This window comes from Podarcis vaucheri, assembly GCF_965113315.1.
Source record: "Podarcis vaucheri genome assembly, chromosome: 7".
Taxonomy (NCBI): domain Eukaryota; kingdom Metazoa; phylum Chordata; class Lepidosauria; order Squamata; family Lacertidae; genus Podarcis; species Podarcis vaucheri.
Window position 1 is genome coordinate 38802532 of NC_138765.1, and position 52525 is coordinate 38855056.

A 52525-nucleotide genomic window follows, 5' to 3' on the forward strand; every position below is an offset into this window, starting at 1 on the left:
TCTATTATGTTCAGCAGAGCCATGACTTAATGCCCCAAAATGCCTCTTGAATGGGTTGGATCTGTTTGCTTTTCACAGGAGAACAGAGGAATCAGTCAGGGGAGTGGTACTAGTCCTTCTGGGAAGAAAGCCGGCTGGGAGGAATATGAATGAACTTGAATGCCACTCAGTGGTAAAGCACAAGATTGGAATGCAGAATGTCCCAGGTTCAATCCCTGGCAATTCCAGCTGGGAAAGACCCTTGTCCAAAAGCCAGAGAGCTCCGGCCAGCCAGATGGACCAGTGGCTTGACTCACCAGAAGGCATCTTCCTGAGCTCCTAAGGTTGCTTCTTACTTGCTGGAAAGCATTTATCCATGTGTGTTTTCAGGACCCACCTAATTCCTGTGACTGTCATTTGTTTTAACTGTTTTTAATTTGAAATTGTTGTAATCTGCCCTGGGGCTTAATATAATAATAGGGTGGAATCCAACATCATAATAATACAGTTGTTCCATCAGCACAGATATTTCTCCTTGCTAGACAGAACAATCTCTCCCCTGCCCTCTGTGCTGTCCTGGGGGTTCCACCCCCCAGAGCCAATTGAGGGGTGCACAGGGCATGCAGGAAGAGGAGAAAGTGGGAAAGGCCCGTTGCTCTAGAAGGCTAGCACAACTATTTAGCTGAGTCTGGCCCAAGAGGATGATGATGATGTCCCAGTCACTTGCCGTCTATGTGAGATGCTGTTATCTTTCAATTTAGCTTGACAAAACAGAACCCACAAACTTCTATACTCTGACTTCCATGTTGGTCTAGGCTTCATTTACTTTGTGTTACTGTAATGGCTGATGAAGGATCAGGTCCTAGATTTTGGGTCCAATTTAATTATGCTGAGATTACACCCATTGAAATCAATTTAAATTAGTGATCATTAGCTTATTTCACCTTGACTTAAATGGGTTTACTCTACAAATGAGTAGGGTTGCAATGTTAACCCCACTTACATAAAAGTAAGCTCCATGAAAACCAATAGGATGTATTTCTAACTTGATGTGGTTAGGATTGAGCTGTGAGTCTGGATCCAACCTATCCGGTATCTCTGAAATAGAGGTTGCCAACACAGTGCCTTCCAGATAATTTGGACTACAACTCCCACTACCCCCAGCCAGCATGGCCACTGGTCAAGGATGATGGGAGTTGTAATGCAAAAACATCCAGTGGATTGACTATCCCTGCTCCAAAGTGTTACTTAAATCCTCAATAATAGCCATGGATTATTAAGAGGGATTTGTGAAGGGATGTGAGGATATGCTGATGAAGATATAAGGAGATTTTTATAGCACAGAAGATTTAGAAGATTAAGGCTGGATTCATCCTAAATTCGTTATTGGTTCAGATCTTATGTGTTGACCATTGTTCTGAGATGGTTTAAACTATGGGAGATTCTAACTAAGTCTTAGTAAGACCTTTCTGATGGTAAGAGCTGTTTGACCGTGGAACAGACTCCCTCAGAAGGTGGTAGACTCTCTTTCAATGGAGGTTTTTAAGCAGAGGTTGTGAGGCCAACTGTCAAGGATTCTCTAGCTATGACTTCTGCATAGTAATGATGACTCTTGGGGTCCCTTCAAACTCTATGATTCTTTGATGGAGCATGGACACAGACATGAGCAGCACTGACTCCATAATAAACTGCCATTTGACAATGGTTAAGACCTGTCAAACCTGTCCCAATATAATTCTTCAAAGACTAACCCATGTCTACTATAGCACCTCAATTCCTCTGCCTAATAGTTTTATCAGACCAGAGAATTGGAAGGAAATTCCATGCAGCATCTGGTTTGTGTGAGGCTTTTAATAGTCATTTGTAGGAAATGGCATTCAATGCCTTGTGGGTGTGTTTACCCCATCCCTTCCCTATATAAACAAAGCTGGGGAATGAATATTCAAAAACATATCCCACCAAGGAAGGCCACCTCTGCCACAGAATTTCCAACAATTCTGCTATAAATCGGGTCCAAGGTATGAGGAAGTTGGGGCTGAATTCTTGCTGGGCCTTTAGTGCCTGGAGCCTTTGCATATAACTCCATGGCTCAGCTCTGGAATGTGTGTGAAGCAAGGACCAATGAGGGGGTTCTGCAGGAAGTAGAGAGAGAATTCTCCACTTCCCCCACCAAATGCACTGAGTCATCATAAGCACCGAAAGTTGTCTGATCTCAGGGATTATGGTGAATGAAGGTGGGGAGGAGGTGGAACAGGAAATGGGTGCAGCTTGGAGTGCTACCAACTTGGAGAAGGAGGAGGAGGCAACCACCGTTGGAGGCAGCAATGCTTCTGAATAACAGTTGCTGGGAATCTCTTGTGCTTGAGTCCTGCTTATAGGCTTCTTTTTGGAGCATCTGTTTGGCCACTGCTCAGCTGGTTAGATAACATCAAGGTTGCAGGTTCAATCCCCATATGGGGCAGCTGCATATTCCTGCATTGCAGGGGGTTGGACTAGATTATCCTAGGGGTCTCTTCCAACTATGATTCTAAGATGCTGGACTAGATGGGACATTGGCCTGATCCAACAGGCTCTTCTTATGATCTTCTTTCTTCTGAGGCAGACAGTTAGGATAAGAACGTCTACTGGCAGCAAGTTCCACAGGACATGACCTTGCTATGTGAAAGGCTTGGCCAGCAAACCTCAGGGGCATGTGATTCTTGCGAAGATTTTAAAAAGCAGGGGGAGACCTTTCTATGCATGCCACCCTGAGCAGCTTGGAGAAAAATGTGGACCAGAAATGTATTAAATAAATAAATCTCTAAAGGGGGAGGAGCTCAAAACAGCACATTGAGGACTGAGCATGCTTGGTGAGTACAGAATGCTGACATGTGGGAGGAAAACACAGAGGCTGTGTACACACTGTGCCCAAAGAATTCTGGGTATTGTAATTTGTGAACTCTAACTCTGGGTACTACAGTACCCAGAATTCTTTGAGGGAAATAATGTGCTTCAAATGTGCTTTAATGGTATAGTGTGGGGGCAGACTTTGGTCTTTCAAATTTCAGCAAGAATAGAAGAACAATTGTTTTTTTTTTTTTAAAAAAAAATTTTTATTGGGTTTTCCGCTTTTATAAAAACCAAACACACACAAAAATAACACAAAACAAAAACATGTATAAATTCAGCAAATCCTCGTTTCATAACCTTGTTCCCTGACTTCCCCCACCCCCCCTCGTGCATCCCAATTCCCAAAATTATATCAGCAAGTTGGTATTTCTCCTCTTAACCATCTTATTCATCTTATTACCTCTTTTATAATAAAAAAAAATTTGATTTTCCTAAGTTGGACTTAAGTTCTCTTCCATCGATTTTTCATTTTATCTTAATTAAAAGTCATAATAACCAAACCTAAAAGTCTTAAGAGTTTTTAAGAATCTCCTCTTCCCTCCCTCCCATCCCCGGTTTTTGTCCCTTCCCAATAGAAATCCAAAGTCGAGATTCTCAGCCTGGGTTCCTCACGTCCGAGGCTTTCAAGTCTCTTTCAGTCCCTCTCCGCCGGTCTTGTTGGTAGTCCTTTATGTCAGTCGTCGAGTCTGGAAAAAGTTCTTTCACCATCAAAGTATATTCTCTTCCCACAAGGAGATTTGAAAGCAACTGCTGGAAAATTTCCACAAAGCCTGTATCTTCAGAATCAAAGTCCAAACGGAGGCCCCAATCATATTTCTTTGTTTTAAGTTCCTGTATTCCATAATGTCCCAGGACCTCCTCCTTCTTCTTCTGCGTCTTTCGCAGACTTGTGGTAGATATGTTTCCAGAGTCTCCTTGCTTGTATTCCACAGATGTCAGCTTTTGGTTGTTGCTTCCCAAGGTTACTTTCTCTTTTTCTTGTTTAGTCTCTTCCACCTCTGTAAATGTTGTTTCCCATTCAGCTGTGGATTCTTTCTCATTCAGGTCCTCAATACAGACAGCAGAGTTGCCTGTTCCCAAGGTCATAGTCATAAGTTGTTTATTCATGGCCAAGCTCTGCTCTTGTAAAATTCCCACCAATTGAAACATCCTTTCGATTTCCACTAGTAACTTTCCATCCACAGCCATTGTATCCATTGTAGTTTCACAGAATTCCCCCTAGGGGGAATCTGGTTACTTATTAGTCTTTTGTCCAACAGCCCTTTAACTTATTATTATTACTTTGTTTCCAACAATTTTGGCTCAATTATCTTAGTCCAGAGGGGTCTTAGATAGCGATTTTTCCACTTTAAACTGCCCGTTTGACAGCTTTGACAGCTGTCAAACTCCGCAGCTCTTACACAGGCACAAAGGCAGGACGTTCCCGAGCCCGGGAGGGGGGGGTTGTTTAAAACAAAAAGAGGGTTTCCAAAACTCCACTCTCCAGCACAAAATTTCCTTTAGCTAAATCTTGAAAGTTAGTGTCCTTTTTAACTCACCCCACCAAGGGTAGGCTCTCCAGCTTAGCTCTTATGTCGTTGCTTAGATCGTCTGCAAGGGAGGGGGTGCGGACTTCCTTTTAGCACACCCCCCGGTCGTCTCCAATTCAGGGTAAAATTTTTAAAGTCCCAATCCGTCTTACTCACGGGTAATTCTTTCAGTCCAGATTTTCAAGGAAGGAAGTCAGCGCTCTCTGGTCATGGCTCGCGGCTTCGCCCCACCGAGGTAGCGATCGACTCTCAGTGCCACGCCACCCCCGTATCCCCTCCGCAGCCTTTAAAAAGGCTCTTCGTGGATCAGGGGGGGGGCGCTTGAGGCACCCGCCGAGTCTTCAGTCCGCAGGCTTCTGCGCCTGCGGTTTTTAAGGGTCCCCGCGCCGCCGGCGCGGCAAAGACCCGTCCTCGGTAGAGCCGATTCCCTCCGCAGCTCGGAGGGAATCCGCCATTTCCAGATCGCGTCAACCCGGAAGTCAAGAATAGAAGAACAATTGAGGACAAAACGAAAATTCAAGTGTTCACTTCAGAAATATCAGTATACCTCCAAAAATCAAACCAAAAGAAAACAAGGATGTATTACAAAGACAACAGGTTCCGTCACACAGCATAACACTTCAGTATTTCTATTTTCATGTTGAATTAATTTCTTTTAGTATTCCAAGCTTGGAGAGATGCTGCCAGCAGCTGCTGTTGCAAATTAGTACATAATAACATGCCCCTAAAGTGCATGGAAGGCATTTGGTGACTCCATACCTTGTAAGGTTCTCAAGGGAGGCTGGCAATATTTCAAAAGGTTTTGTACCAAAGAGAAAGTTCCAGGTCCTGTAGAGCTTTCTGTTTCTGTACAATTGACAGTCTCACAGCAGTTCATAAAAATGTTGGAAGGTCCTAGGGCTTAAGATTCACGTTTGTATCCACATCAGAAATATGCAAAGGAGAAAGCGTCTCAAAGCGCTAAAATTCTGAAAAGCTTTTTCCATACAAAAAGTTGCAATCACATACTGTCAGCCCTTGAAGTGTTTAAAGCTAAACCCCAGCACAGTTATTATATGGGGCTCAGATTTGGACGGGCCCTCACCTTAGATCTACAGAAGCTGGTCAATCTAAGTTCCTAAGGCAATTTTTTTTCTGTTCCATCCTGTGTTCCAAATGCTTCTTTGTACTTGGAAGCTAATATCCCCTCTGTTGAATGACAGATTTGGTGTAGGACATTTTATTATTGGCTTTGGCTAAATTTAAACCCCATCAGTCTACTACTTTTAGTATCACAAGATTGTCATGAGAGCGCTTGGACTAAAATTGTCATCCAAAAGCTTTACTTTCCTGGTTTATCACCACAACAGTTATTAACACTGGGCTTCAGTAAAGCAAATAATTTAATTAGACAGCACCTATATGATATCAAGCGACAGAATAATTTGGCCACAATAAAGAAATCTTGTCCATGGTATTATTATTTTCCACCTCGTCATTTTGATACGTTGGCACCCTATATGCAAAATTTAACAATTCCTAAATACAGATGTGCTTTCACGTACGCAAGATTAAATATACTGCCTTCAGCTGTACTTGAGGGTCGATTTCAAAAGATTCTGCTGGGAAAATGGTTATGTCCATGTGGAGATGGCAGTATTGAGTCAGTGGCTCATGTGCTTCTAGCTTGCACTCTTTATAAAGGTATGAGGTTATTTCCCCTCTACTAATGTCCATATCGGGTTGCTCAACCATTGCTACTGTGTCCTTTCTTCTACAAGATCAAGATGACCAGGTGACAGCAAAAACTGCAATTTTTTTAGCAGGGACCAGTAGAATAAGATCTATTATTTGATTATGGATGTAAACCTCCAGAATGTATTTTGTATAGTTAAGTTTTTACCTCTACCTTCCATACACTGTATTTTATTTTATTGCTATGGCTAGTGGCTGATGCAAATAAAGATTTTTTTTTCTGATTCTGATTCATGTTCACATCTTCAGACACTTCACTTCAAACACCCAACACTTCAAACACACATGTTGAGAATTTCTTGAAACACAGTAGGCCAAAACTTCTTTCAGGTAGAGATCCCCACCCTGGGTGCTGGTATGTAAAAGGTAAAAAGCAAAGGACTTTTGAAGGGTTAAGTCTGGTCAAAGGTGACTATGGGGTTGCAGCACTCATCTCGCTTTCAGGCCAAGGGAGCCGGCGTTTGTCCACAGACAACTTTCCAGTTCATGTGGCCAAGCATGACTAAACCGCTTCTGGCGCAACGGGACACCATGACGGAAACCAGAGCGCACGGAAATGCTGTTTGCCTTCCCACCGCAGCCGTACCTATTTATCTACTTGCACTGGCGTGCTTTCAAACTGCTAGGTTGGCAGGAGCTGGGACAGAGCAAAGGGAGCTCACTCTGTCGTGGGGATTTGAACCACCAACCTTTTGATGACAAGCAGAAGAGGCTCAGTGGTTTAGACCACAGCGCCACGACTTGAGGCCATGCATGGTAATTGAATCCAGGTCTGTGCCACCTGTGGTAGATTTTAAATAAACGGAAATTGACTCTGTTGGTTTACTGCAATGGAGCCCCCCCGGCCACGAGAGAGGGCATGGTTGGCTGAAACACTAAACAGAAGCACTTAACAAAACAACATCATGTTAGGGGACGTGTCCCGTTTGTCTCAAAGCCTTGCTGTTTCTGGATCCTTATGAACACACGAATCTACATTTAGATTTTGATGGATCTATCTGGTTCTATTCCAAACCCTTTCTAGCTAGCAAGGTTTCTGGCGCGCCCGCGCCCTGACTTACACACGTCTTTGCAAAAAGTACCGGGGCAAACCCCGAAGAGGGGGCGAGGGGCCAAGCAGGGAGCGTGACTGCCGTTGCTGCCGCCAACCCAGTCAACCATCCCCAAGAGAATCGCCTGGATTTTCCCAGAGGTCGGACTTGGGCTGCCAAGGGAGGCGTGCCGCCTTCGGGAAGGGAGGGGAGAGGGAGGGAAAGGAGGAAGGAGGCGCACAATCCGGGAATGGCGCTGCTGCTGCTGGTGGTTTTGCGAGGTGCCCATCGGGCTTAGGAGCGCCCGCCTCAGCCGCCGGGGCAGGAGCATGCGGGACCCTCTGCTGGTGGCGCTGGGCTGGGTGGTGGCGGCAGCGGCCATCGCCTCGATGTGGCACGTCCAGGTGGCAGGTGAGACCCCAACGGGGAGAGAGCGAGAGCGAGAGAGACCCCAGCAACCTGGGCAGGGCGTCCCATGGACCACATGGGGGTTTCCTCTCGAGGAAGTGGGCAAGAGGGTGACTTTTTCACTGCTCACACTGGATCCGTTTTAGGTGCTGGTTATTCAGTTCATGAAATGTATATTTCGCTTGATCGTAAGGAAAAGCCTCCAGCGGTTTACCAAAACACGTTTTAGATCGGCTGCTTTTAATCGATTGGCGGTTGTTTGGTGCTGAGCTTACTTTTCTTCTTATTCAATGGACCCGTTGCTTTGTTTTGTAAAATAAAACTGTAAAAGCCGCCCTAATAGTTGGGTAGAAGAAGGCAGTGATTGGAGAGGGGCATTTGGTGATTTGCTCTTTTACCTGGCTTTGAGTGACTGCGCACTCTGTTGCTTGTGTGGGTGTGTTATGTATTAATCTTCTGTCCAGCACATTGAGGGGACAAAAAGTGATATACAAATAAACCGTCGTTGTTGTTGTTATGCCCCCTATTTTATTGCATAAAATTTATACGCTGCTTGATTGTAAAAGAAACAAAGAAAGCTCAAAATAGTTTTCAAAAAAAGATAGAATAATTAAATTATCAATAAGAAAAATTAAAAACAGTGATTTAAGACTTTTGAAAAGTCAATATAACAGTAGACTAAAGACAGATTAAAACTCGCAGAAACTCAACTTTCTAAACATCTGGGTAGGCTCACCTAAAGTCGAATGTTTTTAGAATGTTTTCAAAACAAGAATGATATAAGAATACATGATAACAATGAATAATAATAATAATACAACAGTGATGAGGGGCTCCAGCCTGTGTTGAGAACCACTGGCAGCTCTTGCCAACCTGCTGCCTTCCAGGTGTTTGGAAGCTGCTGATGGGAGTTGTAGGGCAACATGGGGAAGGGTCACTACCACCCAACCCAGCCCCCAGCATTGCTCCTCTCTCTTTAACAGTGGTCCACTGCTGAAGCTTTCACACCACCTCTTCTTATTTCCCTATCAGGAAAATCACCACCTGCTGAATTTCTGTTGAATTTGCTTTTTAAGGCACAGGAGCAATGGCAATTAAAAAGGTTGCAATCCTGAGTTACCTTTAAGGTGCTTGCCTGGACCATGGTAATTGAACCACCAGCAGATCAATTTATTAATTTTTAGAAAGGGCCATACAGGTGTGAGTCACCCCACTGCTTTTGTACTTGCCAGCCATCTAGGCGAAGGGTGCCTGAGCGTGTTTTGTTTCTGTTTCCCTTTCTCTAACTCCGTAGGCAACATGGCACCTTTTCTCTCTTGTATTCCCAAACGGGCCAGGGGGAAAGCAGATGCAGTGGGCTCAGCTATGTTCACCCCACTCCATTCAAGCGCAAGGGTTTGAGTCTTTTTAGCTTAGAGAAAAGGCAAGCGATTGGCAACGTGATAGAAGTTTATAACATAGCACTTTGAAGGTGCACAGAGAAAAGTCCCCCCCCCCTCTCTCGTAACGCTCAAATTGGTGGATGTACAATGAAGCTGAATGTTGGGAGATTCAGGGTAAACAAAAGAAATTCCTTCTTCAACCAGAGCATATTGAAGCTATGGAGGCAATGATGGCTCCCAACTTGGATGGCTTTAAAAGAGGATTGGACAAATTCATGGAGGGCAAGGCTGTTAATGGCTACTAGGCATAATGGCTAAGCTCTGCCCCCACAGCCGGAGGCCTCATGCGTCTGGGAATCTCAGGTGGGCAGAGTGCTGTTGCACTTATGTCCAGTTTGCAGACTTCCAACAAGGATCTGACTGGTCACTGTGTGGAGAGATGGGTCATTGGCCTGATCCAGCAGGCCTGTCTTATGCTCTTATGTTCTTATGTCAAGGTGATGGGTGGGATGCTGGATTTTGTAAATTAATAAAGCGGGGGGGGGGGTGGATAGACATTGTTAGCTCACATTAAAAATAAGAAAATTAATCCCAATGATATCCAAATGAGACTAATGATTATAAAGATATATGCTCAGATGTAGAAGGGGCAATTCGATCTCCAAACCGTTGAATAATGGATGGTGGGTGTTTTTCCTTTCAGTCTCTTTGGGACTTGCCAGATCCCCTTTCGTTGTTCACCCATTAGACCCCATCTCAGAGGGACATACCGTATTCTTTGCTCTATAAGACTCACTTTTTCCCTCCTAAAAAGTAAGGGGAAGTGTGTGCGTGTCTTATGGAGCGAATGCAGGCTGCGCAGCTATCCCAGAAGCCAGAACAGCAAGAGAGATTGCTGCTTTCACTGCACAGCGATCCCTCTTGCTGTTCTGGCTTCTGAGATTCAGAATATTTTTTTCTTGTTTTCCTCCTCCAAAAACTAGGTGCGTCTTGTGGTCTGGTGCATCTTATAGAGCGAAAAATACGGTAATTTAAAAGTGCGTGAACGTCTGCAAACACCAAGCATTTTGATTTTAGCATAGGAAGAGGTGCTTGGGTGAGGGGCGCTGAACTCCCTCTCACACCTTTGCACCCTTTGTTCCATCGCCTCAGGTGCTTTTCTCACAGCCACCTCTGATTCTGGAAATGGCTGGACTGAGGAGAAAAGTGCCTGAGCTGATGTAGCAAGAGGAGCCCTGGTGGGGGAAGGGGAGAGGGCTCAGCTTCCCTTACCCTGTAATGTAGGGGTAAGAGCAGCTTTTGCCAGCCTGTTGCCTTAGAGGTGTTTTGTATTACACTTTCCAGGAGCTGCAGCCAGCGCAGCCATGGTACTGTTAACTCCAGCATCTGAGAGCCCAGCTGACTGAGGCTGATGGGAATTGTAGTTAGGAATGGGAGAGGATTTTGGTTTGCTCCAGAACTGGAAGCAAACCTCTCTGGTCTTCATCCGATGGCTCACATTGGATCACATGTCTAGATTGGATTGCATGTATGTGAACTTCTCAGGTTGTGGTTATTTGTGCTAACATCCTGGTTTTAGTTTCATTTCTATACAAGGTGGTTCGGGAGCTTTCTAGCTCTTTTTGCCTTTCTGTTCAAAAATCATTTCTAGCTGCTTGAAAGATATAGTATCTGTATTGGAGTTTTAAAAAAGATGTTATTAAGGTGTTTTTATTGCTTTATTGCTTGTCACTCTGGGCTCCTTTGGGAGGAAGGGCGTATAGAAATTGAATAAATAAAAAACAAATTAAAATTAAGTGTGTGTATGTGAAAATTGCTTAAAATACCCATATGGTTATAAGATGGAACAGACTTGCTGGTCCACTTGTGTTCAAGGGACACAAACCAGATTAAGGCTGCATTCACAACATACATTTCAACTGCAATGATATCACTTTAACCAGTCATGCCTTCCACAAAAAAAATTATGGGAGTTGTAGTTTGTTAAGGATGCTGAGAGTTTTTAGGAGACCACTATTCCCCTCACAGAGCTACTATTCCCAGAGTTTCCTGTGAAGAGGGACTGATTATTAAACCACTCTGATGAAATTATAACAGGGCAGATAATCTATCAGAGACCCTGATTCCCCGGACCATTTGGTAGGATGGGTCCTTTTTGAAGTGGGGTTGGTCTAGAAGACCCTTGGGGTCCCTTCCAACTCTATGATTCTAAGTGTAGCCACATGGTGAGGCTTCCCCCTGAGGGCAGCTGTTCACATCTAGCACTCTTGAGACTTGATTCAATGGCTTTTAAGATGCCACCAGAACTCACCCACTGTGCTTTGTGGTAGGCTAGCCAAAACCACAGGATGAAGAATGGTGCCTCCAGAATGTCACCATTCTGCACAACAAACCCACTTTCTTAAAATGAAATAAAAAGCCCCCCCCCCCGACTTTTAGTGCTTAGGAAAGTGACAGGAGAGTAACAGGGAACTGTACTGAAAAGTGTGGGGTGAACTAAAGATAAATGGGAAGACATGTCAGCAGCACCACCCCACGCCAATTGGAATGAATGCTCATTGTCCTATAACTGCCCCATAATAATATTTGTTAACAAATGCTCAATACATAGTCTAGCCTCTGTGTAAGCTTTGTGCAAGCAGATCAGGATGCTGAATAGCAAAGAGTCCTCAGTGTGATTTAATTTAAAGTGTCTGCTATGCTACCATTTGTCTGCATGAACTAGGATGAAGGGCCTTCCACTTTCTAGTGCATATCTTAAAAGTATTTGTGTGCATGTTTGACCGTATGTGTATTTGCAGAAACATGGATTGTTCAGGGACGTTGTGAGTTGGGATTGGACCTCGGACTGGATATTCAGCCTGTTTGTTTGCTGCTGTGTGTGACTGTGTGAAGCAGACGCAAATGAGTGAAAGATGCTTTCATCAAAAACACTTGAGTTCGCCAGCAAACGACGCCAGCTGTCAGGTCTTGGTTACTCTGTGCATATTGAGCTAGGCATCTCTTGCAAAAAAACCCCACTAACTTAGCAAAATTAAAAGTTTTGAAATATGGGTTTGGTCTCTGTTCCCCAACCTGCATCAAAATATAACTTTTAGTAGTGAGAAACAATTGGCAGCCTTTATTGATGAGTTCTTCCTGCCATCGGGGCCACTGCAGGATGCTACTTCTCACAGTGAACAGCAGGGATTTGTCTTGGGCTGGGAAGGATTAAGAACAGGCAATTAATCTGAACCAGCATTGCTCAACCATCCACATTCCTGCCTGTCATGCCTCATCTGGAGGAGTCCACAATCAGAGGCCAATGTGGAGCTCCCACTACTTAGGGAAGCCCAGGACCCAACGAGATCTGTGGACAAGGCAAAGTTAGGATTCGGTGCTAGGTGAGCATTCCATGGAGACCTCTCCTTTGACAACAGCTCATGGGATTCGGCTGGGTGTGGTTCCAGCAAGCTCTAGCTGAAAAGCCCCAGTATCAGGTGGGAAGAGCTGCTTTTTGCCTTGTACCTGGCCCTCTACTTGCGTGGAATGAGACCTTGGACTGCCCCTTGATTTGCATCTTTCCTGAGCCCTTGCTTGAACCACTGTTTACTTGGGACTGGACCTCGGACTGGCCTTGGGTGTTGCTGGTGTCTGCATCCATGGCAGCTCTGTTTATATGGATGTTCCTCTGCAGCTCAGAACCCAGCTAGGGCAGGACACTCCCCTCCCTCTTTATTCAGCTGTAGCCAAGGGTCAGGCAAGGCAGAGAAAGGGGGTGTCCCTCTTACGCCCATTAAAGTGAATCCAATTTCTCCTCTGTTGTTCTTTGGAATGCAGAGGCACCCCTTGAGGTCAGATCCCCAGGCCCTTTCAAATTCTGCAAGGCCTTGCTGTTGCAATTCAAGGAGGGGAGGTAAGCTGAGCCCTTTCTCCCCGCCCCCCTACTTTCCTCCTCACTTCCATCAGGCTCGCTGCTCAACTCCTGTTCTCCTCTTAACTGGCTAAAGATGCTGGCTGAGTTTATTTTAGGTGTGCTCAGGAAACCCAGCTGGCGCCTTTGTGGGGAAGGGACTTGCCAGGGATAAACACATCTTTCCAGGGCCCAGATAAGATTATATTTGTCTCTGCTGGTACTTCAGCCAATTATGTTGCTTCTTTTTTTTACTTTGCTGCTTGTAAAACATGATAATTTTCTGGATAAAAATGTAGTTTAAAGAACCCAACTTTTTTCAAATGTGTGTGTTGGGGGAGGGTTTCCTAGGATATTGTTATTCAAATGGATTTTTTTATTTAAATATTTACAAAACACAATTTTCAAGCATATCAAGGTGGCTTACCGAACATACAAAATGTAATAAAATTGCCTGTAAAACTTAATTTAAAACATCAGTAGATGCCAGGGCTATCAGACAGGCAGTACCACCCACAAATGTCAAAATGAAGACTCCCTGTGTTCACTCAAGCCAGCTGCTTCTACCACCTATCAGCTTGTCCCCTCCTCAGACCTCTCCTCAGTGTCCCACCACCAATGTCGTGGGTCTAAGTCTTCTTCCTCTGTGTCATCCCTGGGGATTTTTGGGCTGGCGTCTCCCACTGCTCTTCATCAACCAGCCAGTCTCTGACAGTAGATTGGCTAGAAAGGGAAGCTCATATTGCAAAGGCTTGCCTAAAGAGTAGAGTTTTCAGAAGAGGACTGAAAGAAGGCAGGGATTAATGCTGCCAAAGACAGTTCCACAGGGCAGGGCCTTCCACACTAAATACTCAGTCCCTACTAAAGGCCAACCAAACTTCAAGGCATGGAGATTCATCCAAAGAGCCCCATCAGATGATTTCAGTGATTGACACACAAGGGAACAGACAGTTTTTCAGGTGTTTCAGGCCCAGGGCTTTGTGGATTAACACAAGAACTTTTGAACTGTTGCCTGCAGTCTGCTCCTGTGAGCAGCCTGGCCACTGCCGGAATCAAGTTTTGAGGCTACCAGTGCACTGACCACTGTATGGTCAGGCTGTGTGGTCCAGGAATGGTTTCAGCTGGCATACCATCTAGAGCTGGTAAAAAAAAAGCACTCTTGGGCATTTTTTAGGCATCCCTCTGTTTTGATATGGTTTGGGCAGTTTGAGTATGGAAATTGAGTTCATCTCATTTATGTAGAGGAGGTTAAGGGGTGATATGATAGCCATGTTCAAATATATAAAAGGATGTCACATAGAGGAGGGAGAAAAGTTGTTTTCTGCTGCTCCAGAGAAGCGGACACGGAGCAATGGATCCAAACTACAAGAAAGAAGATTCCACCTAAACATTAGGAAGAACTTCCTGACAGTAAGAGCTGTTCGACAGTGGAATTTGCTGCCAAGGAGTGTGGTGGAGTCTCCTTCTTTGGAGGTCTTTAAGCAGAGGCTTGACAACCACATGTCAGGAGTGCTCTGATGGTGTTTCCTGCTTGGCAGGGGGTGCCCTTGTGGTCTCTTCCAACTCTATGATTCTATGATTGTATGTACATGTTGTCGCTGACATTGCCTGTCATTTAAGTCCTTAAATGCACCTAGTGTGTCCAATTGTCCAAGAGGATTGGTGGATAAATTCATGGTGGATAAAGCACTATCACTGGCTACTAGGCATGATGGCTGTGCTCTGCCTCCGTGGTCAGAGGCATCAATGCTTTTGAATACCATTTGCTGGAAGCCACAGGAGTGGCACATGCTCTTGTGTTTGGGGTTGTGGGTTTCCCACAGGCATCTGGTTGGCCACTGTGAGAACAGGATGTGGGCCACCGGCTGGATCCAGCAGCGCTCTGTGTATATTCTCTTGGGTTGGTGTGCTAATTTAAAAGGGGGGGGGGCTCAGTTTCGCTTTTCCTCTGTGCTTCCACCCATTTAGATTGTGATCTCCTCCGAGAGTTGTTGTTTAAGCGCTTCTGTGAGCATTATATAAATAACAATAAATTATCCATTCCATATGGGCTGGATATCACACAGTCGTCCTTGAATGGGGCCCTAAACAACTGTTGTGCAAAAGCCAAATCTAGCTGGGATCACTGATTGCTGAGTAAATCCCTTGAAGGCAGAGACCAGATTCCACAAGGGTGAATCTGCAGAATATTCATGCCTCCAGCTATTCAAAATCCCACTGCAGGCACTTTGTGTTGTGGGGAAATTAGCATCCTACACCCAGTTTGCATTTAGGTTAAAGCAATACAGTATCTCCCAAGATCAAGGTGGGGCAATCTTGGCTGTTCTTGCCTATCTCCCCTTGTGCAATTCTCCAGAGCCATAGGTGAATATTTCCCAAGTAGCTGAAACTCTTTCTGAGAGGTGTATGTTCCAGATTAATCGATAACCCAGAAGCTCAGTCCTACCTGGCCAGTCCAGGAGCTACAGGCGAAGACCCTGATAAAGCACCCCAGCCTCCAGACAGCAAACAGTCCTGCTCTTCCTTTCAACCTCTGCCTTGCGACAATACCTGCACTGTTCCAGATGAGCATGTTCAGCTTATTGCTGTTATTCTTTCATAATCTGTGAATCACTTTGTGTAGCTCTGTCCCAAGGTGATTTGCAGCCACATTCTTAAAAACAGCTAAGAGAATATTGTAAGCAGTAGGAAAACAGCTGAGTATATATTTAAAAACAGCACAGAATGAACACCTAAGGCAGATTCGTCTTCATCCAGCTGGAGAAGCCTGTCGAAACAAAAAATACCTTCAATTGTTTCTGGAGAATACAGATATCAGTTGCCTGTTGTATCTCAACAGGAATGCTGCCCCTCCAGAGGACATCATAACCTGGGGTGCATGAATCCACTCTCCTAGTCACAGAGGGATGCAATTTCTCCAACTAACCCCACTTTATGGTGGCTTAAGGTGCAGGAGGGGGGGGGGTGCGTCTCCTGCAGCAGGATAAATGTTGCTAATCAATGGCTAAAAACCAAGCTGCTGTCAGCTGCAATCCAGGACATGGTTGAAAAACTGGCAACCCTGATCTCACAGTGAGTGCCAGCTCTTAGATCTGTACGACTAATTCTTGAAGCGGATTAGCGGTGGCTGTTCTTGCCTCAGAATTCCATTGAAAATGTGTCTGTGCTGGGCAATCTTACCTTTTATCTCCCTGTGTGTGCCAACCTGTTGACACTCTGCAGCCATAAGCTGCCTTGCTTTCTGTAAAATGGGTGAAAACGGTTTCACCAAAGGTGTGTCCTAGGCAACAATGGGTCCTTGGAGATGTGACTGCAAAGTTAGTTTATTCCTTTGTCAAGCTTGTTTGACCTCAGTGCTCTTTGAGGACCTGTCCCTGAACATTTTACTATGAAAACATGTTAACATTGTTTGGGGTAATGAAAACACCCTAATGGCAAAATTTGATGCATTTCAGGGACATTTTATGCCTCAGGTGGTGTTTTGTTTGTTTGTTTGTTTCCAGAAGAAAAACTGAAAGTGATAGGTAGCTAAAATGTGGGGACCTTGTATGGGTGACAACTTGTGACAATGTCCTAGAATGACTTCCTGGTAGGTTTGTTTCTGTGTGAATTGCACAATGATAAGGGTGCTGAGGGGACACTTGGGTACCCACAAAATTGGAAGAAGGTTAAGAAGAGGCTAGAGGGGGGCTGCATTCTGCATTATCGACACTGCCTTGAGACACTGTGGTACTCCAGCACCACCCTGAGTGTCTCCCATCCCCACTGCCAGAGACAGTGGAGAAGCAGCGGCAGGAGCTCAGAGTCCCCTGCCTTCTGCTTCTTGTTTCTGCAGCAGCGGGCAGCATGGTGTGGCAGTAGGCAGGCACAGGGGCAGGATTTGCTGTCTCAAGATTCTACCTCCACCTGAGGCAGCTGCCTCAGTTTGCCTAATCATAAGGCTGGCTCTGTCTCTAAGCTCCCTTCCAGCTCTTTATGTGATGCAATAAATCATCTGCAAATCTGCAGAATCATTTCCTCCCAGTTTGCCCTGAGAGAGGAAAAGGTTGAATTGAGCACTATGATAAGGTTACCAGATTTTTTTCAGTGAATCCGGGGACACTTCAAATAAACAAACAAACAAACAAACAAACAAACAAACAAACAAACAAACAAACAAATAAATAAATGCTACACGTTTGTGACGTTGATGCTGCAGCGATGGCAGTGGCAGAGGGGCGGCCGCCGCCTTGACCTCAGCCGCCACATTTCCCCTTCCTTTGAGGCTTCTATCTCCTTTCTCCATGAATCTGGGCAGCCCCTGAGTTGTTGGTTCTTCAGTGGTGGTGGTGGGGAAGCAGTGCGCAGTGGGTCAGGCATGGAAGGCAGAGAAGGAGGGCCGAGAGTGGTGGCGGCGAGGCTCGGGCAGCGCAATGCCTTCCTTCCCATCGGAGCAGCCCCAATCCCATTCCTACTTGCGTGCAAGCAGGAGGGGGTGGGGATCCCTCAGCTGGGAAGGGAGGCTTCCCGTTGCCTAACTGAGGGATCCCCGCCCCCTCCTGCTTGCACGCAAGCTCTGATAGGCAGCGTGAAGCCTCCCTTCAAAGCTGAGAGATCGCTGCCCCACTCCTGCTTGCACACAAGTAGGAGTTGGGAGGCTGCTCCGATGGGAAGGAAGGCATTGTGCTGCCTGAGAGATCCCTGCCCCCTCCTGCTTGCTTGCATGCAGGCAGCATGAAGCCTCCCTTCACAGCTTAGTTGCTGGGGTCAGGGAAGGTGGAGGCAGCCCGGAAGCTGCATCTTCAAGCCCCTGCACCACATCATATGGGGACTTCTGAGCAGCTCCTGTTGCCAGCCAGAGCCAACTGCTCCAGGCTGCTGAGACTGCCGCCCCTGCGTTTCCCAGGGACATTAGATGAAATCTGGGGACATTCCAGGGATGGAATTTGTCTGGGGACTTATTCACAAATCCAGGGACGGTCCCTGGGAAACAGGGACGTCTGGTAACCCTATACTATGAGGGCACTTTGAAACTCCTTCCCCCATTATGAGAACACGATGCCTGCTCTACTCTCACAGAGAGTCTGTGAACAGGGCAGAGCTCAGCCAGGTGCCTCTAAATATCACAGAACTAGCAAGCACAGTTTCCTGCTTCTGCTCCATAGGGGCACAAGGGTCCCCTGCAAGGTTAGCTGCTGATGTGTATCTCGGAAGTCACGGCCATTTCTTTTGTTAGCCTGACATTTGGGTTGGCTCAGTGGTGTTAACAGGCACAGCTGCTCGGTTTCAAAAATAAAATAATGAGATTGCTCATCAAAGAGGAAAGAGTTGGGCAATCACAGTCTATGCTGGCAAATCTTTCTCACATGATCCTTTTTCCTAATGCAACCAGAAGTCAAGGCACATTTTCTGCAACAAGAATTCAAGAGAGTTGTGCAACCTGCAGCTGTTTTGAATATGGAAACAATTTTATATAATCGTTTTCTGGTTTGAAATTGGAAATGTGTCATTGGCAAAGTATAGTTTTGCCATCTGAAGCCTTGGGCTTGTGTGCTTCCTAACCTTTATTTATCGTTCTGACAATTTGTATAACACTTAATAACAGTTGCCTCTAAGCAGTGTACAAGAGACTCAGTGCAATGAAACTAAAAATGAGCTAAAACGATAAAAGCAAGTGTAAAAATGTTCTCTTGCCATCCACATTGATTTCCTCCTTCACATCCTAGTTTGATCAGGCCATAGTTTACTACTACTACATCTGAATTAAGCATGCTAGAACTTTAAGCAATAGACCACATAGATGTGTGAGCATCCTGCCCTGAAAGCAGTGGAGCCTTTGAAAACATTCATTCATTCATTCATTCATTCATTCATTCATTCATTTCATTTATAAATTCCATGACAGCCAGTGTTGCATAGTGGTTAGAGTGTCTGACCAGGACCTGGGAGGCCAGGGTTTAGCCATGAAAGGCACTGGGTGACTAGTTGCTGCATCTGAGCCTAACCTACCTCACAGCGTTGTTGTAAGAATAAAATGAGGAGGGTGAGAGCCAGGTACACCACCTTGAGTTATTTGCAGGAAAGGTGTGTGTGTGTGGGGGGGGGGGGTATAAATATAATATATAAAGCATCCAAAAGCAATTTAACAATGAAAGCTTCGACAATAAAAATGTACATAAAAACACTTCCATTACTGATTCAGAGTGGGATAAAATCTTTATTTAAAAGGCTTGTTGTAAAGGGAAGATCTTCAATAGGGGTTAGAACGACACTAGAGACGGCAAGTGGCTGATATGTCATGGGAATCTGTTTCACAGCGTAAAGGGTCTGATTCTGACCCCATGCAGAATGGACCCCTTGATGAACTGCTGTTGGTTATGGTCCCTGATATGAGTGCAGTGATTTGTTAGGTAAATGCACAGCAAGATGACATTTTAGGTATCCTGGTCCCAAGCTGTATAGATTACCAGTACCAGCATCTAAGATATAGCCCAGTGGCTGCTCGGTAGCAATTCAAATCAATGCAGATGTTTGCAAAAGTCTCAGAAGGTGCTCACTGCTGCCTCCCCCTGTTCCCCAAAGACCAAGTGATTTATCTGGGACAAGGCAAGGCCCTGGAGAGAGGGGTGCATGCCAGGTCCCGGCTGTCTTTTCCTGCCTTGCCACAGCTAAGTCCCTGGGCTTAATGGCAATAACTACACATACTTGGTACTCTGAATCAGACTCAAAGTTTGGCATGCTACTAGTCAGGAGAGTGTTGTTGCACTCAGGTCCTGATTTTGGGCTTCCCATAGGTTTTATCTGGCCGCTGTGACAACAGGATGCTGGACTAGATTGACCGGCTTTGACTTGATCCAGCAGGGCTTTTCCTATGTTCTATTTTGTATTTGTTTTTCTCTCTCTTCTATTTAGTATCAGGCATTTTATTAGGCTAGCTTATTTGCATACAGTGTTCTTTAATTTATGCTGTTAAATTAGGTTTGCTCATTTGTATTGTTTTGCACAACGTTGTATGGACTGATGCCTTTTTTCTATTTATTGACATTGTGACTTACAATCCGTTCTAACGTTTTTGAACAGTAATGCTTATTGTTCGTTTGATGTGTTGTGAGCCTTTTGGGGCACAGTTTTCTGGGAAAGTGGCATACAAATAAACACACAGTGATTGATGTGCTGTTTTCTTGCTGCAGGACAACCGGAAGTAGGAAAAGGCTGTGCAAGCGAATGCATTCAACACTTATCCAAGCCGATTCTCCAGACCAAACTTCAAAATTATACGAAAAGGACATGTGGGACGAAGACTTCGGTAATGTAAGTGCCTTGTGCCATTAATGCTATGCCAGTTATTATACAATCCAGTTTTCTTCTCATCAGAAGAGATGGAAGTTAAATGCAGTTGTCACAGGAGACGTGTGTCTTCCAGTTTTCTTTCTACCTATCCAAAGCTCTTTAAGAAGGTCATAAATGATTAAACTGATTTCAGGAACAAAAAAGGGTGGGAACAGGCTTAAAATACATTGATGTTGTTATTATGGCAAAAAGCAATGGCTGTAGTGATGCTGTCTTTTGTTTGACCCTTCCCACCCTGACTTCTATAGGGTGAGTGTGTAAATTCAATTATTACTATGAGTATATTATATATAGTGCTATCAATTTGCATGGTGCCCAGACATTAGCAATGAGAAGACAGGGCTCCACCGCATACAGTATATAATATAAAACACGACACAAGCTCAGAGTACAGAGGGAAGAGAGGGAAGGAGAGGGAACAGTGAAGCAGGGAGGATGGTGGCTTCTTAGGGTGCAGAGGTGACAGGGTGCCAAGCTTCACTGCAACTCTTTGGTTTATTTCTGCTACTCTGCAACACAACGTTGATGAATATTTGCAAGGCCTTTTTTTGTTAAATGGAAATGGATGTGGAAAGATATTTAAGAATATCTTAACTAAGCAGTGCTAAAGGATGTTCTTAAATCTGTCCTGTTGATGATCACTGAGTTTTAAAACGGCTTAACTGAACTGGATCGTGTCCCTTTTAACTGTTGTTTCCCTTCTCTGTCCAGACTGATCACTAAGATGAATCGGAAATTCTGTGCAAGACCAGAGGATGTCTGGGTACAGGAGGCCATGAGGCAGCTGGATGCAATGAACACTCCTACAGAAGTGACAGCTGGGTTTGACAAACAAGTGGGAGATACTGTCTCCATATCAGCTCACCCTGGGGCTCCACCTGACACCACTGTCACATTTAGCACAGCTACGTACACTCCCAAACCAGCAGTGATGGTGACCAGAACGACCCTTCATCCCCAAACCCTTGCAAGTGGCACTACGGTTTCCCAAACCTCTGTTGGACCAAAGAGATATGAGGGAAGTCTCACAACTGTTGGGAAAGGCCTGGAAGAGTTCCCTGGATCAACTCATGATTTGGTGGCATCTCCATCCAGCTCCCCCATAAGCAATTTTATTATTGCAGATTCCACAGCAAAAGGCACAAAGCTGACCACAGCATCTGCCGCTCCCCCAGCTTCCTCCGAACAACTGACTCCAGTTCTGAGCAGCTCCAGCACAGGTACCGGAAGGCAGTCAACTGTGGGGCTCCCAACTGCTGAAGCAAACATGTACACTTCTACCAAATCAGTAGGTACAACTGCTGAAGCAAACATGCACACTTCTACCAAATCAGCAGGTACTTTGTCAACGTCAGGCTTTCACCAGGAGAACGCAACCGGGAAAAGCAGAGCAAAGCCAACCACAAGCACTCCCGAGGTTGCCTTCTCTCCCAGTGCTTTGGCTGGACCCAGAAGTCACATCATCTTCTTGGCTTCCGTGGGGACTTTTGTATGTCTCACCATTGTCGCTATTGTGTGGGCATGCGCTAGGCCCAGAACACCACCTAAGGAACTGGTCCAAGGCTTGCTCTTCACTTCCTCTGACTCTCAGTCTGACTCCTTGGCCATGGAAGTTCTTTAACTTGCCTGTGACTTTGTCTAAGAATGCTTCTTTCACGGCAGGGTTTTAACCAAGGCCATTGAATAAAAGAGGGGGAGCAAGTCAGCCCCATCCTGCATGTTCAGTCACAAGATGCAGTGCACACACATCAGATGAATGGCAATGCCCATAAACTGGGGGGGGGGGAGAGGCTGGCCCCCTCAAATATGTTATTAGTTGACTTCTACGTTCTAAGGCAAGGCAGGTGGTGTGAGCTTCCCCCACAAGAGTGGGACCTGTGACATTAGCTGCTCTTGGGCAGCACGATGTAGCAATCACATTGCCCAAGGATAGTGAGAGAGGCCTTATCCTGCAGGAATATGAACTCAGGCCACTTCAAAGTGGGAGGCAGGCCTTCTCACCAAATCCCTCTGCTAGGGGAACAGAGAGCGGCTCCTTCCTGAGCCATTCAAGCCAAGTTGGTTGGAAGCAGAGCTGGAGCAGTGCCAAGGCAATTGTATATTGACCTGAGACCAAGGTCAAAGGCTCACCTTGGATGAACAAGCATCCTTGGATGGGACTCCTTCTAAAGTTGTTTGCTTGATCTTCCTTTATTTGTCAAAGTAGGCAAGTGTTGAATCTGTTGGTGTCTCCGTAGTCCACCAAGATTCAAATCTCACGAGGTCGCTTAGACCCTGTAGACCAGGGCCACATTCTGCCAAGAGCCACATTCCCTTCAGGGTAATCTGATAGGGGCCACATGTCAGTGGGAGGAGGGCAGAGCCTCTCACCTCCCTCCTTCTCTCCCTGCCCATTGGCATGCAAGCAGAAGGGCAGATCGCTCTTGTCAGAGGTCTGAACTGCTTGCTTGTGGTGGTCTCCCCCTCCCTCCTTCCATTTTGCCTTCCTCCTCCCCCTGCTCTGTCTTTCCTTCCAGGCTTTTGCCCCCCTCAAGCAAGAAATTAGGCAGGGGGCTCCAAGTAACCTGCTGGCTACAGACTCTCCACTTCTGCAACCCGCACCTGCTGGTATCTGTTAGCACATAGGAATTACCATTTCAAGTATGGGAGAGAAGTGGGAAAGCATTACGTATGTTGAAATTTGCACTAAACGCTCAAGACCAAAAACCAGGTCATTTAGCCAAGCTCAAGGTGTACAGTAGTTTTTTATCCTTATCCATAGAATGGGTATTTTCTGGGTTTGCTATATGGTGTTTTGTATTTTCTTTAAGTAAATAAATAAAAGTTTAATCCCATGTAGTGTGTCGTCTTTCACAAATGTGAGGTGGAATAAAAAAAGAGGGTCGTCCAAGTGAACCACTACGGAACCACTAACAGATTACAGATGTAGGGCCATCACTTTGCTTTATTTACACCCTGCCTTTCAATTTTATAAATGCCTAAAGTGGCTTAAAATTGAACAAGGAATGGTACTGGAAAAACCAAAACAACAGTTTAAGCAGGAAGGGAAAAAGTCAAAGCATCAAAATCAGGCAGTAGCAAGTCTCAGAGTTTTTTGTTTGTTTTCGTTTTAACAATTTTTATTGGTTTCTAAACAAATTCAGATACAAGAACCATTAAACACTTACCCAGCAATACATCTAATGGTGTTTGTTTTAGCTAGACTGGTGACTGGGAGTGGCTGCCAAGACCATATAACACCGGTCCTGAAAGACCTACATTGGCTCGCAGTACATTTCTGAGTACAATTCAAAGTGTTGGCGCTGACCTTTAAAGCCCTAAACAGCCTCGGCCCAGTATATCTGAAGGAGCATCTCCACTCCCATTGTTGAACTCGGACACTGAGGTCCAGCTCCGAGGGCCTTCTGGTGGTTCCCTCACTGCAGGAAGTGAGGTTACAGGGAACCAGGCAGAGGGCCTTTATGGTAGTGGCGCCCGGCCTGTGAAACGCCCTCCTATCAGATGTCAAGGAAATAAACAAATACTGTAAACAACAATCTGACTTTTAGAAGACATCTGAAGGCAGCCCTGTATCGGAAAAAAATTAGTGTCATTTTTTTTTTACAATTTTCTATTTGCAATAAGCCACCCAGAGTGGCTGGGGAAACCTAGCCAGATGTGCGGGGTATAAATAATAAAATTGTTGTTGCTGTTGTTCTTGTTCTTGTTCATTGACTATAGACATAAACTTGCAAAAAGAATGTTCAAACATATTATTTAATGTAACCTCTGCTCTGAGAATATTGGCATGACAAGGTCTTGGTTTTGGTAATTAACATGCTTAAAGAAATGGGCCGTTTCTTGGAAGGTATCTCTATTCTGAAATATAAATGGATGGCAAAGACAGGCTCAGAGTTAAGAGGTTAAAAGGTCTGGATGAATTAAGAAGACAGGAATGAAAAAGTACACACTTGTTAAAGGAATTGCTGGTCTGGTTTGCACGTAACACTAAACCATGGTTTTCTAAACAGTGTTGATGGGGTGCTTTTATGAAAAAGTGTACTCACTCCCATAGGAGGCAGTGGTGGCCATCAACTTAGATGGCTTTAAGAGAGGATTTGACAATTTTATGAAGGATAAGGCTATCAAACGGCTCCTAGCTATGATGGCTATGCCCTTCCTCCAAGTTCAGAGGCAGCAATACCAGTGGCTGCAAACCTCAGAAGGGGAGAGTGCTCTTGAGCTAAGGCCCTGCTTGTGGACTCCTCATAGGTTTGTCACTGTGAGAAAAGGATGCTGGACTAGATGGGCCATTGGCCTGATCCAGCAAGCTCTTCTTATGCTTAATAGACCAGCCTCCTAGTTACCAAAGGTAGCTCCAAGGACAGCAAATGACTTGGGCATGTGGAACTTCAGGCATCTATACCTGGCCCTTGAGACTGCCAAGGCCACACCCCCTCTGTAGGCCACACCCCCTTTTGACGCTACCACACCCCTCTTTTTGCCTGGCTGGACTGTTTGCTTGATGATGGCTTGTGCTTTCCTGGGTGAAGAGGGGTATGTGGAAACTAACCTGCAGTATAAAGGAGCCACCAAGCTAAGGTACCAGTGCCATGTGGTTCCTGGAAGGAAGTCCAGAGGGGAATGTAGAGTTCGGGCTGGAAAACCTTTTCCAGCCCTGAATTAAGGACTGGGATGAGAAGAAAGCTTGGAGGCAAGATTAGGACAGGAGGGAGTTTACTCCACATCAGCAGCTGAGTAGATTAGATGGGAGCACTGAGTCCCACAGGAAGGAATTTAGTGGGGGAAATTTGCAGGGATTATAAAATGCATTATGAATAGCATTCATTTTGTGTTTTACTTTCTTTATTGAGCCCTTGTCCTTAGAGTCTGCCCCCTGTTTATAACTGCACAAATGCTGGAGTTCTTCCACTTGATAGCGACTTCCTCTGTAACATTGATTCTTATCAGCAAAACCAAAAGAAAGTATGACATGTTTCAGTTTAACGCGTCACCACCTGTCTTTATATCGAAAACAATTGCAAACCCTTCCTCTTAAGTGATTTATTCTGCTTCTAACTACTCCTTTTATGGCAAAGTGGGAGCAACACTTGTGGACCTCCTAGTGAGACGTCCTTCCAGCCCAAAGCACAGGCCTGATGGAGAAACTCTTCCAGTCCCATGAGATACAGCGGAGCACAAGATGGAACAATGCTGTCACTTCACATAAGGCAGCATCGTATGGACAGACTACCCAGGAACCTTTGCAACATTGCAGAATGTCCCTTGCTCATGCAAAGCTGTGGGGTCTGACTTCAGGGTTGTGAGCACCCCTAATTAGGGTGGAGGCAAATGCACACCCTCCAACACACTGAATCTCAAAATGATGCTTGTCATCGCGGCCATGCTCCCATGCAAGTCACGTGACCCATATGAGATCACGGAACCCAAAATATGCACTGGAGGGGGGGGCTGTCACATGAGAGCACAGCATGCAAAAATGTGCATTTTGGGGCACCACACAAGATCGTGGCTCTGGAAAAAGCGCTTTTTTGGGGGGGGGAGATTGCGGCACGAGATCGCAGCCTAAAATTGCCACCATGCTCTCACGTGAACAAACGGGATGTCCCGGTTTTACCGGGGCACTCGCAGGGTATGCAAATATGGCCCTCCAAGCTTCTCTGCTTGGCTCTTGAGATTCCCTCAAAGGACACTCCCACTCCCCAGGCCACACCTCCTCCCCCCAAACCATATCCCTCACCAACCCTGCTCTTCCATTGCTTTTGCCTGTGTCCTTGGAACCAGGCCCACGCAGAGCTTGTCTGAGGCCCGGGGGTCAAGTCTTGTTCTTGGCATGACAGTGTAACTTCAGCCAGCCACTGGCAGGGGCCCCCAGTCAGCTTAGCCCTCTGAGGCCTGGAGCAAGTGTACCCAGCTCCCCGCCCTCCCCAGCTTGGAACTGTTATCATGTCACAGAGGATGAAGAGGGTGGGTGGGTGGAGGAGGAGAATCCTCTGACTTCTGCTTGGCTGGAATGTACCCTATTGTGTAACAAATAAGAGCCACCTACACCTGTTGTTCTGCCCACTTTCCCCCCTGCACCCTAGAACGGAATGCAGCTGGAACTCTCAGCCTGAAAAAGGTTCCCCCACACCCCTACTGTAGGACCACAAACTGTTTGGGACTCGTCCAGCTCACCCAAACTCTCTGTTCCTCACCCCACACAATTTTCTCTGTATTTTCACTTCCTTTTCCATCCTCCTTTCCTTCCGATTGTGTCATCCAGTGTCATTCTGGACTTCCTCCACCCACAGCCCATACTGTCCTTAAATATACCATATTTTTCCATGTATAACATGCCTCCGTGTACAATATTTTTTGGGGAAGCAAAATTAAGAAAATGGGGGGAGATTGCCCTCAGTTGTTCAGCTTTTGGGAGGGAGGATTGCCAAGACTTCTTGTGCTTTTTTGGGGGGGTGGTGGATTTTTTTTTAGGGAGAATTGACGAAAATGGCTCACCCACATGCATCACAAAAGCCACCCATTGTGTGTCTCTGTGCCAATCGTCCACCCTAGTACCGCAGCGACAGCCAATCAACAACAGCCCTTACCGCAGCCACCAATAACACGCCAAATAGCTGATGATAATCTTCGCATAGCAGCAGTAACCAATTCCACGTCCCCTTATGCAGTACAGTGGTACCTCAGGTTAAGTACTTAATTCGTTCCAGAGGTCCGTTCTTAACCTGAAACTGTTCTTAACCTGAAGCACCACTTTAGCTAATGGGGCCTCCTGCTGCTGCTGCGCCACTGGAGCACAATTTCGGTTCTCATCCTGAAGCAAAGTTCTTAACCTGAAGCACTATTTCTGGGTTGGCGGAGTCTGTAACCTGAAGCGTATGTAACCTGAAGCGTATGTAACCTGAGGTACCACTGTATCCCCAATTTTAAACATAATTTCTTAATAAATAAACCTTGTCTTATACATGAAAAAGTACGGTATATCATGCATACCAAGAAAAGAAAAAAACGTCCATGATAAAATGATTTTGTACCATCTGTACCTAGAAACATTGATCCAAAGCCAGAATATTTTCAACACAGCATCTGAATCTATAGACATTTGCCCATAATGGATACATCTCTATCTCAATGCCTGTCGGTGGCGTAGCGTGGGGGGTGCCAGGGGTGCCAGCCGCACCGGGCGCAACATCTGCGGGGGGCGCGAGTCCAGAGGGAAGGGACAAGTTCCTTCCTCCGCCGGGCTCCCGCCGCCACCGCCAGCTTTGCGCCTTGGCGCGCGTGCCCCCCCCCGCCGCTGCGCTCCACTCACTGCTCGCAGGAGGAGCAGCCGCTGCAGCAGCGCTGACGCCGCCACCGACGCCTGGCCGGGCACGGGCAGCCTCCGCACCCTGACGCCATCCTGTCCCAATTATTTGCAGAGGATGAGGATTGTAAGGGTGGGAAGGGGAGGAGGAGAATATTTCTTCCCTGAAAAGAGTTTTGGGATAGCAGAGAACCCTCAGCTGATCTCTGCCATGGAGATAAGGCTCTTAGTGGCTACCAGCCATGATGGCTAATTTCTCCCTCCAACGACTGGAGGCAGGATGCATTTGAATACAGGCATCCCCGTCACTTATGTGCAATTGACTTGCATGCGGCCACATGTATGCACGGTGCCAGAAAGTAATTAAATAATCCAATTCAAACCTGGAAATGATGGGAGAGAGCTGGAGAGTCCTCGTGGCTTGCGAGGAGACCCTCCCTAGAGCCCAAAGAGGATGTCAGTGAGGACTGAGGAAGCTCTGAAGAGACTGGAGATGCAGTGGGGTTTTGTTTAGACTGCCCAGCCTCCCCGCCTAACAGCTGGTGTGTGGGATAGCACAGCAGCAGCAGCCACCATTTTCCCACATGTCCTCCAGAATCCTGCCAGCCCCAGAGCTTTAATTCTAGTTGTGGGTCATTTTTGGATTCAGTGTTTTTTTGTCTGGATTGAAGAGAGAGGAAAGTCCCAGGTTCAGTCCCTGGCATCTCCAGACAGGGCTAGGAATGTACCGTCTGAAATTTTGGGGTGTCACCGTATAATATTGAGCTAGATGGACCAGCAGCTGGACTCAGTATAACGGAGGAAATATGCCCCAGTCCAACAGACACAAAAACTCCTGCAAACATGTTGGGATCTGAACATCAGAATTTGACAAAATAGAATACTGTACCATGCAATAAAAAAGAACAATAATAATTTTATTTTTTATACCTTGCCCCTCTGGATGGATTTCCCCAGCCACTCTGGGTGGCTTACAGCATATATAAAACACAGCAAAATATCAGACATTAAAAACTTCCCGATACAGGGCTGCCTTCAGATGTCTTCTGAAAGTTATGTAGTTCTTTATCTCCTTGACATCTGAAAGGAGGGTTTTCCACAGGGAGGGTGCAATACTTATGTAAAACAACTTTGTATCATGAATATGAACCAAGTATGGAGAATATTGAACTGGTGCATTCTTTGTATATGTTACACATTGTTTAGATTGCTTATAATAGCTCACTGAAGGAGACTCATGAACAAAACACATTGGGTTTAGTTATATTTAGGTTGACTGTGTCAATTAAAATTTGTTTGCAGGGTTGGTGTTTTTACATAAGCAGCTTCCTATGTCGAGAATCATAGTCCATAACCTCTGGAGGGCCCTGCCTTGGCCTCTGCTGCACAAGTGCATCCTTCTGTCTGTGGCAACAGGCAGGCAGGAGTTGCTTCTCCTCCTCCAAAATAGGCTAGACATTCGCACCTGAAAAAGTGAGATTTGACTCTCTCTACTTCTCCTCAAAGGCCTCCATCTCCCCCTGCTGTTTCCCGCTGGGAACTACATCTCCAGGTTCTCTGGAGCGCACAAGGATTGCCCTCTACTTGCTCAGTAGTAGAGATTCAGTAGGGGATTCAGCAGTAGAGATTCAGTTTACATTTAAAGATTACATTCATACTTTCCAAAACAATGAGAACCAAAACACCGACATCTTTTGAAATCCATCCCTACCTGAATTTTACAAAGCAATTCTCCAGCCAAGCAGTGTTTACAAAAATGCATAGCCATGGTGAAAGCGTGCATAAAAATGAATATATAAGTGAAAAAAACACTCAGAAATGCATTATATTAGGAGACATTACTTGCACACATTTGTACATCAGTCAAAACTGCATGCGAAAATCTGTTAGGTAAATTTGTACTAAGACGCTGAAGAATTTTCGGGAGTTTTTAAACACACCTACAAATTGCTGCAAAAGTGTGCAGAGCTGAACTTAAAGCTGGAAAAATGAGAAACTGAGAGAACCAAAATGGATGGATCCTTCTATCCCTGTTCAGGAGGACTAGTCCTGATGGCATCAGCTCACCAAGGACTGAGGGAAGAGATCTGGTTTTTGGCTATTTGGTTTTTAAACTGGGTATGGAGATGCCTGGGACTGTCTGCATGTGAAAGCATCATTTTGACCCCTGTGGTGGCAGGAGCAAATGAACATTTCTGAACTCATGTTTTCCACAGTAACATTGAATGGGGGGGGGAGTATTCTCATTGTGCAAGAAGATGGGCAGGTGGGAAGGAGTGTTTAGCTCTTTATTCTCCTTCTTCCCTGCAAATGGGCTCTAGCCAAGTGGATACCATATCTGCTTTACATGCAAAAGGTCCCTGGTTCAATCCCCGACAACTCCAGTTGGGAATGGCCCTGCTATAAAATCCTGGAAAGCCCCTGCTGTTCAGTATAGGCAATACTGAGCTACAGGGACCAGTGGTCTGACTCTGTACAAGACAGCCTCCTATCCAGCCTTGTCATTTGTGCCCCATCCTCCGGTCAGGCTTTTATCTGGTCCCTGGAGCTGGTCAGGAAACTAGTAAAGAAGGGCCGGGGGGGGGGGCATGAAGGTGTGTGGAGGAAGGTGGAGGGTGTAGGAAAGAGGGCATATACTTAAAGAGTATACTGAAAAAGCAAAAGGAGCCCCAGCGGCTCAAAAACCTGACAGCTTCTAACTTATTCACTAACACAGTGTTCCTAGCTGACTCTTAAATAAGCCGTGAGGATGGTCTGCTTCCTGACAAACAGTAAGACACAGTTTGGACCCCCAATGGTTGCACATGACAGCTCGGTTTTTAAAGACTTTCTCACATGTGCTGATGTTTCAGTGAATAAACAGACTTCTCTTGAAATAAGCATCCAAGTAGGGGCTGTTTGCTGCTTCCATCATTACTGCTGCAAAATTCAGTCAGTTAAATATTTGTGCCCCATTCACAAATATTGTGCCCCATTCACAAATATTTCACTGCATCATTTGTGTGTTCATGTCTTGCTTGTGAGCGTCCAATAGGCATCTGGTTGGCCACTCTGAAAACTGGATTCTGGGCTAGACAGGGCTTTGGTCTGATCCAGCCTTGTCTACTGTCTTTCGCCTTGTCTACTGTCTTTCGCCAGTTAAGTCATGGTGCATTTTGCACCCAACTTCAAAAAGAAAAGCATATAGTAGCTCTTAGATTCCTTAAAATGCACTCCAAAAACCTCTATTATGACTGAAATATGTAAACATGAGCAAATCCATCAATCAGGTGAAAGGTGATTCTGGACAACCAGAATTACTATACTGTTGTTTTGTTCTTTAACCAGAAAGGGGGGGGGGACTCCCCCATTGATTTTAAATGTATGCAGTGCTACTGCAGTGTAGGATAGTGTAGATTATTCAGCCTTATCTAGCAATTCATAATAATCCGGGAGTTCCGGCAGCGATGGTTGTTATGAATAGAGGGGCATTATGAAGCATGTCCCTATTTTCATCTTTGAAATGTTATTAAAAGGTATGGTATATCTGCTTAGCCTGCTACATATGACGCCAGCCTCTTGTTTAGCAACGGGAATCATAGGAAGCTGCCCTGTACAGAGTTAGACCATTAGTCTATCCAGCTCAGTACTGCCTGCATGGACTGGCAGTGGCTCTCCAGGATTTCAGATAGCAGGGGTTGAACATGGGAGTCTCTGTGTGAAAAGCAGATGCTCTGTGGCTGAGCTATGGCCTTTCCCCTGCAGTTCCCCCAGCCTGCCTTTTCTGACCTGGTCCACCGCACTGAGTAGCAAACAAAATTCCAGATCCCCCTCTTCTGAAGTAAAGATGTGCCGGTCTGGTTTCACTTCTGCAAACTGAAGCTTTAGTCGCGCGTCGCAAATGCTTGGATTTGAGCTGTGGGCGCCTTTTCTCTCGAAAGGAGAAGTGAGACCCACCTCTCGTGGAATTACGCTTGACATTTTGTGAGTTTCTCTGGAAAGAAATGTGGGTGGAAATACATGGGTAGAATCCTAGGGAAATCCACACTGGGGATGGAAGCGTATATATTCACACAGCTTCGTCCCCAAGGACACACTCTCCAGCTTCTACAAAGGCAGCAGGACAGAAGAAAGCTCCAGACCTTGAGAAGAAGCCAACCATGGGCAGTCTGAAGACCGCATTCCTGATCGCCCTCATCCTGACTCTCTCTTATCAATACACAGAAGGTGAGCAAGTGGCACTTTCCTCTTGTTATACTGTATATATGTGTGTGCTTGCTATAATATTTAAGAACTATAAAGCCTCAGAGTCTCTTGCACTGGGAAAACCCTGCAGATCACCGGCTGAGGTCCTGGCATCTCCAGTTAAAGAATCTCAGCTATCAGATTCTTGGCAAGCAGGTGTTGAATGGTGGCTTAGTGCTCATACATTGGTGTGCATGAGTGCTAAAGAAGGGGAAGGGACCTCTGTCTCATAGAGCTGCAGTAAGCGAGAGAGTAGACCATGCCCCAGCTAGGGTCAAACACGCAAGTGGGTTTTGTCAACTGATTAGAGGCAGGAGAGATCAGTGCATCTCTAACAGCAGCTCAATGGGAAGATGGAGCTTTTCACAGCATGGAGGTGAACATGGTCACCTGCCGTCAAGTGTCCATGAAGCATCTGTTAAATTTTAGCAGTGACAGGGATTGCAAAGCTGGCAACCCCAAGTGTAACTGAATCAGCGTTCCTCCTAACTGCTTCCTCTCCAACGTGCTGTGTGTATAGAAAATGCCTTTGGGAGGTTTGCTTTGGTAGCTCACAGCACGCCTGTTTCATCTTGCACTTCCTGGCTAACATTCCAGCAGGGTATCAAAGTGACTCTGCTACCAGACTGCTATCCTCTGTCCGTAGAAGGAAAGCACCTCTGAATATGCAAAGGAGCATTGCTGAGTAGACATGCGTGAGATCAGGCTACATGCCTCAATGACAGTAAATATGAGTGTTGTGTCATAATAATGGTCAAAATAATGTTCCTCTCTTCTCTCCTCTTCCCCCACCACCTTCAGCACTGCGTCCTCGGATTCCGTCAGACTGTTGTGAGGGATATAGGATGGGAGGACAAATTCCCCGCAACAGAGTGCAGAATTACTACAGGACTCCCAGTGATTGCCGCTTGGATGCTGTTGTGTGAGTACAGAACGCCACTCCCCAATTATGTGTTCTCCTAACATTCAAATAAGGACACCTAGGTGGCCTTGACTGGGGTGAGGGTGTCAGAAAAATCATTTCTCGTTCCATTAAATGGCATTTCATGAAGTTTCTCAAATTTGTGTTGAGCTGCAGTTGGAGCATTTGTTGAACCATTTGTGATGAGACGAGGCAAGTGGAGGTTTGGGGGAAAATAACAAGTAAAAAGCAGCCTCTGAGAGAGAGTTCCAGAGGTTCCTCTGAGCTGCTTTTCTAGGACTTGATGGGAAGAGTTGGCCCCAATGAAGAGATGGACAGATCTGTCAATTTCAGAGACAGACAGACAGAGATGAACAAGGGTTTGGGGGCAGGGGAGAAAGTAAGAGTTGGAGAGGAAGAACAGCCAAAACACAGAGAAAAGGAGGATAAGCATTGCTGTCCCCACAATGGATAAAAGTGGGGCCACCTGCCTCCATATGTGCCCCTCTGTCAACTATTGCAAGGGGATGAGGAACCTTAACCCAAGGTTCAAGTGCAACCCTCCAGGCCTCTTTCTCCAGCCCTCAGGACATTTCCTAGACCAAGGCCCTCTCCAGCCCCACTTTGCATCTTCTTTGTGTCTGGAATGAACCTGCCATTGAACAGGGACCATGCTTCTTGAATGCCTGCATGGAGGATGTGACAATGTGTGAAAATCTCTGGCTGTGGAGAAAGAGCCTTCTCAGTGGTGGGGTTGGTGGCTTCCCCCAGGAAAGTGCCTATTTTTGTGTCATTTCAATGCTTGGCAAATACCTTTAGGGGTGTTTCTTTTAAAAAGATTTCCCAGGCTTTTAAATTCTTTGCTTCAGTTTCTTTTTCAGTACTGCTCTTTTAGGTGCTGCTGCCGTTAGTATCACGCTGGCCTGCTTTAATTGTGTCCCCCAGCCATCCCAATGTGTTTCCACCTGCCCTGCCCTGTCACTGATCTGGCCTGCTGCTTCAGGTGTCGTGGAACATACTATCCCATTTGTGTTCAAATAGGATTCAACTGTAATGAAAAAACGCAGTTTGTTCTGTTATGTAAATTGATGTTGCTTTGTTCTGTTGTTTATATATGTCATTTTGTTATTATATAAAAATGACCAAAAAAAAAAAAAGGATTAAACAGCGGCCAGTCAGTGGGGAACAGGTGAGATTTTGCGCACTTCAGGAAGTGAAATCACATCTAGGGCTGGCCCTGTGGATTCCTGCACTTCCAACAGCTAGTAGATCTTCTACACAAGAGGAAGGGAAATATGATTACAGGAGGCATACGCCAAGAGATCGTTTCTAAACCAAGTTATTTTGCCTTTTCTCTACAGGTTTGTTACAAAGATCGGTAGGCGTGTCTGTGCTAATCCCAGGATGTCATGGGTGAAAAAATTAATGTCACAGCTGAGAGAAATTAAACCATAATTTTGGAGAACCAAAGGAAGAACCTCTGCTGAACAGGAAGGAAGACAAAGAGCCACTGTCCTCATTTCCAGCTTCTCTGCTTCCTTCTGCTTTTTTGCCATTCACAAGCAAACATCTATAAGCATTTAAACAGCACTGAAAACAGTGTAGCTGTGGCCACTTATGCACTGTCAGAAATGCAACATCAAAGAAGAGGATATCAATTTGCATAATGAATATGTATACATGTAAATTAAGATATAACTGTTATAGTTTAACTGGAAATACAATGCATCTCACCATTGTGGGGCAGGCTGTGACCTAGGTGGTAAATGGGGATGGGCAACTACAAGGCCTCTGCTCCTTTCTTTTTTAAAGGTTCTTTTAGAGTCTTCTGAGGAAGGGTAGTATATAAATGTGATAAATAATAATAATAATCTTTAACTGGAATAGGTTTAAGGAGATGTATCTCCTCCGACAACCCTTCAAATATAGAAGGGCCCATCAGATTACGTATATAGGCTAGTTAATGCTATATGTTTCCCAATCTCCTCCCAAAAATCTGGGAATTGTAGTTTGTGGTCTACTAAGAAATGCCTCACTCTTTATTCAGTGACATTTCCCAGAATTGCTTGGGCTGGAAACCACAATCGTTAGACCATGGTCAACACTGCTTTAAAACTGAACTGCGGACACAGACATGGTCATGGAAGGAGCAGAATAAGGGCAGAGTCTTTGAGGGTCCCTTCTCCACCATTTGCACTGTGGCCTTTCTGAATTCATTCATAAAATTAGCTAACACCAGATTATGTATGAAACCATCAATAGCAACTGGCAACCAAGCTGTATTTACGACCGTCATATATATTCAATGCCGCTGCCATCGCTGGGCTATTGATGCCTCCTTGCTTCCTTGGCCCTTCCTGGCTTCCTCCCTCCCCCCATTTCTTCCCTGCAAGTATCTGCAGGGTCCAAAGCAGCTCTCAAAGGAGGTCTTCCCCCTCCTCCTTCTGTTGCTGCTGCTGCTACAGAAATTAAGCTGAAGCCTTCGTGGAGCAGGACCTTTTCCATGCTTGGCAAAGTCCCTCCTGAAGGAAGCCTGGCAACAGCCTCAGTCAAGAAGACCTTTTGTTCTGTTAGGCTGCAATTCTTCCTGCTGACTGACATTAGCTTAAACTTTCCTATGTTTATGGAAGTTTGAAAGAAGAAAGATGGAATATAAGCTTAAAATAATAAAGATTTTTTTTCAATTTATTCGATTCATTCATTCATTCATTCATTTAGTCACTAACAGCATTTGTAGGCTGCCCATTAACAAAAAATTCTCTGGGTGGGCTTCAGTAAATGGCATTCACGATCCTTGGTGTCATCCCTTCGAGCTTGCCCAGTTCTGGTCTTCTTCCTTTTTTTAAGCACAGAGCATTAGGTCCGGTCTTGAACGACTCTGGGGTTGCGGCGCTCATCTCACTTTATTGGTTGGAGCCAGCATACAGCTTCCGGGTCATGTGGCCAGCATGACTAAGCTGCTTCTGGCGAACCAGAGCAGTGCATGGAAATGCCATTTACCTTCCCGCCAGAGCAGGGCTGGGGGGGGCATGAAGGTGTGTGGTGGAAGGTGGAGGGTGTAGGAAAGAGGGTATATACTTAAAGAGTATGCTGAAAAACTGACAGCTTCTAACTTATTCACTAACACAGTGTTCCTAAAGGTAAAGGTAAAGGGATCCCTGACCATTAGGTCCAGTCATGGCCGACTGGGGTTGCGGCGCTCATCTGGCTTTATTGGCCGAGGGAGCCGGCGTACAGCTTCTGGGTCATGTGGCCAGCATGACTAAGCCACTTCTGGCGAACCAGAGCAGTGCACGGAAACGCCATTTACCTTCCCGCCAGAGCAGTACCTATTTATCTACTTGCACTTTGACGTGCTTTCGAACTGCTAGGTTGGCAGGAGCAGGGACTGAGCAACGGGAGCTCACCCCGTCGCGGCGATTCGAGCCACCGACCTTCTGATCGGCAAGTCCTAGGCTCTGTGGTTTAACCCACAGCGCCACCCACGTCCCATAGCTAATGCATGGCTTACTTACTTCACAGGCACAGGCAAAAAGCCCTGTTGGTTCAGATCAGAGGCTTGTCTAGTCCAGCATCCTGTTCTCACAGTAACCAACCTCACGCATCTTGGGAAATCCACATGCAAGACAAAAGCACTTTTCCCAATAGAATTCTTTAGAAACTGGAATTCAGAGGCATGTTGTCCCCAATAAGGGAGACAGAACATAGGTATTGTGGCTAGCGGCCATTGATAGCCCTCCTCTCCATGAATTTATTTAATCCCTTTTAAACTCCATCCAAGTTGGTGGCAATCACTGCCTCCTGTGGAAGTGATTTCCATAGTTTAACCATGAGGTGTATGAAGAAGTCCTTTCCTTTTTTCTCTTCTAAATCTCTCAACATTCAGCTTCACTGGATGGCCCTGAGTTCTAATGCTATAGGAGAGGGAGAGAAACTTCTCTCGGTCCTTTTTCTCCTCACCATACATAATTGTATAGATCTCTAAGATGTCCTCCTCACTCATTTTTTAAACTAAAAAGCCCCAAATGTGGTAACCCTTCTTCATGGGGAAGGGGTGTGCCCCAGCCCTTTGATAATTTTGGGGTTTTGAACCTTTTCCAGCCATGCAATGTTCTCTCTGCTGTTTGAGCATCGTTTTCCTCTCTCTTCTCCCTCACTCCAACTTGCAGTGAACCTGAGAGTTTCCTAAGCTTCCCTTCATTCCACCCAAATCCAAACTGTAAATGCCACTAAACTTCTTTGAGTTGCGTCCCTTCTATAAATTGTATGGCTGGATCTGTAATTTGACAAGGTAAGGGGAGGGGGGCATCTCTTCCAAGGGAATGAAAGGAAGTGATGATCAGTTGGATGACTGTGGTTATGACTACCAAGCCTAGGAGGGAACTTGGCAGAGACATGTACAAATGCTATCCATTAGATGGCACCAAACGTCAGGCTACAAAGCACAACTTCAGGGAAATATGCTAGCAATAATCTTGCACGTTTGTTTCCCTGTTGAGATATTGGGTGCAATCGGATGGTGGTTCAACCCATATTCTCCTGGTTTTTCATGGTGATTTCAGATGATGCTGTCGTTTCCTGGTTTGGGGCCTCATGGAGCAAATTGCTTTTGTCTTTAGTGCTAATTTAGTGCTTAGGTTCCACCTGCCACTAACCCTTGGGGACAGCCCTTGGGTCTGGTTTGGAAGCTCCAACTGGGGCCAGACTGCTGAGGGGGCATCTGGCTGACAACACGTGACACCATTGTTAAAAGAGCTGCTTCACTGGCTGTCCATCTACTACCGAGACAGGTTTATGGTCCTTGCATTGCTTTCCAAAGCCCTGAACAACTTAGTCCCAGGGTACCTTCCTCAAGGACCATCTGAACCCTTATATCCCAGCTTGATCACTGAGGTTCTTTGCAGGAATGTCATTGGTCATTTCCCAAGTTGGCGAGGCTCATGTGACAACAATAAGAAACCAAGCCTTTAGCCAACGGCAGAGGAAGCTGCTTGGGTGTCTGGGGAAGCACACCCAGGAGCAGGGCAAGCCGTCCATAGGAGTGGGGCGAGGGAAGGGCACACCACGGGGCCTCCAGAGTCTGTCTGCCTCCTCCCACTCAGCCGCCCTACAGCTGGGGGGGAGGCAGCGGGTGGACCGTTTGGGCAGCGTGGAGCCTGCGTGCACCCATGCCACCAGGTTTCTCCCAGGAGAGACGCATGGCTTCGGCACGCTGCAGGCCCCGCAGTGAGTGCTGCCCGGCATTTTGTCACCCCTCTTAGTGGTGATACCCGGGATGGACTGCACCCACCGCACATCCTTCCTCCGCCCCTGCCTTTAGTGTCATTGGCTCAGTCCTACAGAACTCTCTGCCAACAGAGATTCAGCCAGCATCTTCTGTGTCAACTTGTAAATGCCTGCTGAAAACATTTCTATTTCATCAAGCTTATGCAGGCAATTAAGACTACGTGCATCCTTCCACAGTGGTTAACTGATGTCTGTTTTTAACTTTATTATGGTTTGTATGGTTTTAATCAGTGCTTTTTTTCTAGAATAGGGGTACTCTCATTTTGACTCAAGAAAACCACCATTTTATAGTTCAAATCAGGAAAAATAAATACAGTAAATGGACAAAAGTATAAAGATTCACAAAATGTTTTGGGGTATGAGTACCCCTGCATACCCCCCAGAAAAAAAGAACTGGTTTTAATGTACTGTTTTATGTTTTTATTTCTGTAAACCTCTTTGATATCTATTCATAGATTTTTATTGATATAGCAGTATACAAATACCTGATCTGTGACATTTGCGATGGGTGCTGCCTGCTGACATTCCAGATTATGTAGATTCCTCCTCAGCCTCCATTCTGATTCTAGGACCATTTCTCCTCCCTTCATTTAAAATATATATTTTCTTCAGCTTTTAATTTCATGGCTGGAAAGGAAGTGTCAGGTTACTCCAAGGCTGACAGGACACATGCAGTCCTGTCTGCCACACAAAGCATGCACACAACCTCTCCTTGGGACTCCTCTGCTTCTGAGATGAGGGAAAGGACTAAGATCATCTTACCCATTTATGAAAGCTTGTGTTTTTTTGGTGCACCGAAGTTTCTGAGGAGGTGGGAAAGACTATGGCCCAGGGCTGCAATTCTAACTGCATTCATGCACAGGACAGGCTGCCAGCATGAAAGGAGGAGTGGTGTCATCAAGGGGGGGGGGGAGAAAACAGGAATTGTCAAGCCACGCCCATCACTGTGATTGCCTTGAAGCACAATTCTTATGGGACATTGCAATGGAAAATCATGCATGTTGTGAATACATCGTTGGAACCTGCTAACAAGAGAGCCCAAAAACCTTATGCAAAAAGGTTTCTGTCTGAAAACACACTTTCTGGAATCATCATTGTTCATTGCAGGATATTCAGTAAAAGCAATGAGCATTGCCATGATGGGCTTTTCCAAGGAAGTTTCTGAAAAGGCTGTAAATGTGCTACACTAAGATTTTAAGTCAAATTGAACTGCACTTTGTTGTATTCATGACTTGATTATGCACTATGGCAGGTACACTGTAAACTTAGGTGCCAACCCGATTGGAGCTCCTGTTATGGTTCATTTATCTGGAGGTCCTCAGGGTAAAAGTGTGTGTCTCTGGGAACGATTCTTCCTGTATGAAGCTCCCTCAAACTTAAGGTATGTCAAGACATCCCTGCTGAAGATTCCATCTTACATGATTAGCTTCCACAAGAAACAGGGCCTTTGCTGTTCCTGCCCCATCAGTCTACAAATGCCCTCTTTCAGCATACCTTCCATAGTTGGTTTGTTAAAAAGCTCATTCTCTGCTGCTTGGTTAGTTTCAGCATCACTTGATTTTTAGAAGAAGATGAAGGAGGAGGAGGAGGGGAGGAGGAGGAGGAGGAGGAGGAGAGAATATGTACATCTCTTTGAAATGTGCTGAAAATCTTGTATATAAATCTTTAAAATAAACGAAATGCATTAAATCCTGCTCCCCTCACCTTTCGGAAGTCCCTGCAGCAAAAAGCACTGTAGCTGTTCCCTCACCACAAAACTCAGAGGCAGAGTTGATATTCCGAGCTAGACGGAAATGCAGTGTAATGTGTGTGGCCTGCCAGAGTGAAGGACAAATTATTTTGAAAGGAAAGTATTTTCAGGAAGTTGTGCACAGGGTTCTGGGAAGTAAGAGTTGCTAAGAACTTCCCTGCACTCTGATGTAGCTTTCCTTTTCCTGATGAACTTGCTCCAGCTCTGTCAAACCATTGAATAACAGAACCACATGCCATTTCTGGAAAGATGGGATCCCCATGCACTCTTTGCTGAATACTGTGAAAGTGGAGGCAAGGGGGCAGCCCGGCTGATCCCTCCCTCCCCTGGTTAGAGTCATTTCTTGTGCATTCACATGATTTGTGTTCATGATGAGATTGGGGTGCTGGTCACATGTGATCTTGTTTGCCCCTGCAAAACGTTGCTCCATTTCTGGTCAAGGCAGACCTCTTTCTACTGAAATCCTATAACTTTTCACACCACAGACATTCAGTTTTTGCTGTTGTCCTGCTTTTGTTGCACTATAGCCACTCCAGACAGCAATAATGTGGCAGCATTGGAGAACAAATAATAAAGTAGAACAGAACAAAGCCACCACTGATACGCTAGGATTGTGTCAAGAACATGTTGCAGAATATACCTGCAGTAAGTACTTCAGTGTGGAGGTGCTCAAAGCAGCACGAGGAGCTGCTTCTCCCTTGAGAAAGCCTGCTCTTGCATCTATGCTTTTTAGCAAATGCAACATTGGAACCGGATGTCTCCAGAAAGAATATGCATCTCCATCCTAGGAGTGAGAAATGATGGCCTTTCTGAACTGGAGAAAATGTGGATAAAACAGTGAAGTCTCTGTCAGGAGTTCAGCCTACACTCGAGTAGGACCCTGGTAGAGACACATGCCTGACTGGCACGTTCTCTCCCTCCTGGTCGCTCCTTTGGGAGCTTCAAAAGCCTTCTTCATCCCAAACATTACAGCAACCGATGCCAACAGACATCGGCACACTTAGGGATCCGCAGAGTTTGCACAGTTGCAAAACAGACCTCAGCAACTCAGCATTTTGGCTAATCTACTTATTTACATATAAACACACACGAAGCACTGCAACATGGCTCCCTCTCTAGCATCAGACAGCAAAGAGAAAAAGAACAAAGGACAATAGTCCCACTTCATGGAACACAGTAACACAAACATCCTGCCTCCGTCACGTCCCATACTGTGGAGTCAAAACATACCACGTCATGTGAAAGACAAAAATCCCATGACTGCAATCATGGAGCAGGAATTCTAAAAGTCTCTGTTTATTTATTTATTTTTTTATAATAATTTTTATTACATTTTTTCAATTACAGATAGAACAAAAAAGAATAGAAAAGAAGATAAAAAAGAAAAAGAAAAAACCAAACCATTTCAACAACTTATTTCAACTTTCTATCGAACTTCCCCACACCTCCCGCACAGTGCATTCTTAACAATAAATTTATCAACAAATTATAACCTTGTTTCGTGTATTTCTTTTGTTCTTTCAATTTCAATTTAAGTTTAAATCCCTTATTTTCCATTAACTCTAAAAACAAAACATATTATCGTTTTTAACCATTTAAACTTTGATTCTTTCAATAATATTGTCTCTGTTTAGACAATCTGCAGTGGGATCTTCTTCTGATCTATAGCGAAGGTCACAACATGCCAAATATGAATTGAATAATCTATATTCTGCAAGAGATGAATTCAAATTGGCATATTTGCAGCAGACATAATTGCAGCAGAGCTATTAGGAGAGAGGCTGGGTATAAATTTGGCTTACTGCTTATAGTAAAAAAAAAAAAGAGGATTTTTATTCCCTTGATTAATGATGAACGTAATATGGTATACAGTATACAACACCAAAAGAAATAAAATTAGAATCTTAAATGATACAGGAAGCCTAAGGAGCCTATCAGGTGTGAGTTTGAAAAAACATTTCTTGAAGCTGGTTCTCCTGCACCTAGGAAACCCTTCTAAAACCACTGTAGTTAAGCCCACTACAGAAGAATTGCCGATAAAATTATTGGATCTGGCTAAGATGGCAAAGTTAACATGTTTAATTAGAGAAAAGTCATTACTGGCATTTGTTAAGGATGTGACATTTCATATGAACTGGTAATGAAAATGAACTGGTAATGTCAGGATTTGAATATTGAAAGAATACTGGTTTAGAGAAAATGGAATGGTTGGATTTTAAGTTGTTCTAGCAGAAGCCACCGAAGCCACTGCCTGCTGCTTCTGGCTTTTCAGGCAAATGAAGTGCTTTGAGTCTGCTGGTAGCACTCTAGCAAAGGAAGTGGATTGAACAGGTGGCATTGCTCTATGCAAAGGGGTGGTTCCACTAGAGCAGTTGTTTTTTCTCTGGAAATTGCTCCGCTTGTTTCCTCGATGCCCTGGAGTGAATCAAAAGACAATCAACAACCCCAGGCAGAGTTAGGAGTTAAGTTCTAAAGGGGAGGAATTGGATGGGCACCAGGGTTAGGCATATCTGTCAAGTTTGCTTAAAAAAAAAATTCTCATAGGAATTTTTCAGCATTTTAGTGCAAATTTCTTCCAATAAATGTATTGTTATTATTTATTTATTGAATTTCTATATTGCCCTTCACCCAAGAAGCATGGGGAAATTTACAATATACAAACACAAAAATACATAGCATAGCATATAGGGCTGCCATACATCTGGATTTTCCCAGACATTGTTGGGATCTCAAAGGCGAAATTGACGTCCGGGAAGGATTTCTGAAAGGCGGCGCTTTGTCCTGGATCTGAGGCAAGTCAATAGAAAAACCACAGTTTTTTTTTTTTTTTTGCATTTTTGTAAGAGAAAGCTCAACAACTTTCGGGGTGTCCTGGTTTTTACTTTTTGAAATATTGCAACACTAGTATGGTAACAAACAAAATCAATACCCGCCCCAATAGTTTAAAAGGCCATACTGTAGATTAATTGGCCAAAGGCCTGGGGGAAGAGAAAGGCTTTTGCCTGGTGCATAAAGATTTGAAAGGAAGGCACCAGGTGAGCCTCCCTGGGGAGAACATTCCACAAGCAGGGAGCCACCACAGAAAAGGCCCGTTCTCATGTTGCTGCCCTCCACACCTCCCGTGGAGAAGGCACATGAAGAAGGGCCTCAGATGATGATTGCAGGATCAGCTCATAAAGTATTGTGGTCCCCAGCCATTTGATATACACATTTTTGCAAGCGATTTCTCTCAGTACGATGAAATGTCATGTGATACTTTTCACTAGCATATTTATTTTTATGCACACTTACCCACTAATATGCATTTTTGTATACACTGTTCAGTTTGAAAACTTCATTGCAAAATTCAGATAAGTGTGAATTTTGACAGATGACTACATTTGGATCTTGCATTGTTTTGGAAAGTGTGAATTTGATTGATTTGACCTCCAATGTGAACTGAATCCAATTTCTCCCCCCATCCCTAGCTTCACATACCTGAAAGTCTGAATACTCTCATATAGACCAAACTGGGAGGTAGAGAGCCTCTGCTGCCCCCAGAGGCTGGAGGGGTGGTTATCCATAGCAGAGACTTCTAACTGGTGGCCCCCCAAGCTCTGTAACTCTCTCCCTCTGGGTTTGAGTCTGAAGAGCATGTGCCTTTCCACCCATGCATTTGGGGAGTGGTGAATGTGAGTTTGTTCTTTTGTGTATCTAAGGCTGCATTGTTTTGTTTGAATAGAGATTTATGCTATTAAGTTTTGGATACAATTGTATTCTTATTCTTACTGCACCCTTTGTGTAGGGCAGGTAACAAGCCACATTCTGCAGTGGAGATTCTGATAGCGATGGTGAATTACTGTTTACATATCTGAGCTCTCTAGGACACCTGATTCTGGATGCAATGCTGAAATCCGTCTCCTGAGAGTTGGCAGCAACCCTTCCCATTTCAAAAGGCTAAGGACATAAAACACTTGTATTTACCTTCCTCAGACAGCTATAGCCTTAGTTCCCTTTTCTTCTAGACTGACTTCTCCACAAACCTGTTTCTGACCCCCATTATGCTCTTCCTCAGCCTCATTGCCTGTCATTTCAAAATATTTAACTTCCCAGTTTCTTTCAGACAAGCTGAGTCTCTTTACATTTTCCAGCACCCCTTCCCTGGGGGGGAGAGGGGTCCCTGATCCTTCTCAGGGCTCATCCCTAATGTTGCTTAATGTGGGTGGTGAGCTTCCTGCACCTCCATTGATTCTCTGTTGTCCATATGAAGTCCTCCTCCAAATCACCACATTCTCATGCTTCTAGTTCATTTTCCAAGCATCCCTGGTATTAGGCTATCCAGATTAGGGAGGGGAAAGTGTGGGAAGGCAGTGATTTGGGGGAGAACACCAGATTGTTTTGTGCTACCCCAATTTCCAAGCGATGAGAGACTCCTGGGGTTCCAGGCATTTGCCCCGGTTCAGGTTCCTTGGAATGAAGGTCTTCTGAGACTGTGCTGTCTTTAGGATAGATGGTTTTATTCACACATATACACAACCTGAGCATAAGATGGAGGGGCTCACAGCATTGACACCCCAGCAGATCTTGCTTCCCCATCAGTCACAGCTTTGGATCCAGCACAGATCCAGCATGGCTCTATGTCTCCAGCTTCTGGCCTGCTTCCAGTTCACACACCACACTGGCTATTGTTCTTCTACCTAGCAGTTATCTGAAGAAGTGTGCATGCACACGAAAGCTTATACCAAGAACTAACTTAGTTGGTCTTTAAGGTGCTACAGGAAGGAATTTTTTTATTTTGACTAGCAGTTAGGTGTTGGAGTTGAGGAAAGGCCCATCCAATAGCCTAGTGGACACCATCACTTAGCTATAGCTCTTGCACCCTAATTTGTTCTTTTGCGGTTGCTTCTTTTGAGGAAATGCAACCTTTCCCCACCCCTGTAGAGCAAGCCCATCAGATTGATTTAGGGCAGCAGCAAAATAATGTAGGCTACCTCAGTGCCCCTGACTCTACAGCTTTTGGAGCATTTTCTTTTGCCTTCTGGTGGAAAATCAACCTTCACTCTCACTTCCTTGCTTTCCTTCCCTCTTAATTCCTACAGACTCTCTCTCTCTCTCTCTCTCTCTCTCTCTCTCTCTCTCTGTATGTGTGTGTGTAATGGGGGTGTCCCTGGCAGCCCCCTCCCTCCCACAGGCCAGCCTGTGCCCCTCCCTTCCAAGTCAAAGTGCATTGTCCCCAAGACCAGTCAAGTTATTTTGGCCAGAATAACCTTTCCCTCCCATGGCTTCTTTGGGCAGGATATAAATTCAATTATTAGCCTTGCACTCAAAGGCCCATTCCCAGTTTTCATTTTAACAGCCTGATATAGCTTGGGAAAGGCATTTCACTGCAGCTGTGAAACAACTGGGAGTCAGAAACTCTTGCTGATCTTGCTGATCTACTGCAAATTGGTCTACTTACTGCTCACCCCTCATGCATGGTGAAGCTTAAGGCTGTCTGCAAACCCTCCATCCATTTACTTGGGGTGTAAAAGCTGCATTGGACAAAGTGAGACTTACTTCCCAGTCCACATATGTAAGACTGGGCAGTAGGATTGCCAGCCCCACCCTTGGCTGTGTAGGTTAGCAAACAGCAGATCTGCAAGGCAGAATGAGGAAGACAAGTTCAGATGCGGTGCTGGTGTAAACAGAACCATCAAAGTCAGATGGGTCTGCAGGCTACACCATGCTTTGTTTTGGCCCACAGAGATTTCAAGGCTGAATAGGGGAGCTTTTCTCAGCTGGAAGGCTGGACAGCAACCTCATGCCAGCTCATGGTTGCTAGGAACCAGAGACAAAGGAAGGGGATACAAGGCATCTTTGTTGGTTCCCCTATTCTTGAGGCATCCGGGTAGACCCACAGAGCTTGCTCAGAACTGAATGCAGAGCAGCAACACGTCAGACAGAGCTTTCCAGAAAAACCTCAGAGCCTAATGCAAAAACACACAAATACCGCTGACAAGCAAAAAAAAAGGAAAATGTCTATTTTTGATGCAGAACAGGCTCACACTTTTAAGAGCAGGTTTTGCTTATTGAGTTTTCAGACATAACAACATACAAGCAGAAGAAACGGTAAGGAAACAAAGAATAGCAACTATTTGGGGAATAGCAACTATATTGCAGTAGGGATAAAACAGAGCAAAAGGTTTGGTACACTTTTGCAGACATTGTAATGAAAGAGTCCATGAAGGGATGTTTCACTTCCGAAATGTCCCTTGGTAGACTTTGTTTCATTACTATGTCTGCAAAAGTGTACCAATATCACATCAAGTGCACCAGTATCAACATATCAGTAAGGCAGCCTCACAGTAAACAGAGACCTGTGTCGTTGGGGGCTTCTGCTGCACTCTGTTTTTATTGATAAAGGATATAATCAGAAACCATACAATGTTTGGATCTAGGTTTGATTCTGCTATCCCTGCATGGATTTTTCCTAATTTCCCCAGGTGGCATAATTTATTTTTAGATGTCCAGATGGGACAACTTCCCCCCTGCTTTGTGCCTGTGGTCTGCCAGGGAGCAGCTGTTGATGCCAGGAGACAGGCAAAGAACATGCCACCTGCTAGCATTTGCTGCCTGAGTAGCGATGAATCTAAGAAGCCCAATGCACTTGTGGCTGTGGTGTTGCTGCTGACACAAGGTGCTGGATGGATGCATCATAACATGCGTGACTAAGATATACAAGAATACTTAAGGTTAGGTTTCTCTTGAGATATCACTTCCTACCCCACATTTGCCAAGACTCCAGTTATGTTCAGGTGGGGGGAGACATCAACTGGGATGGAGTCACAGGGAGGAATCCCTTCACCTGCCTGTGGATTCTATCCTGCACAATAGTGGCTGGTGCCTGCTGGGACTGGCAGAACAGAACACAGGGTGTCAGGGAGAGCTACTTGCTGACCACAGGGTTGGCCCAGGATGCTTTGCTGCATGAGGGAAACCCCTGCTGCTACCTCACGTTCTCTGCCTCCTCCTGGAGGCAGCCTGGCTTGCTGAAGACAGTGAAAGGGAGAAAAGGAGGCAGGCAGCTGTCTTTGTTTGCAGTATCCAATGCTGAATAATTGCTGAAGCTAAGCCAGAGATGAGAGTCTAACTGGGCCATGGTTCAAATTCTTTCATTTATAGCTGTTTGAGTTGCCATCTCTATGGTTCTCAGGGTCTTTTCAGTGATGACCCCAAAATAATGAAATGCTTGGGGAAACGGCAGATGTCTTGTTTTAAAATATTTTTGGTGTTTTCTTGCTTTTTTTAAAAAAAGTTGCTGCTGAATCCTAACCATGTCTGCTCAGAAGTACGCCCTATTAAACTCAATGGTTATTTCTGCTGAATATACTCATCAGACCTGGGTTCTATTTCTGCCTTGTTTCTGCCTTCCAATTTGTGTCTCACGTGACCGGACGGTGCTAGCCATGATCCTTGTGACATCAATGTGGTTCTGAGGTTGTTAGAGCTATGGTTTCGGTTCTGCTGCTATGGTTTTGGCAATGTCTATTCAGGGAGATGCTTTGTAGCTCTGCTTGAATGTTGGTCTCTATGCTCTGTCTACTATGACAAGAACATGGAAGTATAAGAATAGTTGGCAGGATCAGGCCAATGGCCCATCTAGTCCAGCATTCTGGTCTCACAGTTCCTGTGGGAAACCAGCAAGCAGGACCTGTTCACAAGAGCAATCTCGTCTTCTGCAGCTTCCAGCAACTGTGAAGGCAGAACACAGCTATCATGGCTAGTAATAGGTTGATGAGTTGACAATGAATGCACATATCTCAGTTGGTTTCCACAAACAACAGGTGTTTCTGAACTAGACTGGATTAGACTCCAGGTGGGGACAAATAAGGATGTTATTCCATGAAATGAAATAAAAATCTGGCCTAGCCTTCCCCCACCAACCTAGCTTTGTGTGCACGTGAAGCATTCAATTATGCAAGGCCCCACCTGCACTCTGAAGTACCCAGATATAGGGCTGGATCCAACTAGCCCCACTGAAATTAATGAACCTAACCAAGGCCACACGCACACCACACGTATAAAACACTACAATACTACTTTAAACAGTCGCGCTTCCCAAAGAATTCTGGGAGCTACAGTTTGTGAAGGGTGCTGAGACTTGTGAGGAGACCTCTATTGCCCTCACTGAGCTACCATTCTCAGAGTGGTTTAACAATCAATCCCTCTTCTTTTCAGGGAACTCTTGGAATTGTGTCTCTGTGAGGGGAATAGGGATAACTCACAGTACCCTTAACAAATTAAACTTCCCAATATTTTCTGGGGGAAGTCATGTCTGTTTAAAGTGGTCTCATGGCGCTTTAAAGGTATGGTGTGAATGGGGCCTTGGTCATGCTCATTAATTTCAATGGGGCTACTCTAAGTAGAATTAGCATTAGATACAACCCATAGCTTTTGACCTTGAAGGGGAATTAAGCCTGCAAGTCAAGCCAGACATGGCAGTTTCCAGGGTAAGGTCCGAAGGACCATGAAACCACTGCCTAGCTGATGGGTCTGGTCAACATCTGCAAGTGCATCTGCTTATGCCATTGATAGCCTTCTGCTCCAGGAGTAAGCTGAAATAAATCCCTTTTAAACCTGGAAGTGAGAGCTGGACCATAAAGAAGGCTGATGAAGGAAGGAGAAGGGGATGACAGAGGACGAGATGGTTGGACAGTGTTCTTGAAGCTACGAGCATGAGTTTGACCAAACTGCGGGAGGCAGTGGAAGACAGGAGTGCCTGGCGTGCTCTGGTCCATGGGGTCACGAAGAGTCGGACACGACTAAACGATTAAACAACAACAAGTTGCTGGCCATCACTACAGCTTATGATGACAAATTTCAGGGTTTAATAAGCATAGGTAACAAAGCCACTGTGGGGTCAACAATACTGCTCAGTACATTTCCAGTACAGTAACTGCAGAGTTTTGACAAATGTGCAAATTCATGCAAGCAGTTTTCATGTGCAACTTACACCAGTGTATGCACTTGAACCTAACGTATACTTTCTCTTTTTGTACACATCATTTGGTTGGAGAACAGCATTGCAAAATTCAGGGAAGTGCAGCTTCCTAAGGAGAGCTGCATTTAGATCAACAAGTGCAAATCAGGTAGTTTCACATCCACCGCCCCTGCATAGCACCCACAGACATAAGTTACTCAACTGACAACTCTTTTGTCTTCAGACCAGATCTTCCCATTATTTCCTCATTAAGAGTGACAGATGCTCATGGGAGAAAGTCCGTACTTCAATGGTGCAATGATTTGGTATCTTGTTCTCTTTCTCTTTCTCTCCTCCTTCCTCCCCTCTCATCCTTTCCCATGGAAAAAGAAGAACCAAAGACAGAAGTTTGAACTCATTCAGGCACAGGTCCTTGTGGGGGAAATGTGATGCATTTGGCAGCATGCTTTAAAACAGTTTTTGGAAAGAATGCTTCCTGCACTGGGAAGGAGGAAAAAATAAGCTGTCCCATATTAAACAAGCTGTACCTGCACTGTATGCAGATAGTGAGGGGAGAGCAAAACCTGAGATGAGAATGGAGGACAGCAACTCTGTAATGTAGGCCAGGCTTATGTCCGCCACACTGTAGGGGGCCTGGAGATGTTTATGACAGGGGTCAGCAAACTTTTTCAGCAGGGGGCTGGTACACTGTCCCTCAGACCCTGTGGGGGGCCGGACTATATTTTTGGGGGGAGGGGGGAATGAACAAATTCCTATGCCCCACAAATAACCCAGAGATGCATTTTAAATAAAAGGACACATTCTACTAATGTAAAAACATGCTGATTCCTGGACTGTCCGCAGGCCAGATTTAGAAGGCGATTGGGCCGGATCCGGCCCCCGGGCCTTAGTTTGCCTACCCATGGCTTATGACAACCTTGAAGTGCAGTTTACTGTTATTATCCCATATATTGTGGTGGTGACAGGGGGAGGAGGGAGGGCTAGAGCTGAGGGAGAGTGACTCATAATGATAACCACATAATGTGCTGTAGTACAGACCACCATTAACAACCCCCATATTGCAGGTTGCAGGTGTGAAGCATCTTACACATGGGTCCATCTAGCTCAGGATTGTCTACACTGACTGGCAGCAGCTCTCCAGGGTTTCAAGCCAGGGTCTCCCCACAGCTTACCTGGAGATGCCACAGGGGCCATCAGCATGTATAGCAGCTGCTTGGTGGGATGGGGCAGACAATGAGAGACAGCGGCTTGTGGTGGTGGCTAGGGTTGGTGGCAAAATTCAAATCAGTTTGCTTTTAAAGGCAAACATACTGAAACACAACCACAGTACCGCCCTCCTCCAAACAACACCTCAGCCCAAGAGTGTGTTCACCAGCCTCAACTTTTGTAGTTGGAGTCAGTCAGGATCCCACCCTCCCAAGCCAGGTGGGAAAAGACCTGCAAGGCAGGGAACGCGTCTTCCAGGACTCGCAGCCAAGATTCTCTTGCAGGTCAAGGTTGCACACTGAGGGTGCCTCATTTGAGCAATGTCAGAGACAGCAGTGGCAATGATGCAGCTATTTGGCTCCTCCTTCCTCTGGTCCCTGGCACAGTTGTTCCCCTTGATCTCTCTCCATGTGGACTTGACCCTCAAGCATTGTAATCAGAGGCACAAAGGTCCAATTGTACCCAGAGTGGACATGAAAAGCCATCATGTTGCATTCGTCAGTCTGTTTCCACATTAGGCCATCTGTTCAAAGGAAGATGCATTATCCGCGGTCAAGCTCCATTTCTGGGTGGGGATGTGTGTGTTCTTTCGGTCATGTTCTTTCAGCCGCTGTGTTCTGCAAATCTGCCCTCAATAAATCTCAGCAGGGACTGGTTCTTTTTTCCCGTGGGAACAGAAGCATTAAGTTGGCACTAAGCAAGCAGCACTGCCAGACCTCAACTCGAGGCGGGCAGGTGTGGGGGACTCCCTGGTCCTGAATGGGGTAACTGTGCCCCTGAAGGACCAGGGGCACAGTCTGGCAGTCATTTTGGACTCACAGCTGTCCATGGAGGCACAGGTCAATTCTGTGTCCAGGGCAGCTGTTTATCAGCTCCATCTGGTACGCAGGTTGAGACCCTACCTGCCCGCAGACTGTCTCACCAGAGTGGTGCATGCTCTAGTTATCTCTTGCTTGGACTACTGCAATGCACTCTATGTGGGGCTACCTTTGAAGGTGACCTGGAAACTACAAGTAATCCAGAATGCGGCAGCTAGACTGCTGATTGGGAGTGGCCGCCGAGACCATATAACACCGGTCTTGAAAGACCTACATTGGCTCCCAAGTATGTTTCCGAGCACAATTCAAAGTGTTGGTGTTGACCTTTAAAGCCCTAAATGGCCTCGGTCCAGTATACCTGAAGAAGTGTGTCCACCCCCATCATTCTGCCCAGACACTGAGGTCCAGTGCCGAGGGCCTTTTGGTGGTTCCCTCGCTGCGAGAAGCCAAGTTACAGGGAACCAGGCAGAGGGCCTTCTCGGTAGTGGCACCCGTCCAGTGGAATGCCCTCCCACTGGATGTCAAAGAGAAAAACAACTACCAGACTTTTAGAAGACATCTGAAGGCAGCCCTGTTTAGGGAAACTTTTAATGTTTAATAGACTATTGTATTTTAATATTCTGTTGGAAGCTGCCCAGAGTGGCTGGGGAAACCCAGCCAGATGGGTGGGGTATAAATAATAAATAATTATGATTATGATGATGGGGGGGACTTATTCTGTATTTTGTGTTTTTATACTGTAAACAGACCCATGATCTTCAGATGAAGGGAAGTAAATAAATTTTAACAACAACAGATGGGATGAAGTCTCCTTAGTGCTAGAACCCCACACTTTTACTTGGGTTCTTCTGTAAAACAGCATGTGTATTGATGTGGCAATTTCAAAATCCTTTGCAGCTTCCTGGAGTATTTTTGCCCCATTCAAATGATCTTTTTAATGCTGATAATGCCTCTAGTTTGATTTAATGGAGGGCTAGAGAAGTGTGTGTGTGTGTGTGTGTGTGTGTGTGTTAGAAGCTAGCCTGCTGCAAAAAGGTAAAAAGGCACATTTATTGCTCCACCCATTTTTGCCTCTGGCACTGCCACCCACTGGCATGTGGCCCTGGGAGGTTGCTCTGGACTGGGAATCTGGCCTTCGGGCTGAAAAAGGTCCCCAGGCCCTGTTTTAGAAATGAAAAGGTGAGGTTTTTGGTGTAGAGTTCACATTTGGTGCTTGGCTCCATGGAGAACCACCTGCTCTGCTGCTGGTGGGAAAACTCACAGCAACCTCCAAAGACTGTTGAGGCAAACTGTGTGGCTTCAGGCAACAGGCACTTGCAGGTGTGATATCAAAGGCTGTTCAGTAGACCAGTGTGAGCAACTCAAACAGGCATCCTGCACAACAGCGGCACTGAGCAGTGAAGGCCCCAGGCCCCCAACTGTAAAACAATGGATCTCTACACATGTGTTTTGGGAAGCAAGTCCCATTGAGTTTAGTGGATCTTATTCACAGATGACTTGGTATAAGATTGTAACCTCAGCATATCTTACTGCATTTGCTTGCTTTCATCTTTGGCAGCAAGAGCTGAAATCTGTAGTGCCAACCTGGTGCCCTCCAGATGTTTTGGACTGTCCCATCAGCATCTGTAGGGCACCAGGTTGGCGAAGGCTGATCTAGCAGAGTCACTTGTTAGAAGGATTAAGAATATGAGAAGTCCCTCCGTATTAGCTACTATAAGAATCTGGTGTGAAATTGAAAGCAGGATATATGTGGGTCTATTGCCTTTAACTTCCCCATTTTATAATGAATTTCTAAATCTGGAATCAACAATAATGGCAAATTTCCAGCAACGGCAAAATACTGGTTTAGAAAGCATAAAAATGATTCCACAGGGTCAAGTCATGGAGAGAAGGAAGCTTCCA

The 52525-nt window shown here is 45.4% G+C and overlaps 1 protein-coding gene and 1 long non-coding RNA gene across 2 annotated transcripts; both read left to right on the plus strand.

The window, feature by feature from the left end:
- Positions 1-7405: 7405 nt before the first annotated feature.
- Positions 7406-23007, plus strand: LOC309538185 (uncharacterized protein). Its single transcript, XM_082233511.1, has 4 exons — positions 7406-7573; positions 20014-20134; positions 20885-21465; positions 21511-23007. The coding sequence occupies exons 1-4, from the start codon at positions 7492-7494 to the stop codon at positions 21792-21794; spliced, it is 1068 nt and encodes a 355-aa protein (XP_082089637.1). The 5' UTR covers positions 7406-7491; the 3' UTR covers positions 21795-23007.
- Positions 23008-31377: 8370 nt separating this feature from the next.
- Positions 31378-35292, plus strand: LOC309538087. Its single transcript, XR_014222103.1, has 3 exons — positions 31378-31685; positions 32505-32625; positions 33966-35292. It is a non-coding gene; the product is annotated as an uncharacterized lncRNA (long non-coding RNA).
- Positions 35293-52525: the final 17233 nt, after the last annotated feature.

Excerpts from the sequence above, each read along its gene's own strand:
- LOC309538185 (XM_082233511.1), top strand. The coding sequence starts at position 7,492 with ATGCGGGACCCTCTGCTGGTGGCGCTGGGCTGGGTGGTGGCGGCAGCG. Across the intron at positions 7,574-20,013 it reads GTGGCACGTCCAGGTGGCAG|GACAACCGGAAGTAGGAAAA; the intron begins GTGAGACCCCAA and ends TTCTTGCTGCAG. Across the intron at positions 20,135-20,884 it reads GGGACGAAGACTTCGGTAAT|ACTGATCACTAAGATGAATC; the intron begins GTAAGTGCCTTG and ends TTCTCTGTCCAG.